The 72,089-nt window shown below is 34.7% G+C and overlaps 4 protein-coding genes and 1 long non-coding RNA gene across 5 annotated transcripts in view; 4 read left to right on the plus strand and 1 right to left on the minus strand.

Annotated features, from left to right (window-relative positions):
• Positions 1-16,135, plus strand: part of LOC128232742 (uncharacterized) — a 27,078-nt gene extending 10,943 nt beyond the window's left edge. The window contains exons 9-21 of the mRNA XM_052946463.1: positions 1,737-1,878; positions 2,211-2,250; positions 2,843-2,901; positions 3,614-3,687; positions 6,914-7,024; positions 8,012-8,058; positions 8,476-8,680; positions 9,992-10,059; positions 10,240-10,284; positions 10,649-10,760; positions 12,362-12,505; positions 13,404-13,600; positions 14,882-16,135. Of these exons, the coding sequence (XP_052802423.1) occupies positions 1,737-1,878; positions 2,211-2,250; positions 2,843-2,901; positions 3,614-3,687; positions 6,914-7,024; positions 8,012-8,058; positions 8,476-8,680; positions 9,992-10,059; positions 10,240-10,284; positions 10,649-10,760; positions 12,362-12,505; positions 13,404-13,600; positions 14,882-15,653 (2,016 nt within the window). The 3' untranslated portion in view covers positions 15,654-16,135. The remainder of the gene's footprint in view (positions 1-1,736; positions 1,879-2,210; positions 2,251-2,842; positions 2,902-3,613; positions 3,688-6,913; positions 7,025-8,011; positions 8,059-8,475; positions 8,681-9,991; positions 10,060-10,239; positions 10,285-10,648; positions 10,761-12,361; positions 12,506-13,403; positions 13,601-14,881) is intronic.
• Positions 16,136-26,935: 10,800 nt separating this feature from the next.
• Positions 26,936-28,596, plus strand: LOC128231229 (uncharacterized). Its single transcript, XR_008260319.1, has 3 exons — positions 26,936-27,064; positions 28,321-28,388; positions 28,565-28,596. It is a non-coding gene; the product is annotated as an uncharacterized LOC128231229 (long non-coding RNA).
• A 1,823-nt stretch (positions 28,597-30,419) lies between these two features.
• On the plus strand, positions 30,420-33,628 carry LOC128230673 (serine/threonine-protein kinase fray2-like). The gene is made up of 4 exons (XM_052943117.1): positions 30,420-30,434; positions 30,687-30,830; positions 31,732-31,928; positions 32,860-33,628. Exons 1-4 carry the CDS (start codon positions 30,420-30,422, stop codon positions 33,626-33,628), a joined length of 1,125 nt encoding a protein of 374 aa, XP_052799077.1.
• A 23,225-nt stretch (positions 33,629-56,853) lies between these two features.
• Positions 56,854-70,142, plus strand: LOC128232404 (G-protein coupled receptor 161-like). The gene is made up of 2 exons (XM_052945928.1): positions 56,854-57,097; positions 67,323-70,142. Exon 2 carries the CDS (start codon positions 67,927-67,929, stop codon positions 69,214-69,216), a length of 1,290 nt encoding a protein of 429 aa, XP_052801888.1. The 5' UTR covers positions 56,854-57,097; positions 67,323-67,926; the 3' UTR covers positions 69,217-70,142.
• LOC128230674 (uncharacterized) lies at positions 62,045-63,262 on the minus strand. The gene has a single exon (XM_052943118.1). The coding sequence runs from the start codon at positions 63,260-63,262 to the stop codon at positions 62,045-62,047; it is 1,218 nt and encodes a 405-aa protein (XP_052799078.1).
• Positions 70,143-72,089: the final 1,947 nt, after the last annotated feature.

Genomic DNA, 72,089 nt, shown 5'->3' on the forward strand with positions numbered 1-72,089 from the left:
AAACGGTACTTTTAGGGTAGTTAATGCTTAATTTTTATTCATACCATATTCAATGTGATGCCAATTTTAGTCTATTTGAAAAAAAATAAAGTAAGGTCCCTTTTTGCCATTTAAGATTCAGTCCGTTGCATGGTTAGCACAAGAGAAGACAAATGAGCTCCAGATAGCCCTTTTTGTTGGCTCTCCGCCCAATAGAACAAATATATTTAGGCCATCCTGATTGTTTAAAATGTTAAGCTGTCTTTATCTCTATCTTCATTTTAGTCGCTTTTAGGAGAAAAACAATGTGACATTGCAAAAATGATACTTTTGCTACCTAAAAAGGACTCACTCATTTCTTTAGAATAGACACCCTTCAAAAATTAACAAACACACATTGTGTTAAAGATTAGAAATGAAAGAAAATGCATTCTTTTGGGTAAAAAAACCGAAACTCCCCCACGCCTTATGGGGAGGTGACCCCCTCCCACGCTCTCTCCAAATCGCCGCTGCTCGGCTCAAAGTGCTTTGCCTTTTTCAAGATTTTCACCCTTCCCTGTCGGAGCACTGATGACATTCTATATGAGTGATATTGAACTTAAAACGTTTAGACAACAATGTAATAAAATATTCACATGTCTTTATTAGTAATATAAATGAATAATTACCATACCGGCTCACATTAATTATTAAATCAAGATTATGTTACGTTCGCCTACGGACATGATTCCTTACATTATTTGACTCGTAAACTGATCCTGGAATGTGTTCCTGTGGGGATTTTGCTTCAACTTAACCACGTCTTTGTTTGATGTTTCTGTCCGCTCATACATGTTTAAACATTAGCAGAAGTAAATATCAAAAAGTCAGTCACCGTGAAAGACCTAACGAGGTGTATATCCGATCACATGGTATGACGTCTTTGAATGGATTGACCTCATTTTTTATAGTATGATGAGCGCGCAGGAAAACAGTTAGATGTACATAAAAACATATCATTTTTAGGAGTGAGTGTTATTAAAGAACAACAAAAAAATTTAACATTAAAAAACAACCATTTGTGGTGAAGTTTGTTCCTCTTGACCATCACACCCGGTCATTCACCAACTTATTACTCTTTTAGCTGGTGTAATGATTTTTTAAGACATTTCCATGGAAACCACTTGTATTCAACATGATTAATAATACAATGGCCCGATTGTTCAGAACTTTGTTACAGTTTACAACGTCATTTACGTTATAGTTTTTAACTTTCAAATTTTACTGCTCTTGAATTTGACAAATTGTGATCGGCAGTATTTCTAACAAGATTTAGATGGTGGTTTCAGATGTACTTGTCTTATTTACATAGATGAACATATCGTCAAATAGTTCACGTTCAAAAGTTAACCACGATCTCGTTTATCACATTGTTAACTTTAATACGGTTCTGAATAATCAGATCAGAACAGAACAGAACAGAACTTTTATTAGGCATAATCATTAACATGTACGTAGCCAAATGCATATATATGAAGTCACGGCGGCAATTTAAAACATTATTGACATTTATGCCGATGAGAAGAGCATAATTTCAAGATCAAATATAAATATAGCTATTGAAATAATAATCGCCAATAATTAAATTGAATAAAAGCACTTTTGTGCTTTTCAGTTCTAAACAATAATCCCACTATGGATTTAACAACTACATGGTGTAGTATTACTATTATATATGCCGTTTCTGCGTATTTTTAACAATTTCTTTCCCGATTAAGTTCTGGAAGGAAAAGCGTCGTCTGCTTTTGGTATGCATGTCGGCGGCCAGCAACGTAACGGGCATTATCACAGACGTTGACGCCGTTGCCCGCATCGCTCACCAGAACGGAGCCCTCGCCATATTCGACTACGCCGCGGGAGGTAGGCTATTGTTTTTTTTTAATTATAAATACGTATTAATTACATATCTTTCTTTGATTAAAGGCATGCACACACCGAACATAAAACGCTCTATTCGACTAAACCGCAGGACATGTAGAAAAGTCGTATGAGTAGACACATAAGATATCATTAAAGCAATAACAAATCACCAGTATTTACGCAGTTGGGCTGGTTTAAGTACGCGGTGAGTCCTTTGGACACTACTCACTTTGACCTACCCAACTGCGTTCATATCCCGATAATGACATTATCACACATTTCATTCCTTAGTCAAATATTTTATGTTCTTTTCAATCTTTATTATTTTTCAGGTCCATACATGAAAATCGACCTAAATCCATCAAAGACAGAGTAAGTAGCTTCACGTTGGTAGTTATCAAAAATATATTGGACCAAATTTATCCAAAATTATCAACTATTTTATTGAAGATTATGACATAAGTGTAAAATCCAGATTTTCTTGACTGATATTCATGTGATGTTTACGTATTAAATGAAGGATAAACATAGGATTGAACATGCTAAAAACTACATAAATGAAGATTAGAGGCAAATGGTTTAATAACCTTTAAGCATATTCTATAGCTAAGACATTTACACACACACAATACTACCAAAGCAAAACAGCATTAAACTAAGAGCAGTATGCATGCAGTTCAAAAACAAATTCAAACTACTTGAGAATGAAGATACATATAACTCAAAATGTTAAATTACATGAAATACAACTGACAACTGACAACTGCTTACCATAAGCCCTTTTAGTAAAATAGCTATAACTCTGGATACATTTACATTATCCCCTCACTTTCCAGGTACAAGGATGCTGTAATATAGCTATAACTCTGGATACATTTACATTATCCCCTCACTTTCCAGGTACAAGGATGCTGTAATATAGCTATAACTCTGGATACATTTACATTATCCCCTCACTTTCCAGGTACAAGGATGCTGTGATATTAAGTCCTCACAAGTTCGTAGGCGGTCCCGGAACACCAGGTTGGTACTATTTTCTAGGCTTTATATCTAATTTGAGCAAAATACGGAATTTACTGACTTTAATGATTTCTAATACAAGGATGCACACTACAGAGACAAAGCCTTAAAGCTTAAAGGGACTCTCTTATGTCTTTATATTTTTGTATAACATTTTAAAGTGTGCAAAATCAAAAGGAGTGTTAAAACAAAGATACCAAAAAGCTAGAACCGTTCAGCAAATGTTGATACATTTGACCTAGTCTTTGAAGACCACACTTTTGAATAGGGTTATAACAGACTTAGCGATTCGTTGTTGCGTGATTGGTTAGTTGATATTATCACGTAATGTTATCAGTGTATTGTTAAAAGGTCAACATATCCATTTATTTACGGCCTGGTGGCCTAGTGGTTAAGGCGTCTGTTTTCTATTTTTTTTCTTGACTTTATCGGCGTGGGTTTGTACCACACTAAAACCAAAATACTTTTTTATACTATAATGATATTTTTTCTGCAATTTAGATATCATACATTAAAAAAACTTATAAAATTTTATAAAGTGCTTGTAGATGCCGGGAAATCTAATAATTGTTCCCAAATCATGAGCAAATCCTTTTAATATTTCATCAAAATCATGTTCAAAGGCCAAACATAAACAAAATGAGATTACACACCTTACATAACGAAAAAAACAACAACAGCTTTTGGTATTTTCTGAACAGTCCTTTGTTTACAGGAGTTATTTTAGCGAAGAAATGGATATTCAGAAACAGTGTTCCAGAACGAGTCGGCGGAGGAACTGTTAGATTTGTAAGTTGTTTTGCTTTACTAGTGTTTATTTTACAACGATAATGAAACAAGTTATTACAATATTATATTAATCATTCTCGTTGGCACGATGTTACGCGAAAGTGAGGTCATGTGTTGTTCGTGGAAATCGGAGTACCCGGAGGAAACCCACTTGTCCGGCTTGTTGACCACAAACCAAACTCACACGATAGCTTTTTCTTTGTTATGACGTTACCATTCCAATTAAAATACCAGGAGGGTGTTAATGGTCTAGTGGTACAGGTGTCCGCCTATAACCCAACAGGTTGTGGGAACATTCTAATGGCCTCTCAAAATGAACACCAGTTCTAGTTTTTACCCAGAAAACGTCTTTTGTCACAATCGATCTAAAAGAAACAAGTATAAACTAAATTATATATCAGCCGAAAAAGCGGAAAATAACATTTACACATAATTAATCAAATATAATATAATTTCTTTGACAGTCATTTTTCTGATAGCTGTATGAAACAATACATAAACTGATATTTATGTTCGCAGATTTCAACCAATGCCATTTTTAGAAGTCGTCCAACTCAAATATCTAATTAAATAATGTTTTTATCATTTACAATTTTTATACAAAGATAATCCAAAAAAGCATGGTCATTGTTTAGGTAAAAAAGTTTCTTAATTTGAATGGAAACATGCCCATTTATTAGGAAATTGTATTATTGTATTTTAACTAGGCAAAACAGCAGTGGCGTGGCAACACGTATATCCAACATTTTAGATACGGGCCAGGTCCCCCTGTTAAATATCTATTACCTATTATTACCTGAAAAGTTGTGCATATGTAGATCTTCTCAATATGCATATATTCCCGTTGGCTCGAACTCCCAGGGACCGGCGAAAATACCTCGAGCCTCGGAATATTCGAGCAAAGCGGGATAGTTAATCTTCAGTTTAAAGAATTCGGTCCTTTACATTTAGTTCGAGCCAACGAGGATTTCGAGCCATTCGAGTTCGAGCCAACGGGGTTCGACTGTATTAGCATATCATGTTTTCGCCATCTTTGACAGTAACTACCATCTATTCGTCGGTATGCTTCTTAAGTTTCAAACCTTTGTCCATTCATGTAGATTTTTCGCACCTTTCATTAAAATAGGCAACGCCATACAGCAACGCATTGTTATGGTATTAATAAATATCTTATAGAATATAAATATAAGTTTACATTCGCACAGACCGGAAGGCAAAAATATATTATTAAGTCTATAAAGTGTATGACAAATAATGTAATTTGGATGGATTTTTTTTTCAGAATAATCATTTGAAGATCAGTCATGAATACATATTTGTGTTTTTGCCACCTCATGCATTCAAACAATTTATTGTTTCCACGGAAAGTGTTATATATATCTGTCATTTAAACGCCATAATTTTGTAGAAGTAGAAAACATCCAACAGTGTCAAATCACTTGGATAACTTTGAACGGGAGCTAGCAATGCTGGCTTCCGAACTCGGCTCTCAGAGCCACCGCTCGTACGTGTGGTCGTGCATGGTACGAGATCTGTCTTCTCCTCTATCTTTCCTCTGGCTCTCAGAGCCACCATCGTACATGCGTATGTGGTCGCGCATGTTACGAACACTGTCCAATCAACTTTATTTACCTATAACCATTAATCGTCTCTCTTTAAATACCATCATCTCTCTCACCCTAATTATTACCTGATCATCTTCCCAATTCATTCCACTCTTACCTCTCTCCTGTTGTTTATCAATTTCTTCTGAATTATCTATATCTCCCTCCGTCCTAAACCTTTAACCGTCATCCTCTTTTCTGAAATCTCTAATAATACTCCCCTTTCTACTACTCGCTCTTCCCCTCCATCTTTTCTCTCTCACCATCCGCCCACCACCTCTCTTTCATTACCTTCCTCTAGACACTTTCCTCCATCCTCATCGCCCTCGCTCTCCGAACTCCTCTCTTATTTCCTTCATATCTTTAATGACCCTCTCTCCTCATCGGCTCCCACTCCCCTCTCCTCATCGGCCCTCATGGCCCCCACTCTTTTCTCACATCCTTAATCTTTTCCCTGACTTGTCTCATCGACCACGCCCCCAACTCCTTTTTTTCATTTCCTCCTTCTCTGACCTTCCCGACCTCTGTTTTCCTTATTTTGTACCACATAAATAAATACTGTTAAAAGATGCACTTCATGATATGTTTGTTACGATTCTATAACACCGAAACAAACAATTATATTAATATATTTTTTCATTCATTTTAAATGTTGCATGTCATTGATTATATTACTTTAAAAAGTAAAAGCAAATATGAAGGATTTTTTTTAGATAAAAATCACCACCGTAGCTGTTTATTGTTGTTGCATTATTCAAACATTTTTTTTATCTTTTTTTTGAGCGCGCCTACACAAAGCTGTCATATTATCTACTCATTATGGAAACATAGCTCGTATAAACGGATGCTGCGATCAGGTAGTCTTGTCGACCTGTTTTATGTTAACTTGACTTATAACAAAACCATTTGTCAAAAGTATGTGGACTTTTCGTTCATCTATCAACTGGCTATGTTTGTAAAAGTTTTGTCGACGAATCAGCTTAAAAACACGATATGTCGATTTCACAATAATGGAGTCGAAATAACATTTTCAACTAGCTTTATCGATACAAAACAAGTCTTCATGTACTCGTTTATAAGTGGACAAAGTCGACAAGACTTTGGCAAACAAGTCGACAGTACTGCCATCCCATTGGATAAAATATAATTTCGAGCACTAAAAGTACAAAGAAAAACGGTAATAACTAACTAGAGACAAACACGTATGAACACCACACGCACACATACAAATACCACAAACAGGTCATAGACGCATAAAATAGATTTACTGATTATTGATGGAATTACAACATTAGAACGGTCAGTAAAACCAGAGTTGACTAAAACACGAGTTGACTAAAACACGAGTTGACTGTACCACGAGTCTACTGGAGGCTTAACTAGTTTATATGGCCATAACCTCACAATTGTCCCCAATATTAATGAATGTATTTACAATACGAGATTAACGATCTCAAACGAAGAACTGAAGACAGAAGAACAAACATTTAAATACAAAAGAAACATTTAAAAACAAAAGAAATAAACAGTCTATTGGTAAATATTTGGCAACAGTACTTGAAATTGCTCAAAATACATACTGATTCTCAGACAGGTGGCTCTCACTCTATTTATATCCGTAGGTGACTCGCGAGACTCACACCTATGTGGGGAATATTGAGGAACGAGAGGAGGGGGGAACTCCTGCCATAATCGAATCCATTCGTGCTGGTATCGTCTTCAAACTGAAGGAGGTAGGCTCAACTAGGTTTGTTTGTTATTTCGTGGAAGTAGTTAGGAAGTAGTTAGGGAATACTACTGATAACTTACCTTCGAATGAGTTATATCACCGAAATGTATTGCCCATGTAAGAAGTTTCACCAGGAGACTATTTTGTACATGTTTAATACTTTATGAAGGTCTGACGAAGGAATTTTAATGGTATTTGTGAAACACTTGCTAGTTATTTTTCTTTGTAAAAGATAATAAATACGTTTTTGAGAATCTTAGTTTTCACATAATATGTTAAATCACCTGTGTTTTTTAGTGTGTCACTAACTGAAGTGCCGTCATTAAACTGTGTATGGCGTTGACGTCACTGCATTTCTACGATTGATTTTAATCTACTGTTGAACGCATTACATTGAAAGGGTTTAGGCATAACAAATACAATGATAACGTTTTTGTGTGATTAAAGATATGTTATATAAATTATTTACTAAGTTTACATTATACACTGAAATCTACTGGTACAAGCCTAGCAGTCAAAGAACCTGTTTTAAGACTCAATGTCAATGCCAAACAGACACTAAGCATGAAACACGCGATACACACAGACCACTTTACACCTGTTTTACATGTGAACATTGTACCTCTAAACAAGGTCATCGATATTTTATTAAATTGACGTACAATAGAAAACAAAATCAATAATAAGTTGGAAACTTTATAAAAAAACAAAAAAACCTTTAATGAGTAGCTTTTTTAGCATTCACGAAAACATATGACACACAAGATAGATCAAAAAGCATAATCTTAAAAATAGCATGTGCTTACAAAATATCAACTGATTTTTTTTGACGAATTTGATTAATTAGTCCAATTATTGTTGTCCACCTTGTTGCAGTTTTTATTTGGCTACTATGCTTGTCCAGTCAAGCTCAATGTGTTGTATCATTATGAATGGATGAGCAAAAAATCTTCAAAAAAAAATAATGAAAACGCTTTTACGTTAACTGTAGGAGATCGGAGTGGATGTCATTCACGCCAGAGAACAGGAATTATGCAAGTAAGTATTTCTTTGCTTAACGTTATCAACCGCGCTCTGGACTGTGTATGCAATTATGGGTGTCAACACGAAACTATTTTGCGCTCTTACTTGAAGAATATACGATAAGACTTTTTAATTGATAATTATGTCAAAACTTCTGAACATTTGGCCGTGTACACAGCAATATCTTAGTTTACAACGTTGATCAGATTCGATTGGTTGATAGTAATAATTGGATAGATATTGACCAACAAATAAATAACTTTGACCACAATTGGGTTGCTGATCTAGAATCAAATTAGATACCAGTTTACTTCAATAAGTTTTATGCAAGCGATTGATTGATCCTTGGGTTAGACCAGTTGCGCAAGCGGTCATCCTAGTTCGGTTCTAAACTTCTTTGTAACCATCGTTAAAAAACATATTGTTTTGCAGTCGTGCTTTCGCGGTCTGGGAAAGAAACCCAAACCTGTATGTGATGGGAAGTCACACGGCGGAGCGGATACCCATCTTTTCGTTCGTTGTGTTCAATCAAGAAACTGGTCGTTTCGTACACCACAATTTCGTCTCCACGTTGCTAAGCGACCTGTATGGAATACAGGCAAGAGGTGGTTGCGCATGCGCGGGACCGTATGCGCAGGTAAAGCTATGATTGGTTTGTTAAAATGAAATTTTCTTATAAAATATTTTTTTTAAAATTGATAATACAATAAAATTTTGATATTTTTATTTCGAACAAAAAATCATTTATACAATCCTTCCAGTTTCATCAAGAACGTTTTGTCTATCAGACAACATGCATAACGCCGTTTTTACTATTCACAATTTGCTAAGGGTCACCTAAAGATACAAATATCATGCCGTCATATAGGCTTCCATTTTTTGAGAAATTTTGGACTGGCGGTACTGAGACAGTGCTTATTTGTCCGTCCAAAATAAATTTAGACATAGGTAATATAGGACGTTTTTCTGGTGACCTGTGTCACGTCGAGTTCGGTGTGTTAACACGTTTCCGTCGACATCGCAGGTCTTTATGTTCAATCATATCTGAATAACGAATGAAAATGTTAATATCTATCTTGATGTTTGACGCCAGTTTATTGATACATATATTTTTACCAAAATGAGCATTTTTCTTACATACCGGACGTGTGTTTTCGGTCATGTGACCAGTGCTGGAAAACCCCATCTTACATACCCCATGTAAGATGAGTCACGCGCAACAACGCGCCACTTCTTATTTCATTTATTGTATGGTTTATGAAAGATATAATATGCCATTCCAATAAAGCGCAATCAAATAAATATGTTTGCAAGACTTTTAATTAAAATTGAAAATAATTCATCGTAAAAAACGCTATTTTTAGTTTTTTTTTTTTTAAATTACTGCGCTCTATGACGTAAGTAAACAACTTCGCACGCGCTTTTTGGTATAATTGTACAAAAGTTCGTTTTCTACGTTATTTTTTCCACAAATTCATAATTTTAGGTATGCAAGAAAAAATATCAATCATGTTTTTCCGGTCCGGATCGAAAAATCCGACCCTCGGGCACGCTGCGTGACCGGTAACTCGGCAAGCCTCGTTACCGGCTTACGCGCGTGCCCTCGGGTCGGATTTTTCTATCCGTACCGGAAACACATGATAGTTACTTATAGTCTTACACTCGGCCGATTGTTCAGAACTTGGTTCAAGTTAACGACCTTGTTTACATTCAAATCTCTTCTTAAAAAAATAATGATTAGACTTGTGATCTGCAGTATTTCTGACAAAATTTGAGGCAACAGTTTCAGCTGTATTTGTTTATTTGAATATATGAATATTTTATCAACAATGTCACGTTTTAACTAAATAAAGATGTCGTTAATCATGATGCCAACTTTTAAAAAGTTCTAGGCAATGAGCCCAGTTTGTGTCTAAATACTGCTGATAACAGCCTTTGTTTGTTTCAGGACCTACTAGGATTGTCATCCGCAATGGGAAAGAAAATGCTGATGTTTCTGACGGAAAAACCACAGAGGTAACTTTTGTTTTGATTCAATTTTTGATTGAATAAATAACCAAGTAAGGAATTTAAAGCATAAGCGATGATGAAAAGATTAATAGATATCATAATCTTAAATAAATATATATATATTTGAGTGATGCATAGTTTACTATGGTTTGTTTTAAAATACCCGTGAACATATTTTTTTTATAGGAAAGACAAGGAAAAGCCACAACAACAAGCTCTGGATATTATAAAGTAAGATTTTTTCTCCAATACCAGATAAGTAGATCCAAGTATTTGGCCTTGCTAGAAATCCTGATCTTGCCCACGTCAAAGATAAAAAAGTACCCGTATAAACCACGTTTTTGTAATCAGCACGCAATTACCTCCCTTGTTGAAGACCGGCGCCTGTAGCACCATGAAAAACTGTCTTGTGACAATATCTAAATTAAAAATAAATCATTTTTTCACGTTAAATGGCACCCAAAAAAAGATTTAAAGAAATAAAGTTGCCACCTGGATAGTACATGCTAATCGACTCATTTTTTTTAAAAACCCCACCGATGTGTTTGATAAAAATAATGACAGTGAGACATATTTGTTTATCGTTTAATTTCAGACCAGGATTCTCGCGAATTAATTTGTCCTATTTTCTGGACAACGAAACAGTAGATTTCGTCATCGAGGCTGTGGACACCGTAGCCAGACATGGATGGAAGCTATTACCAGAGGTTAACCTGATTATATATATATCATTACAGTCGAACCCAGTTGGCGGGAATGCTTACATTCGGTATAAAAAAAATCGGTCTAACATCAAATCCGAGCCATCGAGGAAATCGAGTCAAGCGAGTTCGAACCAACGGCGTTTGACTGTGTATTTTACAATTTAACTATTTAACTGTTTGTATCGGCACTTTCTGAATTATGATGAGACTCAAAAGATTCAAGGACTGAGCCCCTTAAACGACCTTTTTTGAATTCGCATAGTAGTCACTATTAGATAAAAAATACTTCTGGTTCGGGTAACCCGACCCTATCTACAAAATAGACGCCGACCCTACCGTTTTATAGTCCGTTGATTAATTTTATTGTAATAATTATTTTTATTATTTAAAATCCTTTGAAGCTTTATACAGAAGATTACTTTTACGCCATTCCCCAATGATGACACTAATGTCGCTACATAAAGCCTAATAGTTATAATGAAAGAAGCCTACCAACCCTACCTGTTTTGGGACAAGATGTAACCATAACCGCGCTTTTTGGCCTTATCGGAATGGGTTATGCAAATAACAATATTTAACCATTTCCATGTATTTATCCCTTTAAGTACTTCAGAATTAACAACATTTTAAACAAGATATAACCCTTATCTCACTTTTTTGACCTTATCAGAATAAGTTGTGCAAATAACAATATTTAAAAATTTTGCATGTGTTAATCCCTGCTAACTACTACAGAATTAACATCATGAAAGCTTTATTTCAACTGCATCTCAAAAATAAGAAAATAATTGAAAAGTAAAATCGACTTAGTTATAACAGCATGCGCTCAAAGTAGAATATAATATATACGCAAGTTCTTGACGGATAAATGTGGAAATTAGTTTTGTTAATAATCTAATGAAATGTGCGGACACCTATTTTGAAACATACACACACTTTAAACATTGAAGTACTCGGATTCTTAAACCAGTGCTTTAAACTACTTTTGTTACATTTACCTAGTCAACTCAGCATATCAGATCAAAACGACAAATCATCCACCTGCACGCAATGCGCTCCGATCACTGAGCGACTTGTATATCTTGCTCATATCTCTTTACAAACTACCACTTACAGACTGGAGTTATTGTCGAGTTATTGTCAAATGGTACGCTGAAGTCTCACATGTGGCACTTATTATTTATCGCTGAAAAGAAGCATGCCAATACTATAATCGAAATCTCTTTGGTATTTTAATCGAACCCCCAGCGACGCTGTCAATAAGTCAGTATCGATATTTTGATTCAGTCATTCTTTTAAGACGAGTTGTCAATAAACGATAGCATCGATAGCTCATTATGTCTGTTTACAAAGTGAGTCAGAGTCATTGTAAGTATTTTATCCCCACATGGTCATGGGCAGAGAACAGACATCATAGGTTCAGTTAAGATATGTCACAAAATGATTCACGGTCAGTAAACCAGTTCCATTGTGCGCATATTAAACAAGTATTCATTTGATCCCCACAAACGCATTGTCCGTCTTTGCACCAGCTGTTTTATTACACCGCCGAACAAAATGAATGAACAATACATGTTTTCAAAGTATCTTTTTCATCGTTTCAGTACACATTCGACCCCCACACGGGCGACTGGAAGAACAAATCGTTCTCAAACACGATGGCAAGTCAGCTGGAGAGCTTGACGCTATTCGACCCAACAGGGACCCCCGAGATGGACAATAAACCGAAGAGAGCTATGGACTATCAGGTATCCGAGTGGTTAAAGGCGCACTATATAGGTTAAATCAAAACACTGTTTTTGATTTAAATGCATTATCATTTTTAAAGCTTTTGATTTATTTGATCAAAACAAAAGAGCACATGGCTTGTGTAAATATTAGAAACATCAACTACATTTTGGTGCCTTTTTACTAGTATTTGTATCCACGCAACTAATTAAAAATGTGTTTATAAAGTCTAGTATATGTTTATCTGTACAAAAATCATATGCTTTTGTTGTTTAAACCATTAAGGTTAAAAGAGTTTAATATGATAATGCATTAAGACATTTTTTTGCATCGGCTTATAATGCCTATATTGTGCCTGTTTAAAGCTCATTGATTTCAAGAGATAATGATGTATTAACTAATGATCTACTTGGTATGAAGTTCGTTCATATGCTTGATGATGCATTAACTTAATACCCTCAATGTATGTGACAGGTGTTAGTTAATTCGTTGAAATCTTTCGGCACTGGCTTAAGAGAGTAAATACCGAAAAACCACATGCCACATTTCCCACCACAATCAGTGGATACGTTGTATTCAAATCCGATGAAGCGATGCTTATAGGAAAACAGAACAGTCACATACTGCCACATACACACTACCGATTTAAGAGCAGTATCGACTTCGCCTTATGACAAAGGATTACAATTAGTCAATAGGCAATCACTTAAAATACTGCAACCCGAGTTATGGTTCGTGTGCGCTGCATTTCAATGAGATATATCTATATATGAAGAGTGATTTCAATATTCAAGTTATGCTCTGAACAAAGAATAGGTATGAAACTTACAAAGGGATAACTAAAAATACTGCACGTAGAGTATTGATTTCAGTGCACTTCATATATGTAATTTAAAGTTAGCAGATATACATTAACAGGCTGTCCTAGACGAAGCAAAGAATATCATAGAAGCAGCGGACGTCGCGTTCAAGCCGCGGATGAAGTCAGCGTCATTGGGCCTCCGAGAATCTATGCCGAAAGACAAGAGACGCTTGCGATGGTTCATAACACCGCACGAGGCAGCCGTCCTGCTCGCCGACAAGGATGAAACATGGCTTGACAGAAAACCTTACGAGTAAGATAGAGTATCAATTACCGCCGTACGAGTAAGATAGAGTATCAATTACCGCCTTACGAGTAAGATAGAGTATCAATTACCGCCTTACGAGTAAGATAGAGTATCAATTATCACCTGACAGTACGATTTATTACAATTACCGGCTTACGAGTAAGATAGATTACAATTACCGCCTAACGAGTAAGACAGAGTATCAATTACCGCCTTACGAGTAAGATAGAGTATCAATTACCGCCTTACGAGTAAAATGGAGTATCAATACCGCCTTACGAGTAAACTAGAGTATCAATTACCGCCTTACGAGTAAGATAGAGTATCAATTACCGCCTTACGAGTAAGATAGAGTATCAATTACCGCCTTACGAGTAAGAAAGAGTATCAATTACCGCCTTACGAGTAAACTAGAGTATCAATTACCGCCTTACGAGTAAGATAGAGTATCAATTACCGCCTTACGAGTAAGATAGAGTATCAATTACCATCATACGAGTAAGAATTCTTATATTGATAATATTGAGTATCGATAACTACCTAACGGGTAAGATCGCTTATACTGATAGAATATCGATAACTAAAATACCAATTATATTGCTTATACTGATAGAGTATCGATAACTGCTATACAAGTTAGATTGCTTATAATAATAAGAGTATCGATAACTACCATACGAGGAAGATTATTTTTACTGATAAGAGTATCGACTACTACGATACGAGTTAAATTGCTTAAACTGATATTGCACCGATAACTGCGGTCCCAGTTAGACTGCTTATAAGAGTAAGACTATCAATAACTACAATACGAGTAAGAATAACTATACTGATAGGGTATCGATAATTACCTTACGGGTAAGATGGCTTTTACTGAAATAGTATCGATAACATACTTACGAGTAAAATTGCTTATACTGATAGAGTATTGATAACTTACTTGAGTAAGAATGCTTATAAGTATAAGAGTATGTATAAATCAACTGAAAGTAAAGGTTGATTGTATTCGTTTTGTATTTTTCTCTTATAGTAGTAAAGTGATGAAGTTATAGATCTACCTTGTACGGATACCATTTTTATCCCACTACTAACAACTACAGATAACCTTTCTAAAATCATAAACGAGTGAGCTCATTATTTTATTTCAATTAAAGCCACCTTAAATTAGAGCCTTCAAGTAAAGGCTATAACCACCAGGCGTTACAGTATGAGTTACTGACAATTTCTTCAACTAATTCACCCAAATCACATAACATTATTTGATCGTTGGTGTACCGTCCTTTCTAGCATGCCATTCGATCTACCACATCTGCCCAACCGGTTTCCAATCGATGATGATGACAATGATGGGTATGCCAGTAGCACAGAAGAAGAAGCTATTGTACCGCCCGCCTCATACCGTGACAAATACAAGGAAACCAAAGACACATACAGAGGTAGAACTGATAAGTTTAAGGAAAGATTTGAAAGAGAAAAGAATACGAAAAACAGGGAAAGAGATAATGTAGTGAAGAATAAGCAAGATAAAGAACACAATGAAAGATACAAAACGAAAATAGATCGGCATAATGACATGAATGATAGAGACAGAAACACAAACAAGACAGTCAGGGCAAGAGGGCAAAGTGAAAGCAGAGTAAAGGGGTATAGTGAACAATATCACGACCAGCGTGGATACAATTCAGATACCGATGATAGCTGGGGACACAATCCAGACAATTCTAGGAGAAACCAAGGCGGTTATACCAAGATAAATGCTACCAAAGCAAAGTACAAAAAATACCAAGACGCCCTTAACAAGTCTCAAAATCGATCGGATTCTTATCGGGCAAAGAGAGAAGAAGCCTTTGAGAAAATTGAAACTCATCGCTCCAGAAAAAGTGTTGAAAGTGATGACTATTTGGGAGCGACAAGTCGATCTTTACCAGAGAGGAAGGAAAGAGTGCAAGTTGAAACAACGCGGGGCTACTCTGACTCTGAATATCAGGCAAGGGCTAGCTTTAACACGATGCCCCGGAAGAGAGAAAGAGCGCCACTGCCGAAATACAAGCGACAATAAGTGGGAGAATATCGCATTTAACAGATACAGTGCTAGTTTTCAAAAACCATCGTAAGTCATTTTTAGCTGAAGTCACTTTCTTAATTTAGGTATTTCAATGGGCATTTGGTTTATAAAAAAAACTTAATAATATCTGAAATACATGGTTGTCTTCAGGGGCGGGTCGTTTGAGGGGGTGCAACTTCGGGGCGTAACCAAATTTGGTTGAAAGTGTTTGCAGGGGTGTTTCGGGGTACTATCCAAGAAAATTGGTGCATTTTGGAGTATTTCTCAAACACTGAATTAAAAAGTAAACTTTGACGAGTCTAGGTGGAGGGAGCCCCCTGTATCCGCTTGTGGTCTTATACCTTATTGATAAAAAAAACCATAATTTAATATTAAAATCAGATCCATATTTCTTTTTATTTGAGTATATACATTTTAGGAAAGCGACTTAAGTTAGAAAATGACTTCAGCTGCTTTATGAATACGGAACAGGTACATTCAAATATATTTGCTCAGTTGTCTTTAATTGCTGTTTTTTTCCATCTTATTTATTGTTCATAATTGTGATAGTTTAATAGGTGCCTTAGAGGTGAAACTATTTTTTCGTAAATGTATGTATTTTCATAACTGAATGCTTATCATAGTCCAATCATTTTGTTTGTTTGTTTCAACATATATATAGTAAAGTGATTCAGAATAATTCGTGCAATAATATTGCACCCGCAGTCAAGAAGTAAAAATAACATTATTGTATGTTTGTTTTAATGAGCTCTTGTACATAAACAACAGCTACGTTTCTGGAAGAGTATAAATACTGTGTGCAACGTATGTATTCGATAATTTATAAAACTCCCTTTTGGTTATGTTTCTATTGTATCATTTGAGGCGTGTGGACATCTACGGTGCATACGATTTCCCTCTGATTGGCGTTTATTAATACATATGTTACTATAGATATGAACAAATTTGTGCAGGGTTTCCGCGATTATTTAAATGACTCAGCAATCAGTTAGAGGCCCGGGCCGATTGTCGAATTTCGTTTTGCAGCTCGCCTGTGGAACGTAAGCACGTGAATTCAATTTTCGTCTCAAATCAGTTTTGGCGACTGTAAAGTCATGTATAAAATTAACACGCTCGCGTGTCCATTGTGTTAGAATTATCAAAAGGCACGTGCATAGAAAGCCCCAGCATGATCGTATGTCCCTTTTATTAGAAACATTAAAAAGCACGTGCATAGAAGGCACCAGCACGCTCGTAGGTCCTTTTTGTTAGAAAATCAAAAGGCACGTGCATAGAAAACCAAAACACGCTCATATGTCCCTTTTGTTAGATACATCAAAAGGCACGTGCATAGAAAGCCCCATCTCGCTCGTATGCCCCTTTTGTTAGATACATCAAAAGGCACGTGCATAGAAAGCCCCATCTCGCTCGTATGCACCTTTTGTTAGATACATCAAAAGACACGTGCATAAAAGGCACCATCTCGCTCGTATGCCCCTTTTGTTAGATACATCAAAAGGCACGTGCATAGAAAGCCCCATCTCACTCGTATGCCCCTTTTGTTAGATAAATCAAAAGGCACGAGTATAGAAAGCCCCATCTCGCTCGCATGCCCCTTTTGTTAGATACATCAAAAGGCACGAGCATAGAATGCCCCATCTCGCTCGTATGCACCTTTTGTTAGAAACATCAAAAGGCACGTGCATAAAAAGCCCCACCACTTTCTATCATCGCTCGTATGGGCTTTTTAATGCCCCATTAATACACTCATTAAGCCTATACGAAACAATGTCATACGCATGCGTTACTCTTGTTTCGGTATGTGTAAATATGAAGTGGGCGTTGATTTGGATTTTTAAAAAAATATGAGCGAGTGTTTTATACATCGGATGCCAACCAACTTTCGTTTCGTTAGCAGCAGAAGGACTGTTGGCATAATAAGTCCGTAGTATAAATATCTAGCTAGTGACTTGTCGTTTGCGAAAGAATGCCATTTGTGCACTGGCAAGTGACGTGTTCTTTGTGCACTGATCAAAGGCAGTCCCGTATGCAAAAAAATATCAAATCAAATGTCATTTTCAGATATTAGTGCTGTGGTTTAAGAGATTTTAAATAAACATAAACTTTTCCAATGGCTTTTTGCAGCACGAACCTTAAACGTTTAGACGTCGTGCTGTGTCACGAAACATTTCTTTGTGTGTCTCCAGTGTTTGTAAGAGGATTGTAATTAAATCTCAAAACTATGTAGTTGAAATAAATCTTCCCATTAAAAATAGAAAATTCGTTTACTTTTGAATTTATTTAAACATTATTTCCGTACTTTTTCATTCGGAGTGAGAATTTGACTTTATTGAGCTCTGATAAACGTTTATTACCAACAATATATCTAGCTTTATGTTTGCACCGAGATGTTTATTTACCGAGTTTTTGCATTTTGCATTCATGATTACTTTACTCATTGTGTTTGTATATAAGGCCTAAAAAAAAATACATTTGGTTCGGGTTACCCGACCCTACCTACGGAATAGGCGCCGACCCTACCGTTTTTATAGTCAGTTTGCAAAAAAAAAAAAAAAATCTCGTTTTTTTTTTAAATTGCTTTTTAATATTAAGTTTAAACCTTAAATGCTTATACAGAAGATAGCTTTAACACCATTCTCCAATGATGAAAATTATTTTCTTATATAAAACCTAATAAAAAAAAAAATAAAAAAAAATAAAAAGCCTACCTACCCTACCTATTTTTTTAAGGATGTAACCCTAACCAAACAATTTTTTTTTTTAGGCCTAAGTATATGTACAGTGTTTATACGTATTTTCCTTAAGGTCAGTTATTTGTTAAATTAACTATTTGTTTTAGAATAGAATATTTATCTTGATAGCTTGATCCGTTTTATAAATACAAAATTGTTGTTTTTTTGTTGTTCGACATTGAAGCATATCATTTTGTCTAGGATTGAACTAGTCACCCGTCAACAGTAGGAGCTTTTCCCCCTTCGCACTATGACGTCACTGGAAATTCCAGATTTTATTAAGACGACATACCATATTTTTTAAATGTTTTTAACACTTTGTTTAAATCAACTTTTAATCAGGTAATAAAACAGTTATTTCATGTTTATTTAAGTAACAGTCCAAACTGTTGTCTCTTGGTGTTGGGGATGGCATTCTAAACACAGGCAACAGTTCAGGAACTTCTGAAGTCCGTTATAACAGAATTAAGCTGTATTTATTTATGTATTAATGCATTTATTAGCTCACTTATATATGCAATACACTTATCGTCGTAGAAGTCAGATACAGAAACTCGTTTTTTCCTTAAAAGTGTCCTCTTACAGACGTAAGAAACCGTTTCGCTAGAGCGAACACCAATTTTATCCTCATCTTCGCCTGAAAAACTCGTACTATCTATGTATACCCTTGTTATTATACCCTTGTTGATATGCCTTTCATGTACTTCATAGTATTTGAGTCTTTCATAACTAAGCTATATGATATGTCTTATTTTGTTTTGAAGAAAATTTGTGTTTTTCGCCCTTTGGAATTCATTATTTATTGAAAGTTTCATATTGACATATACCAAGAGATATTGTAAACAAAGGATACCGGAAGTGCTCTTCATGGCCTAGATATTCGGACTTTTCGGATTACATCGGTAATAGGTAACCACCGGTATTTTGTACGTTGGGGATACATCTACGCAAAATTACTTATACCTTACTTTAACCATTATATATTTTACAACGATTGTGAAGGAAGCTATGATAGCTTATACTAAGTCACTCTCGTTGGCACGATGTTGTGCGAGAGTATGGTCTTGTGTTGTGGGGGAAATCAGAGTACCCGGAAAAAACCCACCTGCCCAGCTTGATGAACAATAACCAAACTCACATGCGCCCAGGCCGGGAATCGAACCCAGGTCGCCTTGGTGAGAAGCTAGTTCGCTAACCACTGCGCTAACCGGACAACATTACCTTACCAACCTTACTTATACCTTTGTTTAAACATATAATCATCGTTGTGATGCTTCTTGAATAAAACTTTTAAAAATCAATTTCGAGTGATCATTATATACCATCGGACGGACATAAGATAGATGATAATAAAGATAATGAAATTACCACTTTTAAAGTTCGTAGTAAAATAGTACTATGTCGAGACAACATAATTGCGTTATTACATCTTCGTCTCACTTCATTGTCTTTGGAACGGCATTGAATTGCTACAAATTGGCACAAGACGTATAAATGATAAGTACAAATTCATTATAACAATGAAATATTTGCTTGTTTTCTTCTCGAGGGACACTATATAACATTATTTTACTCATCGACTTTAATTTAGCAAATCGACGTGAATTATGGGATATGGTCAAACTAATTGGCCTTGCAGTCATTTGATTGAGTGATTAGTACACAAAATAATCATTTTTGACATTTTTCATACGACAAGCAAAATACTTCCATTGGGAATATAACTTAAGTACTTAGTTTACAATGGTTTTACAAAACAAACACATGTCTGTTGCCATGTACTTAAGGAATATACCTTTTATATGCTTACTTGTCTTGTTCCTCAAGATATGACGTCATCACCCATATAACAGTTAAAATGGCCGCCAAAGCCAGTTATCAAGATCTCACATTATCTAGTGTTGTTTTTTCGCCATTATGATTTTTTTTTGCACTACATGCTACGATTACAAAACTCAAGTCTACTCAACTCTTTTCTGTTGTTTTTGTTTAATGAATATATGGTGTAGGCTAAAAATACGAGCGTGTCCAGAACCAAGTCTCATATTTCTTAAGTTTCAGAGAACATTAGTTTTAGACTCGACTGGAGCTTAGAGCGAGGAATGCAGTAACCTTGGACAATGTGTGAGTGTGTTGTTTCGCCGCTTGACTTCAACTTTTTTGACCTTGTGCACAGTTAATAAACAGCTTGTTCCAATAGTTTACCATTTTATAGTATTGAAATTCCACTTTTATAGTTTGGGTATCAAATATGGATTTTCTTCATCTCCTTCCGATGATACAAGTGACTTTTGAAGAATTATTTGAAAACATAGCTGATGGTAATATTCCCGAAATCAATCAATCATCCTTATCTGCTTTGTTTAAGAGGTTGTTGTCATTTCACTCCAAGATTGTTTGTGATTGTAAGTGTACGTGAACTTAAATATGCATACAAATTCTCTTATAACATAAAAACGGGTCATTATGATTACCCCTTTTTTCAATGACACAAGATACACAATCACTAATTTTATTTTCACGTCGGATACACATAAATTACAACACTAGTTCGCCGAGCTATTTTCAAAAAATGCGAATGAAAAGCATATAAATAATGCAACACAGAAACTGGAAGATAAAATAAATAATAAATGCATTTAAATAATAATAAAACTTACAAAAGTATTAGCAAAATAACATAATATAACATCATATTAAAGTATTATGAATGCATAGATTGAAAATAGATGATTACCATCCATTATTCAGACGATGTGCTTAGGTCTGACACAATCTTAATAGTTATTGCGGTCAATCTATCTAAAGGAGACTTAATGAAAATTTGTGATTTATTAAGGTCTTATATGTTCGTTATCAAAAGTCTAGACGTTCTAAAAGTAGCCTTTATAGACGGTTATAATTACTTATATTAAATATCTAAATGGTGCTCTCGTGTGACGTATAAAGGTTAATCGATTATATAGTCTTTTAATCGGTTCTTTCAGACTTACTTTTGAAATAAATGGGATGACTTGTTTCGTGCATGCAATTAGAGGTCATATTATATAATAATACACAAACATAAGTGCCATTGCATTACTGTGTTTTTCGTGAAAGATAATTTATATAAATTCATTTTGAAATACTCATAGTTGTAACAGTATTACATTTACATTGCATACCATAAGTCATTTAGTTGTATGTAACCTTAATACTATTCTTACGATTGTGTTTTCTACATGAACACCGTTTTAATAAAAACACGTGGCAGGGATACATCTGTTCATTGTTACGATAGCACGACACCCAAACTGAATCTTTCTTTAAAGCTGAACTCTCACATATTGACCGTTTTGACATTCTTTTTAATTATTTTTTGTCTTGGAATGAGAATTTTTTAAATATCTTATCACCAATGATACAAGACTACTGACAAAAAATCGCATTTTTTATATTTACGTTCGAAAATAAAAGCGTTCTGTTGTGAGGTATCTTATATGCCTGTACTGAAGGCATTTATACCAAAATCAGTTGATTCTGAGACGAAAACTAAAACAAAGTCAAAACTGTCAATCTGTGAGAGTGCAGCTTTAATATTGAATAAGTAATGACATAGTTTGGCATTGAAATTTAGTGGTAAAATGAAGTTTTTGTGTTACGAAATTATCGTCCCGCCATGGTTAAATATTCACATGCTATGTGTTTAAAACAATTCACTATAGTCATTGCACTGTACAAATAGCATTTCCAAGAGTATGTATACCAAACATAAATTTTGAGTGATAAACCTTTAACTACTTACTAAATAATGCATTTATGGAAAATATTAATAACTGATTACTGGATTGTAATCGTGTATTTAACAGTTGAAGCCGCAAAACTATTAAATGATTGGTGAATGCTAAAAGATTTACTGTGGTCCACTATCGTGTCATTAGGTAAAAATACGTGTTTTCTGCAACTTTCTTTCAAATTAAATTTTGTATCCTTCATCAGAGCCATTGTTTTCGACATGTATTCATCCTTTTTGGAATATTAAAGCAATTGTTTTAAATCTTATTTGGGAGTAAGAGTGCCTCTTTAAATATATGTCCCGTACTGAATCTTAATTACACGATGTACCCCTTTATCCTAGATTATACGTATCTTCCATGGCCGAGAGTGTAATATAGGGTAATTCCGACCCGAGCGTAGGGCGGGGATGAACCTATCTTACACGAGCGGCTATGGTAGATGCCTTTTCTCCCACCTCTGCTAAACAAAATTAAGTAAAAATGATTTTTTTTGCTGAAACTCTTTTGTGCTAAGTGAAAATAATTGCGTATGGATATGCGATAGTTCGTGGTTGTCATGGATACGCGCGCAGTGATTCAGATTATGTTAATAGTAAAATCGGTCTTTAAAAAGTTCTAAGGAGAGTGAAGCATTATTTCTTGAAAGGTGCGTGAAAACTGTTTTATGATGACATTTGAAGCGAGAAATAATTAATTAGCGTTTTGAATATTGCCACAAGACAAGGTTTTCATGATGCTACAGACGGAAGAATTCAACCTCGGAGGTAATTACAATGTGGTGACCATTAAAAAGGAGTTCCATACGGGCATTTTATCTTCGCCATGGTTAAATTATTGGATCTACTTATTTGAGGTGGGAGTAAAGATTATCTAAACAAATAAAACTTATACATAATTACCATATATACATTTATGTCTCTAGTTCAAATTTGTTTGTGCCTCTCAACAGCTTTTTTTTAAATTTTAGACTGCTGGGCTTGTCCCTGTAGTTTTCCTTATACTATTGAAGGCCTTATGGGGAAGTTATTCTTTCTTAGTAAAAAGTGTGCTCTAACGATGATGAAATATATTGCACTTTCCCTCTGGACAAACACGTCCTCAATATTAGAGGAAACTGATCGCAGGATTTCTATAATTGTCTTTTTTGATGAATTACTCGCAGATATTCTGCACGTTTTGACGATCATGATTTCCGTTGATAGGATTTTATTTAAAGTCTGAAGAATTATTGCAGACGAATTATGGAAACCTATTCTATATTTAGTGAAGAAATAATAAGGAACATGCCGTTATAAGCACATTTGTTTGAGGAACAAATCTAATCGTTTTTATTTCATAAATGAAGTGGCAACGTCCCTATAATGGATATCATCTCCTTTTCAATGACTCGCCTAGTTACATTAGCACAAAAGTCACTGTTCGGCGGGAAGGGCCTTTGTTCATAAGACAAGAAGTAAAATCTTAATCATTAAGAGTGGGCGGAGTTTGCGGACATATTGTCAATGCAAAATCTGAGGCAGGGAGTGTGTTTTGGATGAGTGGCAGTAGGCGGTTCTTTAAAAACCCACAAAAGCAATTTAATTATTAAGTCTACTACTAAAGGATTGCCTATCTGCAATTTCATTTGCTGGAAAGGTATGTTATGCTTTAACTTATTGTAACTAAACAAATTAATTGTGTTGTTTCTCTTTTCAATATAATCTAAGCATATCATGCACAAACAACCACAGTCATGACAAACACCGACCGTGATGTAAAAACCAAGTCTGGCTTTAAAAGTAGGCTGGGAAATTATTCCGCGAAACCACAAGCGTGACCGGAAATTGAAACGTGCCTAACGTTCGTTTTATAATGCTCTCTTTATAATAGTGAGCTTCTTACTTTAGCAGAAGATCGTTCATAATTTAAACAATGGATATAGTATTTGAACATTTGATCAGAGTGATACGAATTGAAAGATTAGTGTCTTTTCTGTTTTGTCTCCAATGGGATTATTGTTAAATGGCGAAAATAAACATGTCGTCTATAAGCTAATTCAGTCTGAGAGCGTTCACTTTCTAGACAAAAACACAAAAAGCACGGCACCGAAAACAGAAGTAACATATAAAAACAACAACATTAACATAAGAGAGCACCTCACCGAAATCAAAACAAAATACAAACATTCTGAAATAAGAACATGACTGCACGAATTATAACTGAAGAAATCATGTGGGAGCCATTTTATTACGAATCCTAGGATCCTTATGTACCTAGGACATATTTTCGACAGAAGAATTTATACTGTACTGTTTAAAAACTTACATTTTAAATACAAAATTGCTCCAAGAATCTTGATGAAATGGCCCCAAAACCATTAGGTGAGCACCGATTTGGAATTGTCCATAAAAAACGGTGTCAAAATAAATGTTTCCTATAAACCGACCTACTTCATTTCAGTCTAGACAATCTATAAGTTGCCCTTATAGACGGTAGGCATTACTTATATTATACTGTAAAATGCTCCTTTTGTGTGACTTATAAAGGTTAAACGATAAGACAGACTTTTTTACCGGTTCTGTCAGATTTGCCATTAAAATAATGGCATGATTTCTTTCATGCATGGAATAGCATGTCATAGGATATAATGAATATACGTTAGAACCACTGCATAACTGCGCATTTCACCAGACAACGTTAATCCGGTAAAACGTTCGCGTTGTTTCTCTTTTCAATATGATCTAAGCATACAAATTATCATGCTCAAATAATCGCAGTTATGACAAACACCAACCATGTTTTAAAAACCAAGTCTGAGTTTAATAGTAGGCTGGGAAATTATCCCCGGAAAATGTGAAGCGTGACCGGAAATTGAAAAGTGCATTACGTTTAATTTATGCTCTTAGTGTGCTTCATACTCTAGCGAAAGATAATACAATAAAGATGGTTTAAAATCTGGACAGAATATATAATATTTGAACACTTGATCAGAGTGATACGAATTGGAAGAATTGTCTCATTGTTGTTTTGTCTCCAATGGGATAAATGTTAAATGGCGAAAACAAACATATCGTCTATAAGCTAATTGAGTCTGAGAGCGTAGATTTTCTAGACATAAACACTAGAAGCACGGCACCGAAAACAGAATTAACATATACAAAAACAGACAATAACATTCGAGGGCACCTAACCGAAATCAAAACAAAATACAAACATTCTTTAACAAGAACAAAACTGGTCGAATTCAGATTCACCAAATCATCTAAGGGCCATTTCATTACGAATTCTTGGATCCTTTGTACTTTTTTTTTTGATAGTAGAAATGTACTGTTTTAAAACTTAACTTTTTAGATAGAAAATTGCTTGAGAAATCTGGATGAAATGTCTCCATAACCATGAGGTGAGTATCGCTTTGGAAATGTTCGTAAAAATCCCTAGGGTAAGGTGTTAAAAATAAATGTTTCCATTAACCCGACCGATTTCGTTAAAGTCTAGACAATCTATAAGTTGCCTTTACAGACAGTAAGCATTATTTATATTATATTTTAAAATGCTCCTTTTGTATGCATTTTAAAGGTTAAACGATTAGACAGTCTTTTTTACCAGTTCTGTCAGACTTGCTTTTAAAATAATGGCATGACTTCTTTCATGCATGTTATACCATATCATAAGATATAATAAATATAAGTTAGAACCATTGCATAACTGCGCATTTCACCAGACAACGTTAACCCGGTAAAACAAAAGTGTTGTTTCTCTTTTCAATATGATCTAAGCATATCATGCTCGAACAATCACAGTTATGACAAACACCGACCGTGAATTAAAAACAAAGTCTGACTTTAATATTACGCTGGGAAATTAACAAGAGAACATTGTACCTCTAAACAAGGTCATCGATATTTTATTAAATTGACGTATAATAGAAAACAAAATCAATAATAAGTTGGAAACTTTAATAAAAACAGCAAAAAAACATTTAATGATTAGCTTTTTTAGCATTCACGAAAACATATGACACACAAGATAGATCAAAAAGCATAATCTTAAAAATAGCATGTGCTTACAAAATATCAACTGATTTTTTTTGACGAATTTGATTAATTAGTCCAATTATTGTTGTCCACCTTGTTACAGTTTTTATTTGGCTACTATGCTTGTCCAGTCAAGCTCAATGTGCTGTATCGTTATGAATGGATGAGCAAAAAATCTTGAAAAAAATAATGAAAACACTTTTACGTTAACTGTAGGAGATCGGAGTGGATGTCATTCACGCCAGAGAACAGGAATTATGCAAGTAAGTATTTCTTTGCTTAACGTTATCAACCGCGCTCTGGACTGTGTATGCAATTATGGGTGTCAACACGAAACTATTTTGCGCTCTTACTTGCAGAATATACGATAAGACTTTTTAATTGATAATTATGTCAAAACTTCTGAACATTTGGCCGTGTACACAGCAATATCTTAGTTTACAACGTTGATCAGATTCGATTGGTTGATAGTAATAATTGGATAGATATTGACCAACAAATAAATAACTTTGACCACAATTGGGTTGGTGATCTAGAATCAAATTAGATACCAGTTTACTTCAATAAGTTTTATGCAAGCGATCGATTGATCCTTGGGTTAGACCAGTTGCGCACGCGGTCATCCTAGTTCGGTTCTAAACTTCTTTGTAACCATCGTAAAAAACATATTGTTTTGCAGTCGTGCTTTCGCGGTCTGGGAAAGAAACCCAAACCTGTATGTGATGGGAAGTCACACGGCGGAGCGGATACCCATCTTTTCGTTCGTTGTGTTCAATCAAGAAACTGGTCGTTTCGTACACCACAATTTCGTCTCCACGTTGCTAAGCGACCTGTATGGAATACAGGCAAGAGGTGGTTGCGCATGCGCGGGACCGTATGCGCAGGTAAGCTATGATTGGTTTGTTAAAATGAAATTTTCTTATAAAATATTTTTTTTAAAATTGATAATACAATAAAATTTTGATATTTTTATTTCGAACAAAAAATCATGTATACAATCCTTCCAGTTTCATCAAGAACGTTTTGTCTATCAGACAACATGCATAACGCCGTTTTTACTATTCACAATTTGCCTAAAGGTCACCTAAAGATACAAATATCATGCCGTCATATAGGCTTCCATTTTTGGAGAAATTTTGGACTGGCGGTACTGAGACAGTGCTTATTTGTCCGTCCAAAATAATTTGAGACATAGGGAATATAGGACGTTTTTCTGGTGACCTGTGTCACGTCGAGTTCGGCGTGTTAACACGTTTCCGTCGACATCGCAGGTCTTTATGTTCAATCATATCTGAATAACGAATGAAAATGTTAATATCTATCTTGATGTTTGACGCCAGTTTATTGATACTTATGTTTTTACCAAAATGAGCATTTTTCTTGCATACCGGACGTGTGTTTTCGGTCATGTGACCAGTGCTGGAAAACCCCATCTTACATACCCCATGTAAGATGAGTCACGCGCAACAACGCGCCACTTCTTATTTCATTTATTGTATGGTTTATGAAAGATATAATATGCCATTCCAATAAAGCGCAATCAAATAAATATGTTTGCTAGACTTTTAATTAAAATTGAAAATAATTCATCGTAAAAAACGCTATTTTTAGTGTTTGTTTTTTTAAATTACTGCGCTCTATGACGTAAGTAAACAACTTCGCACGCGCTTTTTGGTGTAATTGTACAAAAGTTCGTTTTCTACGTTATTTTTTCCACAAATTCATAATTTTAGGTATGCAAGAAAAAATATCAATCATGTTTTTCCGGTCCGGATCGAAAAATCCGACCCTCGGGCACGCTGCGTGACCGGTAACTCGGCAAGCCTCGTTAGTTACTTATAGTCTTACACTCGGCCGATTGTTCAGAACTTGGTTCAAGTTAACGACCTTGTTTACATTCAAATCTCTTCTGCTCTAGAAAATTAATGATTAGACTTGTGATCTGCAGTATTTCTGACAAAATTTGAGGCAACAGTTTCAGCTGTATTCGTTTATTTGAATATATGAATATTTTATCAACTATGTCACGTTTTAACTAAATAAAGATGTCGTTAATCATGATGTCAACTTTTAAAAAGTTCTAGACAATGAGCCCAGTTTGTGTCTAAATACTGCTGATAACAGCCTTTGTTTGTTTCAGGACCTTCTAGGAATGTCATCCGCAATGGGAAAGAAAATGCTGATGTTTCTGACGGAAAAAACACAGAGGTAACTTTTGTTTTGATTCAATTTTTGATTGAATAAATAACCAAGTAAGGAATTTAAAGCATAAGCGATGATGAAAATATTAATAGATATCATAATCTTAAATATATATATATTTGAGTGATGCATAGTTTACTATGGTTTGTTTTAAAATACCCGTGAACATATTTTTTTTATAGGAAAGACAAGGAAAAGCCACAACAACAAGCTCTGGATATTATAAAGTAAGTTTTTTTTTCTCCCATACCAGATAAGTAGATCCAAGTATTTGGCCTTGCTAGAAATCCTGATCTTGCCCACGTCAAAGATAAAGAAGTACCCGTATAAAACCACGTTTTTGTAATCAGCACGCAATTACCTCCCTTGTTGAAGACCGGCGTCTGTAGCACCATGAAAACTGTCTTGTGACAATATCTAAAATAAAAATTAATAATTTTTTCACGTTAAATGGCACCCCAAAAAGAATTAAAGAAATAAAGTTGCCACCTGGATAGTACATGCTAATCGACTCATTTTTTTAAAAAAAACCACCGATGTGTTTGATAAAAATATTGTCAGTGAGACATATTTGTTTATCGTTTAATTTCAGACCAGGATTCTCGCGAATTAATTTGTCCTATTTTCTGGACAACGAAACAGTAGATTTCGTCATCGAGGCTGTGGACACCCTAGCCAGACATGGATGGAAGCTATTACCAGAGGTTAAACTGATTATATATGTGTCATTACAGTCGAACCCAGTTGGCGGGAATGCTTACATTCGGTATAATAAAAATCGGTCTAACATCAACTCCGAGCCATCGAGGAAATCGAGTCAAGCGAGTTCGAACCAACGGCGTTTGACTGTGTATTTTACAATTTAACTATTTAACTGTTTGTATCGGCACTTTCTGAATTATGATGAGACTCAAAAGATTCAAGGACTGAGCCCCTTAAATGTCCTTTTTGGATTCGCATAGTAGTCACTATTAGATAAACAATACTTCTGGTTCGGGTAACCCGACCCTATCTACAAAATAGACGCCGACCCTACCGTTTTATAGTCCGTTGATTATTTTTATTGTAATTATTATTTTTATTATTTAAAATCCTTTGAAGCTTTATACAGAAGATTACTTTTACGCCATTCCCCAATGATGACACTAATGTCGCTACATAAAGCCTAATAGTTATAATGAAAGAAGCCGACCAACCCTACCTGTTTTGGGACAAGATGTAACCATAACCGCGCTTTTTGGCCTTATCGGAATGGGTTATGCAAATAACAATATTTAACCATTTCCATGTATTTATCCCTTTAAGTACTTCAGAATTAACAACATTTTAAACAAGATATAACCCTAATCTCACTTTTTTGACCTTATCAGAATAAGTTGTGCAAATAACAATATTTAAAAATTTTGCATGTGTTTATCCCTGCTAACTACTACAGAATTAACATCATGAAAGCTTTATTTCAACTGCATCTCAAAAATAAGAAAATAATTGAAAAGTAAAATCGACTTAGTTATAACAGCATGCGCTCAAAGTAGAATATAATATGTACGCAAGTTCTTGACGGATACATGTGGAAATTAGTTTTGTTAATAATCTAATGAAATGTGCGAACACCTATTTTGAAACATACACACACTTTAAACATTAAAGTACTCGGATTCTTAAACCAGTGCTTTAAACTACTTTTGTTACATTTACCTAGTCAACTCAGCATATCAGATCAAAACGACAAATCATCCACCTGCACGCAATGCGCTCCGATCACTGAGCGACTTGTATATCTTGCTCATATCTCTTTACAAACTACCACTTACAGACTGGAGTTATTGTCGAGTTATTGTCAAATGGTACGCTGAAGTCTCACATGTGGCACTTATTATTTATCGCTGAAAAGAAGCATGCCAATACTATAATCGAAATCTCTTTGGTATTTTAATCGAACCCCCAGCGACGCTGTCAAAAAGTCAGTATCGATATTTTGATTCAGTCATTCTTTAAAGACGAGTTGTCAATAAACGATAGCATCGATAGCTCATTATGTCTGTTTACAAAGTGAGTCAGAGTCATTGTAAGCATTTTATCCCCACATGGTCATAGGCAGAGAACAGACATCATAGGTTCAGTTAAGATATGTCACAAAATGATTCACGGTCAGTAAACCAGTTCCATTGTGCGCATATTAAACAAGTATTCATTTGATCCCAACAACGGCATTGTCCGTCTTTGCACCAGCTGTTTTATTACACCGTCAAACAAAATGAATGAACAATACATGTTTTCAAAGTATCTTTTTCATCGTTTCAGTACACATTCGACCCCCACACGGGCGACTGGAAGAACAAATCGTTCTCAAACACGATGGCAAGTCAGCTGGAGAGCTTGACGCTATTCGACCCAACAGGGACCCCCGAGATGGACAATAAACCGAAGAGGGCTATGGACTATCAGGTATCCGAGTGGTTAAAGGCGCACTATATAGGTTAAAGCAAAACACTGTTTTTGATTTAAATGCATTATCATTTTTAACGCTTTTGATTTATTTGATCAAAACAAAAGAACACATGGCTTGTGTAAATATTAGAAACATAAACTACATTTTGGTGCCTTTTTACTAGTATTTGTATCCACGCAACTAATTAAAAATGTGTTTATAAAGTCTAGTATATGTTTATCTGTACAAAAATCATATGCTAAGCTTTTGTTGTTTAAACCATTAAGGTTAAAAGAGTTTAATATGATAATGCATGAAGACATTTTTTGCATGGCTTATAATGCCTATATTGTGCCTGTTTAAAGCTCATTGATTTCAAGAGATAATGATGTATTAACTACTGTTCTACTTGGTATGAAGTTCGTTCATATGCTTGATGATACATTAACTTAATACCCTCAATGTATGTGACAGGTGTTAGTTAATTCGTTAAAATCTTTCGTCACTGGCATAAGAGAGTAAATACCGAAAAACCACATGCCACATTTCCCACCACAATCAGTGGATACGTTGTATTAAAATCCGATGAAGCAATGCTTATAGGAAAACAGAACAGTCACATACTGCCACATACACACTGCCGATTTAAGAGCAGTATCGACTTCGCCTTATGACAAAGGATTACAATTAGTCAATAGGCAATCACTTAAAATACTGCAACCCGAGTTATGGTTCGTGTGCGCTGCATTTCAATGAGATATATCTATATATGAAGAGTGATTTCAATATTCAAGTTATGCTCTGAACAAAGAATAAGTATGAAACTTACAAAGGGATAACTAAAAATACTGCACATAGAGTATTGATTTCAGTGCACTTCATATATGTAATTTAAAGTTAGCAGATATACATTAACAGGCTGTCCTAGACGAAGCAAAGAATATCATAGAAGCAGCGGACGTCGCGTTCAAGCCGCGGATGAAGTCAGCGTCATTGGGCCTCCGAGAATCTATGCCGAAAGACAAGAGACGCTTGCGATGGTTCATAACACCGCACGAGGCAGCCGTCCTGCTCGCCGACAAGGATGAAACATGGCTTGACAGAAAACCTTACGAGTAAGATAGAGTATCAATTACCGCCGTACGAGTAAGAAAGAGTCTCAATTACCGCCTTACGAGTAAGATAGAGTATCAATTACCGCCTTATGAGTAAACTAGAGTAACAATTACCGCCCTACGAGTAAACTAGATTATCAATTACCGCCTTACGAGTAAACTAGAGTATCAATTACCGCCTTACGAGTAAAATGGAGTATCAACTACCGCCTTACGAGTAAACTAGAGTATCAATACCGCCTTACGAGTAAACTAGAGTATCAATTACCGCCTTACGTGTAAACTAGAGTATCAATACCGCCTTACGAGTAAACTAGAGTATCAATTACCGCCTTACGTGTAAACTAGAGTATCAATTACCGCCTTACGAGTAAACTAGAGTATCAATTACCGCCTTACGAGTAAACTAGAGTATCAATTACCGCCTTACGAGTAAAGTAGAGTATCAATACGAGTAAGAATAACTATACTGATAGGGTATCGATAATTACCTTACGGGTAAGATGGCTTTTACTGAAATAGTATCGATAACATACTTACGAGTAAAATTGCTTATACTGATAGAGTATTGATAACTAACTTGAGTAAGAATGCTTATAAGTATAAGAGTATGTATAAATCAACTGAAAGTAAAGGTTGATTGTATTTGTTTTGTATTTTTCTCTTATAATAGTAAAGTGATGAAGTTATAGATCTACCGTGTACGGATACCATTTTTATCCCACTACTAACAACTACAGATAACCTTTCTAAAATCATAAAAGAGCGAGCTCATTATTTTATTTCAATTAAAGCCACCTTAAATTAGAGCCTTCAAGTAAAGGCTATAATCACCAGGCGTTACAGTATGAGTTACTGAAAATTTTTTCAACTAATTCACCCAAATCACATAACAAACATTATTTGATCATTGGTGTACCGTCCTTTATAGCATGCCATTCGATCTACCACATCTGCCCAACCGGTTTCCAATCGATGATGATGACAATGATGGGTATGCCAGTAGCACAGAAGAAGAAGCTATTGTACCGCCCGCCTCATACCGTGACAAATACAAGGAAACCAAAGACACATACAGAGGTAGAACTGATAAGTTTAAGGAAAGATTTGAAAGAGAAAAGAATACGAAAAACAGAGAAAGAGATAATGTAGTGAAGAATAAGCAAGATAAAGAACACAATGAAAGATACAAAACGAAAATAGATCGGCATAATGACATGAATGATAGAGACAGAAACACAAACAAGACAGTCAGGGCAAGAGGGCAAAGTGAAAGCAGAGTAAAGGGGTATAGTGAACAATATCACGACCAGCGTGGATACAATTCAGATACCGATGATAGCTGGGGACACAATCCAGACAATTCTAGGAGAAACCAAGGCGGTTATACCAAGATAAATGCTACCAAAGCAAAGTACAAAAAATACCAAGACGCCCTTAACAAGTCTCAAAATCGATCGGATTCTTATCGGGCAAAGAGAGAAGAAGCCTTTGAGAAAATTGAAACTCATCGCTCCAGAAAAAGTGTTGAAAGTGATGACTATTTGGGAGCGACAAGTCGATCTTTACCAGAGAGGAAGGAAAGAGTGCAAGTTGAAACAACGCGGGGCTACTCTGACTCTGAATATCAGGCAAGGGCTAGCTTTAACACGATGCCCCGGAAGAGAGAAAGAGCGCCACTGCCGAAATACAAGCGATAATAAGTGGGAGAATATCGCATTTAACAGATACAGTGCTAGTTTTCAAAAACCATCGTAAGTCATTTTTAGCTGAAGTCACTTTCTTAATTTAGGTATTTCAATGGGCATTTGGTTTATAAAAAAAAACTTAATAATATCTGAAACACATGGTTGTCTTCAGGGGCGGATCGTTTGAGGGGGTGCAACTTCGGGGCGTAACCAAATTTGGTTGAAAGTGTTTGCAGAGGTGTTTCGGGGTACTATCCAAGAAAATTGGTGCATTTTGGAGTATTTCTCAAACACTGAATTAAAAAGTAAACTTTGACGAGTCTAGGTGGAGGGAGCCCCCCCCCCCCCCCGGATCCGCTTGTGGTCTTATATCTTATTGATAAAAAAACATAATTTAATATTCAAATCAGATCCATATTTCTTTTTATTTGAGTATAAACATTTTAGGAAAGCGACTTAAGTTAGAAAATGACTTCAGCTGCTTTATGAATACTGAACAGTTAGATAGATAGATAGATAGATTTATTTCGGCATAGGAAGCATATACATAGTTAACAACATAACATAGGATAAAATAATGAGCATTATTAAATACTATATCACATACGAGAAAACTATGACATACACACCAACACCAAGGATAACACAAAAAAGGGCAAGCCCTTATTTCCATTGTGGTCCTTACAGTTACATTCAAATATATTTGCTCAGTTGTCTTTAATTGCTGTTTTTTCATCTTATTTATTGTTCATAATTGTGATAGTTTAATAGGTGCCTTAGAGGTGAAACTATTTTTCGTAAATGTATGTATTTTCATAATTGAATGCTTATCATAGTCCAATCATTTTGTTTGTTTGTTTCAACATGTATATAGTAAAGTGATTCAGAATAATTCGTGCAATAATATTGCACCCGCAGTCAAGAAGTAAAAATAACATTATTTTATGTGTGTTTTAATGAGCTCTTGTACATAAACAACAGCTACGTTTCTGGAAGAGTATAAATACTGTGTGCAACGTATGTATTCGATAATTTATAAAACTCCCTTTTGGTAATGTTATTTGAGGCGTGTGGACATCTACGGTGCATACGATTTCCCTCTGATTGGCGTTTATTAATACATATGTTACTATAGATATGAACAAATTTGTGCAGGGTTTCCGCGATTATTTAAATGACTCAGCAATCAGTTAGAGGCCCGGGCCGATTGTCGAATTTCGTTTTGCAGCTCGCCTGTGGATCGTAAGCACGTGAATTCAATTTTCGTCTCAAATCAGTTTTGGCGACTGTAAAGTCATGTATAAAATTAACACGCTCGCGTGTCCATTGTGTTAGAATTATCAAAAGGCACGTGCATAGAAAGCCCCAGCACGATCGTATGTCCCTTTTATTAGAAACATTAAAAAGCACGTGCATAGAAGGCACCAGCACGCTCGTATGTGCTTTTTGTTAGAAAATCAAAAGGCACGTGCATAGAAAACCAAAACACGCTCATGTGTCCCTTTTGTTAGATACATCAAAAGGCACGTGCATAGAAAGCCCCATCTTGCTCGTATGCCCCTTTTGTTAGATACATCAAAAGGCACGAGTATAGAAAGCCCCATCTCGCTCGTATGCCCCTTTTGTTAGATACATCAAAAGGCACGTGCATAGAAAGCACCATCTCGCTCCATGCCCCTTTTGTTAGATACATCAAAAGGCACGTGCATAGAAAGCCCCATCTCGCTCGTATGCCCCTTTTGTTTGATACATCAAAAGGCACGAGCATAGAAATCCCCATCTCGCTCGTATGCCCCTTTTGTTAGATACATCCAAAGTCACGTACATAGAAAGCCCCATCTCGCTCGTTTGCCCCTTTTGTTAGATACATCAAAAGGCACGAGCATAGAAAGCCCCATCTCGCTCGCTTGCCCCTTTTGCTAGATACATCAAAAGGCACGAGCATAGAAAGCCCCATCTCGCTCGCATGCCCCTTTTGTTAGATACATCAAAAGGCACGTGCATAGAAAGCCCCATCTCGCTCGCATGCCCCTTTTGTTAGATACATCAAAAGGCACGTGCATAGAAAGCCCCATCTCGCTCGTATGCACCTTTTGTTAGAAACATCAAAAGGCACGTGCATAGAAAGCCCCACCACTTTCTATCATCGCTCGTATGGGCTTTTTAATGCCCCATTAATACACTCATTAAGCCTATACGAAACAATGTCATGCGCATGCGTTACTCTTGTTTCGGTATGTGTAAATATGAAGTGGGCGTTGATTTGGATTTTTAAAAAATTTGAGCGAGTGTTTTATACATCGGATGCCAACCAACTTTCGTTTCGTTAGCAGCAGAAGGACTGTTGGCATAATAAGTCCGTAGTATAAATATCTAGCTAGTGACTTGTCGTTTGCGAAAGAATGCCATTTGTGCACTGGCAAGTGACGTGTTCTTTGTGCACTGATCAAAGGCAGTCCCGTATGCAAAAAAATATCAAGTCAAATGTCATTTTCAGATATTAGTGCTGTGGTTTAAGAGATTTTAAATAAACATAAAATTTTCCAATGTTTTTTTGCAGCACGAACCTTAAACGTTTAGACGTCGTGCTGTGTCACGAAACATTTCTTTGTGTGTCTCCAGTGTTTATAAGAGGATTGTAATTAAATCTCAAAACTATGTAGTTGAAATAAATCTTCCCATTAAAAATAGAAAATCCGTTTACTTTTGAATTTATTTGAACATTATTTCCGTACTTTTTCATTCGGAGTGGGAATTTGACTTTTTTGAGCTCTGATAAACGTTTATTACCAACAATATATCTAGCTTTATGTTTGCACCGAGATGTTTATTTACCGAGTTTTTGCATTATTCATGATTACTTTACTCATTGTGTTTGTATATAAGTATATGTACAGTGTTTATACGTATTTTCCTTAAGATCAGTTATTTGTTGAATTAACTATTTGTTTTAGAATAGAATATTTATCTTGATAGCCTGATCCGTTTTATAAATACAAATTTCTTGTTTTTTGTTGTTCGACATTGAAGCATATCATTTTGTCTAGGATTGAACTAGTCACCGGTCAACAGTAGGAGCTTTTTCCCCTTCGCACTATGACGTCACTGGAAATTCCAGATTTTATTAAGACGACATACCATATTTTCTTAAATGTTTTTAACACTTTGTTTAAATCAATTTTTGATCAGATAATAAAACAGGTTTTTTTTTCATTCGTTAAACTTTTAATCAGGTATTAAAACAGTTATTTCATGTTTATTTAAGTAACAGTCCAAACTGTTGTCCCTTGGTGTTGGGGATGGCATTCTAAACACAGGCAACAGTTCAGGAACTTCTGAAGTCCGTTATAACAGAATTAAGCTGTATTTATTTATGTATTAATGCATTTATTAGCTCACTTATATATGCAATACACTTATCGTCGTAGAAGTCAGATACAGAAACTCGTTTTTTCCTTAAAAGTGTCCTCTTACAGACGTAAGAAACCGTTTCGCTAGAGCGAACACCAATTTTATCCTCATCTTCGCCTGAAAACCTCGTACTGTCTATGTATACCCTTGTTGTTATACCCTTGTTGATATGCCTTTCATGTACTTCATAGTATTTGAGTCTTTCATAACTAAGCTATATGATATGTCTTATTTTGTTTTGAAGAAAATTTGTGTTTTTCGCCCTTTGGAATTCATTATTTATTGAAAGTTTCATATTGACACGTACCAAGAGATATGGTAACAAAGGATACCGACTTCCGGTATCTCTTCATGACCTAGATATTCGGATTTTTCGGATTACACCGGTAATAGGTAACCACCGGTAGTTTGTACGTTGGGGATACATCTACGCAACATTAATTATACCTTACTCTAACCATTATATATTTTACAACGATTGTGAAGGAAGCTATGATAGTCACTCTCGTTGGCACGATGTTGTGCGAGAGTATGGTCTTGTGTTGTGGGGGAAATCAGAGTACCCGGAGAAGACACACCTGTCCAGCTTGGTGAACACTAACCAAACTCACATGCGCCCAGGCCGGGAATCGAACCCAGGTCGCCTTGGTGAGAAGCTAGTTCGCTAACCACTGCGCTAACCACGGCGCTAACCGCACAACATTACCTTACCAACCTTACTTATACACTTGTTTAAACATATAATCATCGTTGTGATGCTTCTTGAATAAAGCTTTTAAAAATCAATTTCGAGTGATCATTATATACCATCGGACGGACATAAGATAGATGATAATAAAGATAATGAAATTACCACTTTTAAAGTTCGTAGTAAAATAGTACTATGTCGAGACAACATAACTGCGTTATTACATCTTCGTCTCACTTCATTGTCGCCGTTAGATTCTGACAATCTTTGGAACGGCATTGACTTGCTACAAATTGGCACAAGACGTATAAATGATAAGTACAAATTCATTATAACAATGAAATATTTGCTTGTTTTCTTCTTAAGGGACACTATATAACATTATTTTACTCATCGACTTTAATTTAGCAAATCGACGTGAATTATGGGATATGGTCAAACTAATTGGGTGTCGGAATGGGTTAATTCCTCATGGCCTAGCAGACATCTGATTGAGTGATTAATACACTAGACCACCCAAAAATATGTGCCGAGTTGTGGTCTATATTTTTTTCTGAACAAAAACGTTACAATAAACGTACACATATTATACATTCAAATATATTGACTTTGTATCTATTGCAAGTATTAATAACAACTTGTTGGTACGGAATGAACGGGAATTAACATCGAAAAATGCAAGACCACTGACAACAAGCTAAGCACTTCTGTAATGTGTCCTTTCATAAAGTTTTTCAATCAGTTAATATACATCTGGGTTGGTATTCACAAAACATCTTAATGTCGATTTCCTAATATTTTTGTAGTAAAATGAAAATATATTAAAAGGTGTTTTTACATGAAAGTATGATTCTATGAAAATAATCATTTTTGACATTTTTCATACGACAAGCAAAATACTTCCATTGGGAATATAACTTAAGTACTTAGTTTACAATGGATATGCAAAACAAACACATGTCTGTTGTCATGTACTTAAGGAATATACCTTTTATATGCGTACTTGTCTTGTTCCTCACGTTATGACGTCATCACCCATATAACAGTTAAAATGGCCGCCAAAGCCAGTTATCAAGATCTCACATTATCTAGTGTTGTTTTTTCGCCACCATGATTTTTTGCACTACATGCTACGATTACAAAACTGAAGTCAACTCAACTCTTTTCTGTTGTTTTTGTTTAATGAATATATGGTGTAGGCTAAAAATACGAGCGTGTCCAGAACTAAGTTTCATATTTCTTGAGTTTCAAAGAACATTAGTTTTAGACTCGACTGGAGCTTAGAGCGAGGAATGCAGTAACCTTGGACAATGTGTGAGTGTGTTGTTTCGCCGCTTGACTTCAACTTTTTTGACCTTGTGCACAGTTAATAAACAGCTTGTTTCAATAGTTTACCATTTTATAGTATTGAAATTCCACTTTTATAGTTTGGGTATCAAACATGGATTTTCTTTATCTCCTTCCGATGATACAAGTGACTTTTGAAGTATTATTTGAAAACATAGCTGATGGTAATATTCCCGAAATCAATCAATCATCCTTATCTGCTTTGTTTAAGAGGTTGTTGTCATTTCACTCCAAGATTGTTTATATTTATAAGTGTACGTGAACTTAAATATGCATACAAATTCTCTTATAACATAAAAACGGGTCATTATGATTACCCCTTTTTTCAATGACACAAGATACACTATCACTTATTTTATTTTCACGTCGGATACACATAAATTGCAACACTAGTTCGCCGAGCTATTTTCAAAAAATGCGAATAAAAAACATATCAATAATGCTACACAGAAACTGGAAGATAAAATAAATAATAAATGCATTTAAATAAGAATAAAACTTACAAAAGTTTTAGCAAGATAACATAATATAACATCATATTAAAGTATTATAAATACATAGATTGAAAATAGATGATTACCATCCATTATTCAGACGAGGTCTGACACAATCTTAATAGTTATTGCGGTCAATCCATCTAAAGGAGACTTAATGAAAATTTGTGATTTATGAAGGTCTTAAATGTTCGTTATCAAAAGTCTAGACGTTCTAAAAGTAGCCTTTATAGACGGTTATAATTACGTATATTAAATATCTTAATGGTGCTCTCGTGTGACTTATAAAGGTTAATCGATTATATAGTCTTTTAATCGGTTCTTTCAGACTTACTTTTGAAATAAATGGGATGATTTGTTTCGTGCATGCAATTAGAGGTCATATTATATAATAATACACAAACAAAAGTGTCATTGCATTACTGTGTTTTTCATGAAAGATAATTTATATAAATTCATTTTGAAATGCTCATAGTTGTAACAGTATTACATTTACATTGTATAACATTAGTCATTTAGTTGTATGTAACCTTAATACTATTCTTACGATTGTGTTTTCTACATGAACACCGTTTTAATAAAAACACGTGGCAGAGATACATCTGTTCATAGTCCGCCCGGTTAGCTCAGTCGGTAGAGCGTTGGACTGTTAATCGGACAACCCAGGTTCGATTCCCGGGCGGACCAGGTCACTTCTGTTGTGATTGGTTATGAAATCCTTTCTACGACCATTCGCACTGTACCACTGCTCCTGGCATGTACAGAAGTTGTCAGTTCCTTGCAGAAGTGAAGGCACCTAGTACTGGTTCACCACCCAGGATAGGTGTGCGGTGGTTGAACTGTCACTCTGGGACCCTTCAATGTGCTCACGCCGGCACCCGGAGTATAAACTACTAACACCACCACCACCACATCTGTTCATTGTTACGATAGCACGACACCCAAACTGAATCTTTCTTTAAAGCTGAACTCTCACATATTGACCGTTTTGACATTCTTTTTAATTATTTTTTGTCTTGGAATGAGAAATTTTTAAATATCTTATCACCAATGATACAAGACTACTGACAAAAAATCGCATTTTTTATATTTACGTCCGAAAATAAATGCTTTATGGCTAAAAGCGTTCTGTTGTGAGGTATCTTATATGCCTGTACTGAAGGCATTTATACCAAAATCAGCTGATTCTGAGACGAAAACTAAAACAAAGTCAAAACTGTCAATCTGTGAGAGTGCAGCTTTAATATTGAATTAGTAATGACATAGTTTGGCATTGAAATTTAGTGGTAAAATGAAGTTTTTATGTTACGAAATTATCGTCCCGCCATGGTTAAATATTCACATGCTATGTCTTTAAAACAATTCACTATAGTCATTGCACTGTACAAATAACATTTCCAAGAGTATGTATACCAAACATAAATTTTGAGTGATAAACCTTTAACTTTAAACCTTTAAACTATTTAACAGTTGAAGCCGCAAAACTATTAAATGATTGGTGAATGCTAAAAGATTTACTGTGGTCCACTATCGTGTCATTAGGTAAAAATACGTGTTTTCTGCAACTTTCTTTCAAATTAAATTTTGTATCCTTCATCAGAGCCATTGTTTTCGACATGTATTCATCCTTTTTGGAATATTAAAACAATTGTTTTAAATCTTATTTGGGAGTAAGAGTGCCTCTTTAAATGTATGTCCCGTACTGAATCTTAATTACACGATAGACCCCTTTATCCTAGAGTATACGTATCTTCCATGGCCGAGAGTGTAATATAGGTTAATTCCGACCCGAGCGTTGGGCGGGGATGAACCTATCTTACACGAGCGGCTATGGTAGATGCCTTTTCTCCCACCTCTGCTAAACAAAATTAAGTAAAAATGATTTTTTTTGCTGAAACTCTTTTGTGCTAAGTGAAAATAATTGCGTATGGATATGCGATAGTTCGTGGTTGTCATGGATACGCGCGCAGTGATTCAGATTATGTTTATAGTAAAATCGGTCTTTAAATAGTTCTAAGGAGTGTGAAGCATTATTTCTTGAAAGGTGCTTGAAAACTGTTTTATGATGACATTTGAAGCGAGAAATAATTAATTAGCGTTCTGAATATTGCCACAAGACAAGGTTTTCATGATGCTACAGACGAAGTATTCAACTCGGAGGTAATTACAATGTGGTAACCATTAAAAAGGAGTTCCATACGGGCATTTTATCTTTGCCATGGTTAAATTATTGGATCTACTTATTTGAGGTGGGAGTAAAGATTATCTAAACAAATACAACTTATACATAATTACCATATATACATTTATGTCTCTAGTTCAAATTTGTTTGTGCCTCTCAACAGCTTTTTTTTTAAATTTTAGACCGCTGGGCTTGTCCCTGTAGTTTTCCTTATACTATTGAAGGCCTTATGGGGAAGTTATTTTTTCTTAGTAAAAAGTGTGCTCTAACGATGATGAAATATATTGCACTTTCCCTCTGGACAAACACGTCCTCAATATTAGAGGAAACTGATCGCAGGATTTCTATAATTGTCTTTTTTGATGAATTACTCGCAGATATTCTGCACGTTTTGACGATCATGATTTCCGTTGATAGGATTTTATTTAAAGTCTGAAGAATTATTGCAGACGAATTATGGAAACCTATTCTATATTTAGTGAAGAAATAATAAGGAACATGCCGTTATAAGCACATTTGTTTGAGGAACAAATCTAATCGTTTTTATTTCATAAATGAAGTGGCAACGTCCCTATAATGGATATCATCTCCTTTTCAATGACTCGCCTAGTTACATTAGCACAAAAGTCACTGTTCGGCGGGAAGGGCCTTTGTTCATAAGACAAGAAGTAAAATCTTAATCATTAAGAGTGGGTGGCGGTTCTTTAAAAACCCACAAAAGCAATTTTATTATTAAGCCTACTACTAAAGGATTGCCTATCTGCAATTTCATTTGCTGGAAAGGTATGTTATGCTTTAACTTATTGTAACTAAACAAATTAATTGTGTTGTTTCTCTTTTCAATATAATCTAAGCATATCATACACAAACAACCACAGTCATGACAAACACCGACCGTGATGTAAAAACCAAGTCTGGCTTTAAAAGTAGGCTGGGAAATTATTCCGCGAAACCACAAGCGTGACCGGAAATTGAAACGTGCCTAACGTTCGTTTTATAATGCTCTCTTTATAATAGTGAGCTTCTTACTTTAGCAGAAGATCGTTCATAATTTAAACAATGGATATAGTATTTGAACATTTGATCAGAGTGATACGAATTGAAAGATTAGTGTCTTTTCTGTTTTGTCTCCAATGGGATTATTGTTAAATGGCGAAAATAAACATATAAGCTAATTCAGTCTGAGAGCGTCCACTTTCTAGACAAAAACACAAAAAGCACGGCACCGAAAACAGAAGTAACATATAAAAACAACAACATTAACATAAGAGAGCACCTCACCGAAATCAAAACAAAATACAAACATTCTGAAATAAGAACAAGACTGCACGAATTATAACTGAAGAAATCATGTGGGAGCCATTTTATTACGAATCCTAGGATCCTTATGTACCTTCTGTTTCGGTTCTGTCAGATTTGCCATTAAAATAATGGCATGACTTCTTTCATGCATGGAATAGCATGTCATAAGATATAATAAATATACGTTAGAACCACTGCATAACTGCACATTTCACCAGACAACGTTAATCCGGTAAAACGTTCGCGTTGTTTCTCTTTTCAATATGATCTAAGCATACAAATTATCATGCTCAAATAATCACAGTTATGACAAACACCAACCATGTTTTAAAAACCAAGTCTGACTTTTATAGTAGGCTGGGAAATTATCCCCGGAAAATGTGAAGCGTGACCGGAAATTGAAAAGTGCATTACGTTTAATTTATGCTCTTAGTGTGCTTCATACTCTAGCGAAAGATAATACAATAAAGATGGTTTGAAATCTGGACAGAATATATAATATTTGAACACTTGATCAGAGTGATACGAATTGGAAGAATTGTCTCATTGTTGTTTTGTCTCCAATGGGATAAATGTTAAATGGCGAAAACAAACATATCGTCTATAAGCTAATTTAGTCTGAGAGCGTAGATTTTCTAGACATAAACACTAGAAGCACGGCACCGAAAACAGAATTAACATATACATAAACAGACAATAACATTCGAGGGCACCTAACCGAAATCAAAACAAAATACAAACATTCTTTAACAAGAACAAAACTGGTCGAATTCAGATTCACCAAATCATCTAAGGGCCATTTCATTACGAATTCTTGGATCCTTTGTACTTTTTTTTTTGATAGTAGAAATGTACTGTTTTAAAACTTAACTTTTTAGATAGAAAATTGCTTGAGAAATCTGGATGAAATGTCTCCATAACCATGAGGTGAGTATCGCTTTGGAAATGTTCGTAAAAATCCCTAGGGTAAGGTGTTAAAAATAAATGTTTCCATTAACCCGACCGATTTCGTTAAAGTCTAGACAATCTATAAGTTGCCTTTACAGACAGTAAGCATTATTTATATTATATTTTAAAATGCTCCTTTTGTATGCATTTTAAAGGTTAAACGATTAGACAGTCTTTTTACCAGTTCTGTCAGACTTGCTTTTAAAATAATGGCATGACTTCTTTCATGCATGTTATACCATATCATAAGATATAATAAATATAAGTTAGAACCATTGCATAACTGCGCATTTCACCAGACAACGTTAACCCGGTAAAACAAAAGTGTTGTTTCTCTTTTCAATATGATCTAAGCATATCATGCTCGAACAATCACAGTTATGACAAACACCGACCGTGATTTAAAAACCAAGTCTGACTAATATTACGCTGAGAAATTATCCCTGGAAAAAGCGAAGCATGACCGGAAATTGAAAAGTGCCATACGTTTAATTTATGCTCTCTTAATGAGCTTCTTACTCGAACAAAAGATAATACAATAAAAATGGTTTGAAAACTAGACAAATTATATAATTTTTGAACACTTGATCAGAGTGATACGAATAATAATTGTGTCTTTTCTGTTTTGTCTCAAATGGGATAAATGTTAAATGGCGAAAACAAACATATCGTCAAATTTAGTCTGAGAGCGTATATTTTCTAGACAGAAACACGAGAAGCACGGCTACGAAAACAGAATTAACATATGGAAAAGATTAACTACTGATATCGAGACTGTAACCGTGTATTTAATAGCAGAAAGCGCTAAAATATTAAATGATTGGTAAATGCTAAAAGATTTACTGTATTCTACTAAAATCTCATGAGGTAGAAATGCTGTGTTTTAAGCTCATTCCTTTCAAATTAAACTCAGTATCCTTCATAAGAACCATTGTTTTGGACATTCATTCACCCTTTTTGGAATATTAAAACAATATAATTAATTGTGGTAAGAGAGTAAGAGTGCATCTCTAAGTGAAAGTGACTGGTTTGTCAGACACTGAGATGGAAACAGAACTGTTGGTGGCCTACATGGAATGGTCATATCCATTAAATGCATGCATAATATCAAAATATAGGTAGCATCTGCTTTTCTCAAAACTGTATCCAGAAATGATACCAATGGATTTGAAGTTTTGACGACCAAGGGCAGGTGACTTTTCCTGGGAAGAAATCTAGAAGGAATATTGCAGCTCATAGTCAATCGCAGAAGAACAGAATGTAAAAGGGTCTTGTAGACATTTTCAGACAGTGGACTCTTAGCATTACAGCCAAGCCTCTATTGAGCGAAAAAACTGTTTTCAGATAATGCTACATTTAAGAGTTGCTCAAAAGTAAAAGCTACAACTAGTGTAGCGATATGTCGTTAAACTGTTGACTGCTGCGTTAACAGTAAGACATAGGTTTGCTATTGTAGACCATTCGGAACTCCTCGGCCATTTTTATCGAAAACAACCTCGGATGTATTTGGACGGTTTACATACTCAAAAAGTGGTACGTTTAAGTCCGCTGCAAGTAGACCGCGTAGTAATTTTATTTAGCAGTTAAACTTTATGACTTAACTCTTTGAAATCTTAATGATGTTTGCAATAATTCACTTCACTGGCAATCAATTTAAACTAAGATCAATTAATACAGCTCTAAAACACTACATTTAATTAATGATATAATTCAAAAATACGAACTACTTCAACTGATATACCGGCATACATCCGAGGTTGTTTTCGATAAAAATGGCCGAGGAGCTCCGAATTATTGTAAACAAGTGTAAGGAGTGAATTTGTGAATGTAAATGCGTTAAATGACACATCATGTTAGTAAATTGAAAGTTAAAGGGTTGACAAAAAATAATAATAATAGTAAAAGTACTACTACTACTACTACTACTACTACTACTACTACTACTACTACTACTACTACTACTACTACTACTACTACTACTACAACTACTACTACTACTACCACCACCACCACCACCACCACCACCACCACCACCACCACTACTACTACTACTACTTCTACTACTACTACTACTACTACTACTACTACTACTACTACTACTACTACTACTACTACTACTACTACTACTACTACTACTACTACTACTACTACTAATAATAATAATAATAATAATAATAAAATAATAATAATTATAAAAAGAATAATGAGATTATGTTATAAAAAGGTGATTCCCCTTTGGAAAAAAACAACAAAGGAACGTTATGTTAAAAATTAACTAGTCCAACTGGTAAGGGCCGTCCAATGTGGTCACTTGATATCGTGAGTATAAATACAGAAAACCAGCTAGTGTTATTAATTTCTGTGCCGGCTTCTGCGAGTGAAACAACTTCATAAAACAAGGTGTAATATACTTGTTATTATCAAAAGGGATTACACACTGTTTGTACTAACGGCAAATATACATATTAATTCCCTAGGGGATTATACCGAACAATATTTATTTCATATACATATAAGTACGGTATAAATTGTGAACCCGAGAGTAATGATAGATAAGCTCTTTCTTAACCATAGAAGCCATAAAAGTAAGATCAAGGTTCCGTACAGTCCATTAAAGATAATACTATTGCAACAGTTTTAACAAAGAAAGCTAGGGATATTATAAAGGGACGATAATATATAAATTACGTAGTATGGAAAGCTATTAACATTACAATCTCTGGTGATTAATTCTTGATTGAACGATAATTGTTTCCACTTTCCTATCATTTTTAATAATCATAATTGCAAATTATTTGGCGAAGTAGCCAAAAGGAAAAATAATATTTTCCTGTGAAAGTTAGCTCCGGCACGTTACACTATTAAAGTAAATAATACTTTGGAACTTAAAGCTGAACTATCGCAGATTGAACGTTTTGACAACTTTTATTTTTATTTTTTGCCTTGAAACGAGCCATTTTAATGCGAAAATACATGGAAACCAGTTATATAAGACTGCTGACAAAAATAAGATCGCAGATTTTTATATTTAAGTTCAAAATTTGATGTTTTATTTTTATGCATTTTTCTTAAACCGTTAGCAACAGTTTAAGCCATAATACATTAATTTTCGAACGGAAATATGAAAATCTACGATCTGTTTTTTTGTCAGCATTCTTATATCCAAGACAAAATATAAAAAAAGTTGTGAAAATGGTATATTTGTGGGAGTGCAGCTTTAAAATTGTTGATAGTAATGGATTGTGGCATAAATAATTACTGAGTTTTGCTCCATTTTGAGATACGGTGTTTGTCGTTTGCTTCACGGCACTCTGGTTTCTAGTTTAAAATAAGGGTATTCTGGCATATTACTTTTTCCATTGATGGGTTTTTTAGTTTTATATTCTGTGTTTCAGGTGTCACATCTGCAACGCCCGACCATTTTGTTTAACATGACAATACAGCTGCGTAGGGTCATATTGAACCATCTGAAGAATAGAAGGAACCAACTTTATCAACGTCCGGCAGGATGTAGAATTGTGAACTGTTGTGAATGTAACAAAACTCAATAGAACGTACATGTGAATTTTACAAACCTCAATTTTACTACAATCTAACCAAGTTTTCATACAAATCAATTGTCTGATTGCCTAATGTACATTCCAATTTAACTTTCCTGTTGAATTCCAATTACAACCCTGTCTTACAAGAGTTTAAAAGGTGTTTTATCAAGGGAACTTACTTGTGGCAGCCCCATAGAGTAATGCGTTTTTGCGGGACAATTAAGTAACGGAATGAATGTATGTTGTCAGTGTAGGGATACTGTCGGTGATTTGAACGCCACTTTGAAAGTCAGATTCAAATCTGTGTTACCGATCTGCAAGGGAAATGTAAAGATCCAATCATCCAGCGTCACTACGGATTAAAGTTGAAGTAGACCACTTGGACATTGGATTAATATACTGCACTGCTAATGACAATCGATGTTGGGTGAAAACAGTGATTGTAGATTAAATCGAGTCCTGAAGAGGATATAAACAACCAGAATTATGTTAAGATTTTGTATAATGCTATTCCAGATATTCTATTGGTAGATGGGCTTTGCAAGCATATTTTTTAGATTGTAAATACAACAGAAAACATAACTGTTGTAATGATTTTTAATTCTAAGAAAGTGTTTACCTAATGTTACGAAAATAGTATCATACAGTTGATAATTATGTTATGACCTTATACGAAAATTAGCAACATACTACAATACCTGTTTTCCTTTTTTGCTGACATACACGATACATTTTCATAACCAAGTCATCCCCATTGAAAATTGGATTGAAGGTACCAAATATAATATATAGAAATCTCAGTAATCGTTTGCTAGATCAAGATACTCTTAAAAGGACTAGACACCAGATGGTAAATTTCAAGGATCACTATGTAAATATATTCAATGATTCTAAAGAATCAGAACTTGAAAAACCGACCAATGTTAACAATCAGCCTAAAAGTGTCTGATATTGCAGGAAATTGAATTACGTGACGCCAGCTAAATGTCAAGCCCAAGAACGCATATTCAGACAGCAGTTTAAAAAGGTCATATGTATGTGTGTCATTTAGGTCACTAAAGTTTTCTTGAACTATACTTTTTTTTCGCTGAACACTGGACGTAATAATGTTCAAATAGTTTGGTGCAAGCAATGCTCTATCGTCTTAATGACAGACAGTTCGTTATCGCACATTGGTAAGACATTGGTTTTGATCGTTTAAATATATTTAGACCTTTGTACTGATTATATATAAGAGCATTATGGTACACATTTAGTTTTATATTTTTTCAGTGTCTAATTATATACCAAAGTTAATTCAAGTTAATTGAGCCTGTACAAACCAATACGTTAATGCTTTTGAAGGCTGGAAATAGAAAGAGTTTTAAAAAATATTTCTTTAAAAAAAGGAGCACAAAATATGGATTTTTAAAAAAAATATTTTCATATAAAGAATGAAGCCGGCTCTTTAGTACTAAACTAAACATAACATAATTCATCCTAATAACTATTTTAACAGATAGTAGTCAAGTACACATTCTCTTATAAAAATCCATTAGGCGATGAAATATATTCCAGATGTAATTGATCGCAGTCTTCACGCTGCCGTATGTACTCAATTGCAAAAAAGCAACTCGTCGTAATTGCAAACAAACATATACTGTAACAGCTATACCAATGCAAGATAATAACACAACAAACTCAGACATGATTACAGTTACTGCATTTTCTTGAACCTTTTAAAAACATATTCTCGTCTTGGAATTGTCGAATGATTGCAGTAGTATTGGCATTGTCTTGGACCAGACATGTCTGTTTGGACATTGGCTGTGTACACAAATCTAATTTTCACATAAGCTAAGTTAACAAAGCAATTATCTCTGTTTGACAAAGTCATTAGGAACAGAACACGCTCTGATATGATTTACTCTTTGTGCGTCCTATTTATATAACAGTAACAGCTTTGCTTTCCTCTGATCAAGAACTTAATTTGTATGATTTAGCGGATTTTATTCCTCTACAGATATACACAGTTGGCGTATAAATTTTATGTTTGAGGTTCGTTTATTTGTTCTCCGATTGTTGTTTTATACGGAATAACCATTGGTTACATGCAAATTCCAGTATGACCTCTATCTTGGAAAGTCTGTCTCAAAGCGATCAGAAAAAAAGTTTCATTAATTCGGTAATTTCATTAATTTATATATGGCGTGATGTTTTGAATTAGTTACATCTAAACTATTCACTCGTCGAAAGACATATTTCACAACGAAAGTTCTCACTCAGAGAAAATTGTTCTTTGCTACCAACAAAATCCTACAAGCTATCGCAAAATAACATGGCCACAACTCCATGTAACACCTCTGTGTAATTTACGATGACATATTGTTCTTTCAAATGGCGATTTAAATTAATCATAATATCCAGAATGTGTCGTAGACCAGTCATGCAGATGTCACAGCACATACTATGTTACTGTTTTCAGACCTAACTCCTTTTTTGGCTTATAATTTTCTCCAGAGGAATACGCGGCAATTAACATACACTAAATTGTTAATGTTAAACCTTCCATTTAAACAGCTTTCTCATAAACGCAGATCATTCATGGGAAAAATTCAACGGACATGAGCACGTAATGTCCTTATCTATGTTTTATACTTGGATGAGGTCAGCAATCCCATTTGGGATTTTCATGAGAAAGAGTGATTCACAACATCTTGAAGCTCACAGTTTAAAGACAATCAATAAAAATATTGTTGTTACAAGATAATTGACAAAAGCTGTCCATAATTCGTTCAGGATGCAAGTGCCAATAATAGCGCTATATATACATCCCATTGTTCCAATCTAAATTGAGTAATACATTTTGGTTTGCACCCAAAGTCCTATGCTGAAAACACAATTTCCTCTGAACCATGTGGAAGTAATGGGTGCATACTTACAAGACTGGGAATATCTTTTGACTGTTAATGACCAATGAAATATTTGAATCAGGCAAAGCGTTCAACGTAATTTAAATATGATTTCTATCCCCTTCACATGTTTGTCCACTGACTAGATGATTTTAACTATACATATAGGCTGCTGCTGTCAGATATCAAGATATTTACCAAGGAAGAAAAAGTGTTTGGTTAGAACAGAAACTAATGGTGACAATAGTGCCATTTTCGATCGTACTTACAATATTGATGTTTCGAAAATAGTTTGAGGGACTTAAGAATGGCTTAAATTAATGGCTACATTTTAATATTGAATTACTTGAGCTGTAATTGTTCACCTGCTTAAGCGAGATGAAATACATAACTTATATTAGACACTTTAAATACTGATATAAGCTTGATATATTAAGTAGGTATGCTTTTTTAAAAGAGATGTTGTGAGTCATTGTTTCAGCTTTGCAAATGAAGACGATTCAAATCGAATGTGTTGGATTGGTATGAGAGAGAACATGTAAACCAGGTAAATGCATCTGAGATAAGTTTTAGTTGCAACGCATGCATCAATTGTTGTATTGCTGAGAAGAAGGTAACTACAAACTGCACGTCATCTAAACCTTTATCGATTGAAACTATAGAAACAAGTCCAGAAACATAGTGTTTTTGCATGGCCAAATTTTATACAAGACCAAAGCCTATAAGACACTTAAACGCGTACCATGCAACATACAACACAGCATAGGAAGACCAACAGCGCATCAAAATACTTAAATCAATCCATATCGGGGTCACCGCCTTATATGCCTAGCCAGAAAGACAGTTCTTTCATTTATGAAAGTATACGTTGATAAGCATGGTAATTGTTTAATACAGAACACTGTGTACAGGCAGAACAAGTCCCACTTCGCTGGTGGAAACATTTTGGAATTGTTGTCCCAATGTATCCGAGTGTTGTATTCTTGACTAAATCATCAAAGCTCTTATATAATGTGATTTCTTACATAAATAGATTGCTTGTACCATCAGACACTTATAAGGGCATGAAAATAGTATGTAAGTGTAAACAAGACTGAAGGGAACCGAACCTCAATTTTGTCGGTCCTCTAATTTATGTTAAAAGGTAGCCAGTTAAGAACACAGGGGTACCAAATGAAATCTTAAATATGTTACATGTAGTAAATAACACTTGTAACTTACAAAATGTTCATATCGTTTGTGGTTTTCCATGTCTAAGTCATACAATAATATACTGGCGGAATAAAGTAACTATGCATGTAAAACACATCGGTTCTTAAAAGTAAGAAATAAATACAATCTGTTAAAGGTGATTTAATTCTGAAAAGCAAAACAAATCGGTTCTGAAAAGTAAAAAGAAAACTTTTAATGATGATTTAATGCTGAAAACCCTACATGTATATTGGATATACCCATCTCTATCAAAGTAATTCTGATTGGGTGAACAATCGGAGTGAACAAATGTTATCACTAAAACAAATAAGATCAACTCAGATATATTTCTCCTACTGTTTCTCTCCCGCTAGTTCATAAATTGAATTTCTACTGTATAAAAGCACCATTTCCATTTGTTCAGTAATGTTTAATCAGTTAAATTACAAAAAACACACAAGAAGCTGTCTTTCTTTGGAAATTCTGAGACGTACAGCAGTAAACAAGAAATACATTTATATGATTATTTTCCTTTACAATTCACTTAGTGAGGGCTAATCAGCTGTCTAGACGGATTGATTTTTTGTTTGTTAAATTATTCATTTCGACTATTCACTTTGGGAAAAATACATTTTACCATTCGTTTAAGAGAAAAACAACAACAGAACAATAACACTGAAATGGTACTTATGAATAACCAAATAATAAGTGAGCAATATATTGTCTACTCTGGTTTTAATTGAAAGAGACAATTTCTTGTTGAGATATTCTATGAGATTATTTTCAGTTGACAGACTTCACGTATCAAACTTCAAAATAAGTGTATAAGGATTTTAACATAATGACATTTACTGTCTGTTGCTTTGATACATTTGTGTTGTACTTCGCAGATAGGAAGGACTGGATGTACAGGGGTGTGTGGTGAATACATTATATAAAACTGTCTGGATCAACTAGGCAGGTGATATCAGGCACAAGTAAGTGTTTCTTGTACAACGTGAAGCTTGCAAGCACGTTATGGGGATGGAGCTAACAAGAGCTGCAGGTTTAATCACAAATTTTAAGTTTATAATGTTTGGAACTGAGTATATATACACAAAAGAAATGGATAATTGACGGGCCATCGAATCTGTAGCATCCGTAGCAATGTTCGGAAAACTTTGATCGGTGTTCGAATCTTCAAGAATTTATCACTTCAACATGAACAAGTTAGTGACCAAAATTGTTGAAATTATACTTATGTGACAGTTTTACTTCGTTGACGGCACAATCAAAAAATAAAGTAAAAAAGTAACAAATTGATATCATGAAATACTTGCCTTCAAAGTTTTGAGGTCAATGGGCCATAGTATTTTTTCAGATATCAGTCATTAACCGATGTTATGCTAAGGTCACCACCAATATGGTTCATCTGCTGGTCATGACCAATCTTATTACCAAGTTTCAGTCCCTAGAACAAAGCTTTCTTCAGATACTAAATGTAAACCCTGGGGACAAACAGACAATCAGATGACGTTATGCCACCGTTTGCATAAAAAATTCCAGATGCTGTAATACTTACAATTAAAAACTTAAGGTTAAATGAATTAATGAAGTAATGAGTTAAGTGTGAATAAGCTTTATATGAATAAGGGAAACTGTATACTCTTCCGTTTATAACAGGTATTGAAGCAAAAACAGGAGCATATATGATAAAAAATTTAAAACTAATTATAACAAGCTTCGTGGTCACATGTATACAGAACATATTGATAAATCAATATAAAGTTTAAGCCATACAATTGAGCCCGCATTACAAAAGTATCTGATATTTTCCTTATTTTTTTAAAATTAATTATACACTGTAAATATTGATTTATTTTTAAAACTATATTATAACTTCAAGATGTTTTAACTGCTTAGGCTTTGAAATAATATTAATTTATTTATCTGAATTTAACCACAACTAGCCTATATGTTTAATAAGCCAGTAATCGAAAATGTCAATGATTAGATTTCACATAGGCTTCTTTTGTCATATCACCCCCAGAATGATAATGTTCTTAATAAATCTGCACAGCTTTGTTCTTATTTCCACTAATTTTAAAAGAAAAAAAAACAAGTAGAAGTAGACCTGTGCCAATTAATAAGCAAAACTTTTATACTGAACAAAACGTAAATTAAATAACTCAACTAAAGTGTCATAGGACATCAACATACAGTTTTTCTTTCATGCGAATTAAATCAAAGTAAACGATTTGTTTGTAGATTGATATACAAACCGATTGTGAGACCATTATCAGTCAATGTTTTGTAAGGCGACAATAGGCATGCTTGATAACTGGCGTCATTAAATGGCCCAAATGCAAATCCGCATTTCTGTTAATTAAACCGTATGACTTGTCTTACATATACTGTATATATATATGTATCCTATAACTGATCTTTAAATTTAGCTATGTTTTGCAAATAGTCGCATCCTTAATATCGAACTTCACCGATAGAGTAAACAATACTTTCATACAATCGATTGCCTTCAATCAATTCACAGTCAATATCATGAAATCTGAAATCGGAAGGCTAGTACAGGGAACATGCCAAAAAGCGCTACTAAAGCAATTGCCGTCATTGCATTCTATTTTAAGGTTACCAAAAAATTGAGATGAATTTGGACATCTAGCAGAAGTAAAAGGCATGCCATTTGTAGTCATTCACAACGTACCAAAAGTATCGACTCCACTGGGTAAAGTTCGATTTGGATCTAATTAAGGTGAATCATACTGAATATTATGCTATCATTAACTTTCCATTCATAAAAATGAAAAAAAAAATACAAAAGAAAAAAATGCTTAAAAAATGTACATGCTTGTTTAACTTAAGAAGTAATGATTCAATATTGTTAAGCCATTTGAATTAATATTGTCCTTTATAAGTCATTTCAAGTATCTTTGTCCTTTTAAAACACATTGTGAAAATGTGTCAGAAAAACACACCAAAAAACCAACAACTGAGCAAATTTTATTAGATTTTGAAACAAACAAATTGGTGTAAAATGAGTTTAGATCCTTTATGTTTTAACCTTACATATTAAAAGTTCAATATGAACTCTGAGTTTGGCAATCTTATTTGTCAACGAAATAACTGATGTAGGCATTTGACTGTTTGCTGAGAGAGTGTTCAGTTTTAAACTAAGATCAGAATTCTCTTATCAGGCATTACAGCGACTTCATCTTTAACCCAACCATTTATTTTAATGTTTTCAATATATCAACTGATGATAACTGGGTGCACTTTCTGCGCATTTATTGTGTACACCATTAAAGACACACATGTTCAAAGATGTCTGCGAGACTTTTCATTTATGTCTGATATGTTGACGGATAAGACGCATTCTATGTAAACCATGCTGTGCTTCACTTTTGCTTTAAGAGTCAAAACTGTGAAAGTTCAAAGTTCATCTGAAGGTACCAACATGAAATTTGCAGTCTGAGTGGAAACCCTAGGTTCCTCTCCGCCTTCCTCTGATAAGAGATCCTGACTGAAATAAAGTACAAAATGTCTCAAACAATTATCTCTTTTATGAAATATAAAATGATACGACTGTAATAAACTTATGAAATTGTCCACAACTAAGAGAATAAATGAGAATAAATTTACTATCACATATTACACTGATCTTATTAAATGATTAATTTTGATAAATTTAATGATGCATATGCAATTGCATTATTAATTTTAAACAGTGTTGCACATACATACTTGCGTATTTACAATTATAAGAGACAGTAAGAAAGATACCTTGAATCTTTATTAGGTAAACTATCAGGTTCTGTCGAAATGCATCTAAATATACAAGTTCCTTGATCAATCTGAATAAAAATTCTGTTTAGGAATTACAAAACATAACCTGTTGGATGTTTTTGTCAAAAGTTTAAGCCCCTCCTTCGATTTTTTATACGGCTAATCCCTAGAGAAATCCTGCTTTGGCCATCTATTATTCTGGACAACGGTCATTTTCTGCTCGAACCCGTTCCAGATGGCCAATTACCACCAACAAACTACTGCAAAATAAATTAAAGCTTCAAAAATAAGCTGTACTTATATATTTTATCATGTGTTTTAATGATGTAATCGTTGGCCAAAATTTCAACTTGAAGGAAATTTGTAAAACGGTGCAACGCTGAAATTTTGGCTAGAGTTTGCATCATTAAAATACAAGCAAATCTGAAATATTATAGTGTAGAAGCATAGTGTTTTATAGGCTCAGAAATATTTTCTGTCAAAAAAGTTGTTAGAAATTAAAGTCACTTACTTTTTTGTTTATATCGTTTGTGACCCGTGGTGACCCATGTGAGAACCCATTTGAAGTCACGTGATTCCTCACCCTGGCACTAGTACCTCTTATATCTAAAAATAAGTCATTTTGATCTTAGCGATTTGACCCCCCCCCCATTTCTGAATTTGGCGTATGGGTAGAAATCTTCCGATTTCGAATTGAATTCTTGTTTTCTTGTGTTACTTAATACATCGTCGCATAAGTATATTTTTTATATTTTAAAAAGGAACTTGACTGCCTTTAAGCACCAGGTCATTTGAGCATAAGGTCAATGATCTTGTTTAATGGCGTTTATCCGTAAAGGACTAATGAAACATCTCTTTAGTTATAAAACTAGATTGTAACACAATAAAACAAAACAAAACCAAAAACAAAAAATGACGATGACGACAAAAAATAATACATTGTAATTGGTACGCTGATTCACAGACAAAGTAATTATACCCTCCACCCCCACCCGAAAAACAACAACAAAAAACAAAAACAAAAAAAAAGATAATAAAACAACAACAACAAAAAAACACAAAAAACCCCAACAACAACGAAAACAAAATCAACAAGTCAACAAACAAAACAAACAGACACACACACACACACACACACACACACACACATAAAAATACACACTACTCATCGAAATTATGTTTTTTTAATAATACGGATTATTTGTGCTATCATCTCGATACATAATTATTATTAATGACATGTATACTTATCTTAAGGAACCCAGGTCGGTATTAATTAGCTCTTCAAGCGACGATAAACACTGCATTACAAAAGCATTTATCACAGACATGCTTTTCGAGAGAGAAAATATCGCGATAACACTGCAGTTACTATATATATATATATAAAACATAGTATTAATAGACTGTTATTAGTCGTCAGAGGTACAGAACTTATTATTCACAGGTAAATCACAGAACATTATCTCTGGTGTTGATTATTTCTGTTCAAAGCTTATCTTGGTGATGACAGGTGGGAATAAAACTGATACGGTCAAAGTGCCTTTAAGATAAACCATTGAATTTGTGCAAATTCGCACCCGAAAAAGTGCGCCAAGTCGTATGTTTAATGTAAGAAGTAAACACACCTTACGGATTTTTAATGGATTAGAGTTATATAAGGAATGTAATTGGAATCAGAAAGGGAATTAATGCAATACAAACAGTAAGTTTTAAACTTTGTGCTTTACTGGAAGAATTTTACAGTGTGCTTTTTACAAGTATGTTACCTTTGTTCGAATGTAGAACATATTTTTGTTATTATATAACTTAATCCTATGTGGTAAAATTTGCACGTGTCTTTGTGTATTTGTAGCGCAAACCTGTTAAATGTTGATTGTTTTCTTTCACTAATTGTCTGCCCTGATGGAGAAATGTTGCAATGTATCACAATAAGCGTTCATGGGAGTCCTCAGATAATATTTTTATTGTAAGTATCACACTACTATAAGCTTATAACACGGGATATACATTTGTGATTGCATTTTCTGTACATACCCATATTCATACATATGAAGCATGTATTCAACTTTGCTTCTGAGCATATAATGCATTCTATAATTGTCAAGAATGCTGCTCAAGGTAAATTACAATCAACATTATTTTTGTCAATTTTGATTGTGGTAATTTCAGTTACAGGTATCTCAAAAAAGATTTTTTTCCTTCTTAACGTTAGACAATGATGTACGAACGCCAATAAAATTGGAATAAGTCCTATTTTAATTTTCAGCAGGTATTTGAGACGTCGTTTATCATTGGGCAAAGAAATTCTTAACTTTCTCTTTCTGTATAATATTTTTCTTATTCTCTTTCTTTAGATTATTTTCATAATCGGCACTGAAAATCTTAAGAACTAAGAAATGTCTGATAACTAGAAACAATTAGCGCAAAAGAATTTCATGTATTTCTGATAGTTTATTGAATGAATCCGTAAAAAAAACAACGCTGCGAAAATGACAACAATTATTCCATAATATAACATTTAACCCTATAAATCAATCGTCTAATATAGATATGCATTTGAACTTTGCACGAAGTGTGCTTATATCTCACTTGACAAAGCTAAGGATTAATTATATTAATCATATCACGTAATATGAGCAAATGCCTTAATATTAATTGGACTAGAGGTAATTGAGAAAAAGTTCAAATCGATGCTTCATCATGCATTATTAATTTTATTTGACAACTTATGCTGGCTATATATTTGCATTTTTTTCTGGAAAATATTTTTTGCGAATGGTGAATTGCCGACTTACGAATTGATCAGGTCCTAATTTTTGAAGAAGCACAAAATAGTTAAAAAAAGTTATTGCATTATCTCTCTTTGTCAAAACATTGACCAGTAGAATATTCCAAAAATAGGCCGTATGATACAATACTGTTCAAGTTCTGAATGAAGTTTATATTTCAATGTTTGCTAACATTGGAAGCAAATAAACACTTTTGATGACCTCAATTTCCGGCCCGATAATGGACTCCTGAGATGTCTCAAGTAAATTTATTGACGGTATATGTTGTGCAGATATTAATGCATTTAGAATTTTTCTGCAGGGGTGAGAAAAAAACTATGGCACGAGCACCTTTCGAATAATGTTATGGATTTCAAAATCCAGGCAGTTTAACTGAGTGTTCTTATAGGGCCAAAATATATGTTGGTGCAATTTGTTTTAATTATTTTAATGCATTATTATTTCTAACGCATTTGACTCTTATGATCAAGACAAAAATATGTTTTGTTTTCAAATAAAAAAGATACCTATTATATATATATATTTTTGCAATTAATAACTACGTGGCTACAAAGTCCCCAGTTAAAAAGAGCCTTTATATTGCTAATATTTTTATCGTTCACTAATCATATGCTTTTTATTTTTCCAATCAAATTTTATAAAGGGATTTCAACACGTGGACAGTTTACCTCAGTGATCTTAATCAACAGTTTTAACATTAAATGTTAGCCCTTTTGTGATGACTCGTAAATAGATACGACCTAACTTTAATCGTAAATATGTTGCATACAAGCTACTATGAAGTTAACGTTTTGCTTGAAAACATTTCTCAGGTTATAAACAGGCTTTAAGTAATTGAAGGAACATCAATATATTCAGTTGCTTGCTGCAGTATGCCAACTGTACTTGTTTCAATTTATACGCAACTAATAAGCTGCTTCTAGCAAACACACATCAGGAAATCAAGATGTCTTGGCAATATATATCGCTTAATTCTTCTAAGTACAATATATCTACACTGCCAATATATATAATGCACATTTACCTGTACTGTTCTTATCGGTTGTGACTTTGACCACAGGGTCAAACAAAACTGTGTACAGACAAAACCTTCGTCTCATTTAATTATGACGCAAGAGGTGAATGTAGCATTTCTTCTAAATTTTTTCTTTCTCATTTATCTGTAGCAATAAATTATCAATACATCGAAGCATTACCCCTTCTCTGCTATAATAAGTTTGACTGCAAGACAGTTGTCTTCGAAGGCGGTGACTCTAGCATTTACTGTAATCCATGTATATTTCTTGTGGCGTTGTGTGTCTCTCTTTTAGCATCTGTTGGACGTTGAACATTGTTTTTTAAAGATCTTATTGCCAATTAGTAGGCTCCTGGGCTCTTGCCTTTAATGTCCATTGTATCACTCATACGCCATTTACAGTTTATTCACTTGACAAAGACTCTGCCGATTGTATCATTCATCGACACTTTACAGTTATTTAAGTTGATAAAGTCTCTGCCATTCTAGCTTTAAAACAAGCAGTTTTCTAAAAGCTGACTGTTTTTTTTATTATTTTAACTTACTTTAGCAATTCCTTGTAAACCATAGGCTGTATTATCATTGATATAATATATAACGGCATCGCATCAGAAGCTGGTCAACCTTTAGCAAAACGAAAGGATGCATTTGATATAAATGGCTCTTATACGAAATTCCAATTTTGCTATGATTTCTTTTAACTGATACCTTTGATAACCATCGGACTAGACAAAGACTGTCTTGAAACGAAATCTTACATATAACAGATATCGAATTAGTAATTGTTTTGGGTGGACAATAAACTATGTTGAAAATTGGAAATTAGAAATGTTATAGATATAAAGTGAAAAATGACAGAAGAAAAGTTATTGTTTCTTCTTCATTTAATGGAAATTATTTACAATTTCCTGTTTCCAAGCTCTTTTAAAGTAAGATAACTTAAAAGTAAGCCTTTTCTGTATCAAGGCTCCGTTACTAAAACAATTCGTCGAGCTTCGATGTTTCTATTTCATGCGCCTAAAATAGGAGTTAATTCAAACGTTGAGCATTAACCAAATGCTCTTCAATGTGCTGACATTCCATATTGCTGAAAACTATCAGGGTTTAACCGTGGTAAAATGTTAGTTCATGTTTGTGCAAAAGGCTGCAATTGAGGGTTATGAACGTCCATTGATGAAAAAACTTGTTGCTAAGATGTAGATCAGAGCGGTACAAAAACACACCATAAGTGGTATAAACAATAAAAACATGTTATTACTCTGTTTTGTCAGGCTTAGGTATTTATTAACTGTCTCTCGTTTTCAAAAGTACATTTTTCTTTTAGGCATTGATCTCTGCGAACTCACATGGAGACGTACATTGTAAGTTCTTGATTTTTTAATAATTAAACAAATTATTGATTTGTTCTTTCCCTAATTGGTATGCAGTTTCCATTTCAATTTTTACCAATTATTTCCAGACTTATGACCAGATTAAACTATTTAATATCATTATGTATTCAAATATAAGTGAAGTAAGGAATGATTAAGACGTGGTTTTATCGTAATATTTAAGGATTAACATTGAAAAAGGACTATTTTCCACATATAATTATTCCGGAATGAACTGTGCAATGTGTCCAAAGTGTTGACGTTAGGTGTTAGGTTTTTAAAATCCCCTTGTAGCTCATCATTCTGCTTGGCAATGCATATATTTGGCAAGCCAGTGAGACAGTCTCACTGCAAAGGCAGCCTTGATGTAACCATATTATCATACCTAAGATAATTACTCATTGTTGCTTCTAGTGGATCCTTTCATCGCCAGACTTTCGTTGGTTATCATGCTGTTGAAGTTTACTTCCAATCTAATTTACATTTCTGTAATCATTTTCGATTGATGGCATTGTATTCATTTCCATTGGTCCTTCGGGATCATTGAAAACTTGTGAATCTTGAAAAATGAATACCGATATAGCCGGCGTTCGGGCCATTGACAGTGATGCACTCTTACTTCTGTCTTAAATATACAGTTACAATCATACCCAAGAATTACACCAAGCTGAATTACATAGTTGAAGAACTTGCTCGACCTCTCAAGAATCAGACGGTTTAAATTAAGTAAATCCAAGGATTTTTTGTCTTGATTATATCAAACAAAATACTACTGCTAACATTGTGTTCATTGAATTTATATAAGTAAGTAAAAGTGTTATGAATAAATAGTCAACCAACGTATTTATTCTACTATAAGGCTTGTTGAAACACCCTCTGAACTAATGTTGGTTCGTTGACCGTTCCATTGCGATTCCCCTAACATTTATTCATAATAATGTAAATGTAATCTGCCTTTCTTGTATTGTGAAGTAGTGCGTCTCTACTTCAAAGTATCGGTACTGAACCGTTTGCCACTAAACTAGGTTAGCGTTAACTTTTGGCTACTGGTCATCAGGTGCATAGCTTGGCAAAAATCAATGTGTAGGTTCTGTTGTTCTAGGGGGGGGGGGGGGGGGGGGGGGGGGGTCCGTGCGCATGCCCCTCCCCCCCGAAATATTTTGAAATCCTATATCGCCGCAGCTGTATTTTGGGGCATATTTTGGGGCATATTTTGAAGGAAAATAAATTTATAATTTTACAGTTTTTGTCAAGCTGAAAAGTATATTCCATACTTGTTCTAAAGCAGTTGAAATTTTCAAAAAATAAATAAATTAACGATAATTGAAAAACTCTCCGTACTGTATTCAGAATATATTTATGACATGAATATATAACCGACCATGTCAATAAAAGTAATCAGACTAATAAACCGGAACTAGGTAGAAATCGTACAAATCAAACACTTTCTGTAGCAAATGCCGGCTACACTTGCTTCAGAAAAAGTTAAGCTTCCTGCACTTTCTTGAAGCGAATGTATTTATTACATTATTAATGTCGACGTCCGTGTCCTTGTGAATATGCAGTAATGCCAACGATGACATCCTGTCTGTGCTCATGGTCGACCGCAAATAGTTCTTAATTCGCTTCATAGCACTAAACGATCGTTCGAATGATGCTGATGTCGGTGGCATTGTCAACAGTACTCCGAGAATGCCATAAATACACGGGTACAAATCTTTGCTCGTCTGTCGGAGCGTATCTTGGAGCCAAGGCAGTCTACTTTCCTCGATATTCCACTGAACTCTCCACCTCGCAACTTCGTTACCGAAACCTCTAAACGAATGCTGGAGATCTGGAACGTATGCGCCATATATGGACGGAAGCATTTTATCTTGTAGATCCGGCAGTCGGTTTGGCAGAAGATACTGTGCCGCGAAGCGGTCTTTATTGCTCAAAATGCAGGTCTCTATTTTCTGTATCAAATGGTCAAGGAATACATTGAACAGTGTTATTCTCCAATAGTCGGAAACTGTATCTACATCCGGGTTAGCGCGGTGATTTTGCCTACCAGCCCTTCTTGGTCTCGACGGGATTATATCAAGTTCCGCGGCAATATTTGTAGCTTTTTTAAAGAGAGCGCCCCACACGTCTGGGTCGTTTCGCTCATTGTTCATTAGCTGAATGACGACCTTAGCCTCACCAACTGCATGCAATATATCGTTATCTTCTTTTTGCAATAGGTTTGTTAATGCAACCGTGGAACTAAGCACATGTTCAGCCACTATCAATGCTCTAATCAATTCAAAGCAAAGTATCCCTGCCGGATACTGCCCTGCTTTGTTATCTCCGTCGTCATTTAGTGTTTCAAGCGTATGAACTACAACGGGAAATGCGTTCTTGAAAGTCGCCAGGGCATCAGCGCGACTCGACCACCTTGTTTGGCACAAAGTACGCAGTTTCGTTCGCTGCTCCATTTCTTCTTTAATGGTGGCATCTCGAGACAACTCGTCTACGAAAGCTACTAGCCGTTTCGCAGGGTAATCGAACATAAAACTTATGTCCTGGACAGTTGACATCATTGTTCGAACACAAGGAATATTGGAGCTGTGAACCAACGCGAGATTCAGGCAATGCGCTTTGCAGTGAACGTAGTTAGTATGAGGTGATCTTTCACGAACAAGAGCCTGAACTCCTCGATATTTCCCCGACATGTTTGATGCCACATCGTAACACGGCGCTCGAACTTTTAAGACGTCACGGTCGGCTTCCTGGAGAAATGACATAATATTAGCACAAAGTTCAATTCCTTTGACAGAGGCACACTGAACGAATTCCAAAAATTCTTCTCCTACTGTACCCTTATTGTCAACAAATCTGACACAGAGCCGCAACTGTTCTTTAGTTGATTTATCGGTAGCTTCATCGACAATTATTGCAAAGTATGGACAGTTCCGACAGTCTCTAAGAATCCTTTTCTTTACTTGTTCAGCGCAAATGTCAATAAGTTCGTTTTGGATGACAGGGGAAGTGTACTTGGCATTATATTGTGCGCTAGCTATGTGCTCTGACAGAATTTCATCATTGTGTGCAAATGCAGTATTGCGTAGAAATTACTAGTTTCCTCTGTATTCCCTCGAAGTGTTATGTTTTGCTTTGCACAGAGAAATATTATTTCAATTATTCTATGCAAGACATGTCTGTTGTTCTCAACTGTTGTCCTAGCGGTGTCCGATAGTTTCTTGTTAATAGACTCACTTTTTCCAAACTGAATGTCTTGATAACTTTCAGCTCGAACGGAAGTATTATTATATCAAGTTTCATTTTCATGACGTTTAACCAATGATGACAAGTTCTTCGAATTAGCCATACCAGATGTAAACGTCTACTCACGGCCATCAGTACCTTCAAACAGGCAACAGTTCACACAATATATCGCATCCTTTGACTTGGAATACCGCAACCATTTGTTCTCCAATAGCCATTTACAATTCAGTTTTCGTTGTTTGCCTCAAAATGTCATGTAAAGCAAAATATTTCAGTGTTAAACATTTTTGAGATAATTCTAGAAAAATAGTTTCGGACGGACGCATGGACGTACAGAGAGACGACAGTAAAAAAAACCCCACCAACTGGTTACAAAAGTATTATGAGTGGCGAAAATATTTTCTCATATTTATATGCTGAAACGATGAATCGAACCGGGGACGCTCGTGTGGTCAGACATTATACCACTACACCACAGTCGATTACCCAATATATTAGCGTTGTTAAACTAGTATATATTAATTTAACACATTTGTTTCGCAAGTAAATTAATACACATTTTATTTTTCAAAAATAAATTAGATTAAATACAAATTTAAATTAAAATTCTGCAATAAAAGCAGATGATACATTTTATTATGAGTCGTTGTTGAATTATTTTATGTCATACGCTGTTCACACGTCGCAAGGTCAGACGCATTAAATTAAAAACTATGACAAAGAAATGCAGTAGGCACATACCGAAATGGGAATGGGTAGGACAGACAAGACGACCAGGTTTCAGTCAGAAGACGTCGCTTTGTGTCCTCATCAGTGGCACAGAAACTAGAACCGCCAATTTCCGGATATTGAGGGTCCTGGTCGGCTATGTCAAGTTGTTACAATTTCAAATCAAGCGCTCAAAAAACTTTGATCTGATTTCCTTGGTCGTTTGAAAGGTTCGTTACTACACTACTTCGAACCAGTTATGAAAACCTTCGATTATTTTTTTTAAATAGTGTAATTCAATACGGACTTATTTTCATTCTCGATGGAATCGCTGCAGATCGACACTATACCCCTTACCCCCCTAACCCTTCAATTTTTATTGCATTTTAGAAACTTTTATTATTTTCACTTTTGAGAAAAATGTGTAGGCACGGTCATAACATTGAATCATTATTTTGTTTTTGTCTGGGTGCTATGCTATTACAGACCAGCCATTAGTTGACAGTATAAGGGTACCTATCCTTTGCTTTTCCTGCCACGGCTTTTTGCAAAATCCCAACCGCGGGAGGTATGTGAAGTAAGGCACGGTGATGCATTCATGAAATATGAACTGCCGCCAAAGAGACATTATTGTTCGATAAACATATACCATAAGAATAATTCAAATACTGCCCGTATGGAATAATGAGAACTTGAATTGTAATGATATTGAAAAAAAACCCCATCTGATTCTACCAGTTCGTTGCATTTGGAGTATTCATCTGTTCTATCTTGTAACTACCCCAACACAAGAATGAGACAACTGTCTTGCAAAGCATTGCCAGTGAGTGTCTAGGCTGTTCGAACATTATGTTTTATAGTCGTTTGAAAAGCAAATACATTAAACCACATGGTCTAATAACGTCTTAGGTGACGTAAATACAAAATATGTGACTCCACTATTTCTACTCTTCTTAAGCACTTGATATGATAAAGTCACAGCAATAACACAGTTCATAACAAATACAATTCTAATAAATAAAGAAAACACTTAATTTTGCTGAGAGATTAGTCTAAGCGGAAGTCGGTGCTTGTCATTACAAATTGGATATGGAAAGAACTTTGGTAACAACATGGGTTCTAACTAATGGAAACATAATCATCTCTTTTCATGTTTATGGCTTGTAAATATTTCTCGTCCAATTTTTATTGACAGATGAGGTTATGAAGCTGATAAATTTTGCGATTTTCAGGCACTTTGCTGTGGTCTGCAAATGATCATGCTATGTTTCATGCTACAGAGTAAACACATTACGAGAAACAGCAACAGCACAACAAACAAACATGCAACAAACCACTGCAAGGATGTAAAAAAAGTAACTGATGTGAACCGGTTTTGATAACGTAAATGTAATAAAAAGAAATACAGAGATAACGAAAGTACAGGGACATACCCAGAAGTCATAAAAGTAACGAGCAGACTCTTTGACACAAACTGGGCACTGAACGAGCACATAACAAAACTATATGGATTCTGTATACTTTTTATTGTATTTAATAACATTGCATAAATTACCGTTTGTAGTAAGCTTTCTCTTTGGAGTTCATATAATGAGCTTGTGAACGAACTTTGCTTTCGTCACAGACGTTAGCAATTGATACATTTTTTAGACTGATGTTTAAAATCATTTAAAAAACAAAGACTAAAACTAAACAAAAATGACACGAGAATGTATTAATGTTGGAAGTAATTAATACGTAACAAATGAAAACTATTTTGCACGATCAGCGAAATTGAGTTGTTGTTTTTCGATGTGAAGAAAAATGACATAACATAATATATTACAACTGCAAGCTTATCAACACGTTGGTATGTAACAGCGAGAAAATGTGATAGAACTGCGAATATAAATATCAGGAGACAAGGGATGTTGATAAAATTAGTCTTTCAACAGATGATAATTTGGTTAAAGTATGCTTAAAAAATCGCCATTTTCAAATATGTTTTTGTATTCATTTGGCATGTAATAATCCACTGTGATGTTCATTTTTGTTTCTGAGGGAGTTCCATGGGTAATCGATTTTTTTTTCATTTATTAAATCAGAAGTCCTTTCTTGATGGACGATTTTGTTCAAAATCTAATTGAAGAATGCAGCCGTTTCATTGAGTAAAGTGCGAGGGAACTGAAAAATATGCAGCTTTTAACGCTACTTTTCCGGAATATGCACAAAATAATACTTAAGTAATTCGAATGTTATTTTTGTAACATTCCTAGAGTTTGATATGAAAAGCCTAACACAAAAATGAAAAGAACCAAACATTTAAAATCCGATTGGTCATTTAACCAACAAGACGTCATTTTTTATCTGAAAATGTAAAATGGGGTGCGTCATAGACGTCAAATCATTCAGACAAATGGTCATAGTCCTAAAATCTGCCGCAGACATTAAATCAGGACACTGTTGCCTGCTAAATAAACGATGTAAGAGTATACAATGGATATATTTTCATGAAATACATGTTGAACCCAATTTTCTGTCGGTCAACCCCGCATTTATTAAAAACGTTGTTTGTAGTTGGTATATGTTTTGCTTGTTACTGTAGGTTCCATTTTTTACAATTGAAAAAAAAGAAACAAGTTATTGACAAAGAGTTTCAGAAAAATGAATCAATGAAGATACCATCCTCAGTTGCGGTGATTTTCTTGTATCAACTTTAATTAAAAGTCATGACGATTTATATTAGACTATGTTGAAAAAAGAAGTTTCTCCACATTATAAAACACCCTCAAAATTATATTGTACATTTTCTATTTTCAGACATATGAAGACGGTGTGCAGAATGATTGGCTGATACTATATATACTTCGCCGATGCTAGTATAGGAAAACTGTTCTATAAAAGCGAAGCCTCCTCATTGGTATATATTGGGAATATTTTCTGTAGCCAGCCGTATTTAAAGCAGACTGAGACGCTGACTCAAGACAAAACTGATAAAGAAACTACAATACCAAATAAGTGGCTGTGCTAGGGAAACTGTCTTCAACAACGTCGGGGGTAAACAGTCATTTGAAGTGTAAGGAGCAGGATCAAATACAGAAAAAATAGTGTCAATTGAGGAAGAAAAATCGGTCAAGAAAATAATCAAGATTCTCGTAAGAATCGAGTTTTAATTTAATATGTGTGTGAGACAGGCGCTTCATGGAGTGTTTGACTAGAGTGTTTTATATGTAATTTCGATATGAAAAATTCGTAGAAAGCCAGTCGGGACTATATTCACAAACGTATAATAACACTTCTTAGAAAATAAATATATTTTTCTTGAACGACAAGAAGTGGACTATGGTTGATATGACACTGTAAATATAAAGGAAGAATATTGCATGTGTCTGTTGTTAAACGGAATTCAATATTCAAAAAAGCAATGCAACTGAATGAAAGTACGAGGAACTTCTCAAAAGATATCATTCAAAATGAGGATATCTTCAGCGACGGACGGCTTGATATGTCGAACGTGGTTATAATGACAATCTTTTTGTTCTGCATATTTATTGTAAGTTTTGCCGGAAACATTTTCGTGTTTGTGATATTCTACAAGCGGCCCGTGCTATTGACGATTTCCAATAGGTTTATAGTAAATCTATCAGTTTGCAATATCCTTCAGACTGTTGCCGTAATGCCTTTCGTGTTAACATCGCTTATTTCGCAAGAGTGGTTGTTTGGGTCTTTTTGGTGCCAAGCCTCGGGATTTGGGATGAACCTGATATTTACTGCAAGTACATTTACATTGGTGCTTATTGCCATAGATCGGTATTTGGCTGTTGCAAAGCCATTACATTACTCGATGACAATAACAAGCAAAAGGGCGTCCTATATGACAGCTTCAGTTTGGATTTCGGCCATTTTGTGTTCACTGCCACCACTTTTAGGATGGAACAGCTATGAATTCCAGCGATTCAAAATTGCATGTATGACGGTTTCATATAGTAAACATCATAGAGATCGATCTTATAGCCTTTTTCTTGTAACAGTGTGCTTTATTCTGCCTTCATGCATAATCATGTGGGCATATTGTGCTATTTTTAAAGCGGCAAAAGTTAGCAGCGAAAAGGTGCGCCGGAACAGTACAATAGCATCTGGACTTAATGATTACCCTGAGTTTTCACTAAGAGGGGGTCGTCGCCACAGCTCAGCGCAAATTTTGATTCACAGACTAAGTTGCAGCAGCAAAACCGGGTCAGTTCTCTGGAGACGCGATGAGAGAAAGGCCGCGGTGACTAGTTTTATGGTTTTATTCACATTTATTTTATGTTGGTTGTTATACTTTATTATCATTATTCTCGAATGCCTTCTAAAAGATCCAGATCGTATTGACCCCGTCGTAAAGACGCTGTCAGTGTTACTTGCCCTGTCAAGTTGCGCAATAAATCCACTAGTGTATGTGTTCCGCTGTAAACTTCAGAGAGTTGAATTGAAAAGCATCTTGGGTTTAAAGCAAAACAGTTTCAATATGGATATGTGCAATGGAAATCAAAATGGGTCAAGAAGACCAAGTTTTAACCCGAACTGCATTCGACAGTCTCCTTGCATTTCACGGGAAGGTAGTCAAGAATCAGAGGTCATTGAAATTTTTCACCATGTCAATACAGCAGCGACATTAACCTCCATGATAATTCCTGAAGAAGAAGAAAAAATGCCAATGACAAAAGCATAAATGGATATTTATATAAACGTTGTATTTATCGTTGTACCTTTACAAGGTTGCCTTGCTTTTATGTTTTGTTTCTCTTAGTCTGTTATTTAAATGTTACGTACTTAAAACATTAAATTTGTTACATTTTATTCCTATTTTGATATTGGTTTTGTACAGTAGCTTCATTGCCTATGGAATATTAGCTATTATATTTATTATCAGCAGTTATGAAAGCTCAATTTTGAGAATTGTTAATGAAAAACAAACAACCGTGATAAAAACAAAAGCTGCCCCTTGTTAATTTTTTCTGTCAGTTTACTTATCTCTTGATAACATGCTCCTATAAATATAGTATCCTTAAACTACGATCTATTTACATGGAACACGTAATGACTAAGTCAATATCTCCATTGTTTAAATTGTAAACATGGTAGTTTTCCTGAAAAAAGGAAACTATTTTGAAGCAATCACTATTAATATTGAGCGGAGCAAAGCATGCATGGAAATAAAACAAAAGTGTCTTTTTCCCCTGAATGATTTTTAACTTTTACTTGACAATGCATTTGTTTGTTAACATTTGATAATATTTTCTGCCAATCAATTGCCTTCGTGTGTTCACCGGACAAGCTTTATCACTTGTTTATATTTATCTATCTGGTTTGATGTCATGTTATTCCATTTATGTGTTCGCATATTATCAATCAAATACAAGTTAGGGTTTCAAAGACTATCATTTAATATGAAATAAATAACTTGTTAATTGTACGTTCAAATATATATATATATATATATTGACAACGTTGATTGCTTGATTTTGACACGTGAACCATCGATATGAATTTATTTTCCATCTTCTCTTCTGTTATATTGCTTTAAAGCCTAGAATATATTGCTTTTGTTATATTCTAGCAGAATCAAAGAAAATCAAAATATATGCAAGTACGTGCTTTTCAATAATGGATATTGTTAATGGAGACTATCTATAGAAAAAGCTTAAGGAAATGCTTTTAATAAATAATAATTGCATGAATTAAGATTGTATTGCTTGGCTGCAATGCAAAGTCGTTATTAAGATTCTTATCACGCTCAATTTTGGTGCGGAACCAAATCATATTGTGGTTCTTGAGCGAATCTGATGTTGATTATGTTTTATGTAATCCCGCTGCCAGTATAACACAATCACCGCGAATAGATGCCAAAAATCGTCCGTTTTTCTCAGCCAATCAAGAGTATAACTCGACAATAATAAAGTTTAGAGTTATGGGCATGGCTTCATACGGTATTTTTGTCACTGTAACTATTCTTTTAAGAAATGACAAAGGCTTAAGGTCTGAATAACGGCGCCGAAGACATCATGATTTTAACACTAACACTTCTTTTTCTTCGAATGTTTCATATTAAATTGCTTTATATTAGCATCTCTCAATTTCGAAACGTACGTATCCTCTTCAGTCAAAATCGATATAAATTTACTCTTTTAGTTTAATAATTTTGTCTGAAACAACATTCTCCATTTCCTGACTGTTTAAGGTGACATGGTACCTAAACTCTGATTGGAAAAAGGAATTAAAATATAACGGCCTATCAACAGTTGATGATTTCTACCGAAAATGAATTTTTACAAGTATTTTGAAACTACCTTTTGCTGAGTAGAACACAAATACTACATACGTATGTACATTCATAGAAATCATCAATAATCATTGATACGTTTACTACAGGTGCAACATTATTTCACTTAAAGGTCAGTGCGTTGATATATCCTTTCAAAAATGATACTTTCCTGGTAAGACATTAAATGCACATTTTCAGGGAAATATTTTCTACGCCAAGAGATACATAGGATAGCATTGCGCAATTATCAAGAGACACTCGAGTTAATTAGGATCTCCTATGAATACACAAACGCAACAATGTCAATCGAGACTTCTAACACCCATTACCGGAAAGGATAGCGTAAGTTGCAGACAAGAACTGGTGGCGATTATTCTCGTTATTCCCACGAGGTATCTAGCTAAATGCAATACAAGGCTTTACATTGTACTACTGAAGTTTGTTTCTAGCCATTTGAGTACCTGAGATTAAAATGTGTGGAACTGCGGTGTACCTAATTCGTTGGAAGCAAGTCATTATAACTACAGAAAACGGATGTTTGCATTTAAATTGTCATATATCTGTGTCCAGTAAAACAATGATAACGAGCACAGCAATAAAACGTCCACAATCCAGGTAAAATTAAACTCCATTCACATGTTCCACAATTCTTCCTTTCATTATGTACTTGAAATTTCCATACAACATTGACCACTTCAAGGTCAACGAAATGATCATTTCAAGTTTAAAATATGAAAAATACCCAAACATTTGATTTTCCCATATCTTTTTCATAATCATATATACATAAGGACAATGTTTTCAAATCTTTTTTATAATGTTTCAGAGCGTTACAACGTATCAAAATTGCTATTTATGTAAGAGTCTCCATTCAATTTATAATGAGGCATACCAAATTATGACAGTTATGATAAACATCGAAACCATTTCAAAACCAATTCTGACTGTAATAGAACGCTGGGAGATATATGGTATTGAACCCTTGATCAGAGTAAAAAAATGTTTCTGTTTTTGTCTTCTGCGTCATAAATGTTAAATAACTAAAACAATCATATCGTCTTTCGGCTAAATTGGTCTGAGAACGTAAATCGTCTAGACAGAAACACGAGAAGCATCAACGAGTCTCTAGAGTGGATAAGCCATACGCAACTACTTTATAAATATACAAAGATATAATCTATTTGTATGGGATTTAGATACAAACATGTTTGGACAAGTATTTTGTTCTTGTAAGCTATACAAACAGTTTGAATCTGTTTCTACCTTCAATGGGACACCAA

Source organism: Mya arenaria, chromosome 4 (assembly GCF_026914265.1).
Source record: "Mya arenaria isolate MELC-2E11 chromosome 4, ASM2691426v1".
NCBI lineage: Eukaryota > Metazoa > Mollusca > Bivalvia > Myida > Myidae > Mya > Mya arenaria.

Bases quoted from the DNA above. Each gene is read 5' to 3' on its own strand.
- LOC128230673 (XM_052943117.1), top strand. The intron at 30,831-31,731 runs GTATCCGAGTGG...ATACATTAACAG, and splicing joins AGAGGGCTATGGACTATCAG to GCTGTCCTAGACGAAGCAAA. The intron at 31,929-32,859 runs GTAAGATAGAGT...CGTCCTTTATAG, and splicing joins CTTGACAGAAAACCTTACGA to CATGCCATTCGATCTACCAC.
- LOC128230674 (XM_052943118.1), bottom strand. From the start codon at position 63,262: ATGTCGGGGAAATATCGAGGAGTTCAGGCTCTTGTTCGTGAAAGATCA.
- LOC128232404 (XM_052945928.1), top strand. From the start codon at position 67,927: ATGCAACTGAATGAAAGTACGAGGAACTTCTCAAAAGATATCATTCAA.